We start from the raw sequence: 60,948 nt of genomic DNA on the forward strand, positions 1-60,948 counted from the left end.
CTCTGGACAGTGTTCTCATGTTTGGATGGGAATATTACAGACATATTAATTCACTTAACTGAAACTCAGTTTTAAATGTATTGCTCACATTAAAAGGTACTTGTAAGAACACTCGAGAATGATTAAACGCTGACTATCAAGCTAAGTATGATGATGACAGACATAGATACAACCTTGAATTCCAAAGAGTGATTTTGGTTCCTTCCACCTCCATCCCATTCTGTACTCTTGGTAAAGATAAGGGAATCTACTGGGTTTTGCCTCTTATTTACCCTGTTTCCTTTCCTTTTTTTCATGTTCTTATGGCATGAGTGCTAGAAACTGAATTGTGGTCCTCTATAAGAGCAGCAAGTGAACTATCTCTCTAATCCTAAATGTATTGATCATATCCACTCTTCACTCCATCTCTCCAACTCATGCCCGGGCTCTCCCCAACACATTCCTCTTTCAACTTCATGGTTTTTTTTTTTTTAAATCTACTGTTTCCAATTAGGACGTAGCACCCCCCCCCCCCAGCACTATGAAAGCTAGTCAGCAGGGATGAAGCTTCCAGGTCAGGAACAGCTTGATTTGGACATGTTTTTTATTCAAGTTTTGTCTTCAGCAATAGGGTCTTACTGTCAAGTTTTGAAGAATAGCTAAGAAATATGGCAATAGCCTGCCCATATGCATAAGGGTAAAGCGTTATCTACTGAAGCATGAAAACTACTAGTGGACACCCATCAAAGAAAAATTACTGTCCTTCCCCTAGCAGCCATGAATCGCCAATAGCTCCTCAGCTAGGGATGAGGCCTCAGGAAGTCCTTTCTACTGTATGCTAAAAATTTTAGCCTGATTGATCTTGTGCAAGTCCCATGTAGGTAACTACAGATACTATGATTTAATATGCATAACAGCTCTATCATGTCCAGAGGACAGCATTCGCCAGCACTCCCTTCTATTTATCATTCTGAGATTTAAGATATTTCATCTAAGTTATGAAATCTGTGGGAAAAGCACATGTTGGGAAAGTATGAGGACCTGGATTTGGATCCCAGACCTAATGCAGAAATGTAATCTCAGTGCTCTTGCCATGAGATGGGAAGTAGAGGTAGAAGCCCCAAAGACTCATGAGTCAGCTAGCCTGACATCTGCAGCAGGAAATAGGAGACCCTGTGTCAAGAAAGGTGGAAGGTGAGAGCCAATGCCTGAGATTGTCCTTTTACCTTCATACATGCTGTGGCATGTACATGCGCAAACTTACACACATTAACACACACAATGCATCACACACACAAATAGCAAGAACAAGGAAATGTTAGTAGTTAAATTCATTCTATACGTTTAATAAAAAAAAAACCCTCTAGAACAAATTAAACATTATGAGCTAATTTTTTTAAATGGGTAAAATTCTTACACTAGTAAGAGAATCATATGTGGGCATTCCAACAAATTCAGAATGTAACTTGAGTTTAAAATATCAGGCTCCACTGACACATGGAAATGGGTATGTTAGAATCAGAGATGTCTCTCAAGGGAGGCAGATTCTATTTATCTGGAGATGGAGAAGGAGAAAGTCTAGAGTTTTCATTTGATTTGCCTCACATTTCCAGCAAGAGCTGACGTTTGAAGAACACAGATGGGGACCCACTTTGGGAAGCATCATACAATTATGTATCTATCAATACTAATGCTAAAACACTAAATCACGTTTTACCAAGTGTGTGTTCTGGTCTGGACACTCTACTGAGCATTTTATTGTACAATTCCATCTCAAACAATCACTCAAGCTACCATCACTGTGTGAAGAATCTGGGCCTTCAAAGTGTAAAACCCAGGAGCCTCAAACCACTCTGCCTCCAGAACGGGACCCTCACAAGCCTAACCACTTTGCTTTTCTGATCTTGTTTTCATTTCTTGTTTCTGACCACAGAAGAGGTGTCTACGCAGTTCACAACTGCCCATGTTGACCTCTTTCTCAGGTATTGAGAGAGCTATGAGTGTTAACCACGGTGCCACTTAGGCTCTGACAGATGGCTGCCACCCAAATGAGCCTTTGTTCAGTTCTGAGAACTGTGCCAGCATTTTCTCTAACCACCTTCCCGCTTGGTTTCAAGTCTTCTCTGTAAAATGTCACCTTTCTCTCTTTGATGTAGCCCAGCTACACCTGTGGCTTGTCCAATTAGCTTTGACTTACGTAATTTCCACCTTATAAGAAACTTGTAAAATATCTCCAAAAGAGTTTGAGTTTTTCCCTGGTTTCTCATGTTTACTTTAGGTACTTGGAATATTTTTATTATGTGTCCTTCACATTCTTAATGATAGTCTTCTGAAATGCTTTATATACATTTTGCTACTTTAATCAAAATTCTCTATTCGACTCTTAAAAAGTCAAATGTACATTAGCAATTTAAACATTTGCATAATTTCTTTATAAATGTTTTTTTCTTTATTATTATTATTATGTGTTTTAATTTGATACATCAGCCATGGGTTCCCTTGTCCTCCCCCCTCCTACTCCCACCTCCACCTTCCCCCCAGGCCCTCCCCTCCATTCCCATGTCCTCCAGGACCAAGACTCCCCTGGGGATTCATTTAAACCTGGTGGATTCAGTACAGGCAGGTCCTGTCACCTCCTTCCAGACTGAGCAAAGTGTCCCTGTATAAGCCCAAGGTTCCAAACAGCCAGTTCATGCACTAAGGACAGGTCCTGGTCCCACAGCCTGAGTGCCTCCCAAACAGATCAAGCTATTCAATTGTCTCACTTATCCAGAGGGCCTGATCTAGCTGGGGGCTCCACAGCCTTTGGTTCATAATTCATGTGCTTCCATTTGTTTGGCTATTTGTCCCTGTGCTTTTTCCAATCTTGGTCTCAACAATTCACTCTCTTACAATCCCTCCTCTTTCTCGACAGTTGGACACCTGGAGCTCCACCTGGGGCCTAGCTGAGGATCTCTGCATCCACTTCCATCAGTTATTGGATGAGAGTTCCAAGACAACTGTTAGGGTGTTTAGTCATCTGATCACCAGACTAGGTCAGGATCAGGCTTTCTCTCAACCATTGCCAGCGGTCTACAGAGGATATATCATTGTGGATTTCTGGGGACCTCTTGAGCACTCTGCCTATTCCTGTTCTCATGTGGTCTTCATTTATCATGGTCTGTTATTCCTCATTCTCCCTTTCTGTTCTTGATCCAGCTGGGATCTCCTGCTCCCCTAAGCTTTCTTTCCCTCGAAACTTGCCCTTCATTACTCCCACTGTCATCCAGGTTGTTCACGTAGATCTCATCCATTTCTCTGTCATTGGGTGATCCCTGGGTCTTTCCTAGGGTCCCATTTTCTTAAATGGTTTTTAACTAGTTATCTTGCTTAGTTTATAATAGCTTTAATTAGTTTTTAGTTAGTTAGTACTTTTTAGATGTTTGCCATATAAATTTCACTTGTATTTAAATAATAGTAATTTCAAACATTTAGTTAAAATCTTTTCCTTAATGTTTGCAGAATAGTATTATGGGATCTCTCCATTTTTATATTGATTTTAATTTTAATAAAACACATTGACTATTTCCCTTTAGTTAATTATGATAAAGTGTTTCAGATCAAGACATATGCCCACACAGCATGATTAATGTTCATCTATGTTTCCATGAATGGTAATTTTGGATAATAGAGAAGTTTCATTAGCATTGTCAAGAAGTATATCAAATTGCACATAACTTTCCCCTTAATTTCTTTTTAAAATATTTGTTTTATTATTTTTAATTTATCTGTTAGTGTGTGTTTGTGTATGTACATGTGCATGTCTGTAGACGCCAGAAAAGAGCAGATCTGAGTTTACTGACATGGCCATTGGGAACTGAGTTCTGGTCTTCTGCAAGAGCAGCAAATCCTTTTAACCTCTCAGCAAACCTCTCAATACCACTCTTAGTTATATAAAGTTCAATAGTATTTCCACATTGTAAATATTTGTATGTTTACACTTGCCAGTTTTACATCAGTATGGCGAACAGCCATGTAGCATGAATCTTAAAAGTTCTTTAATAAAGAGCAAAATAAAAACAAATCTGGAGCCAGGTATTGGGGTGAATGCTGGAAGATCAGAGAAGCAGAAGCCACAGCTACCTCAGCTCGTCAGTTCCTCAGCTGATCCTGTTTCCTCAGACTGGAAGCCTCTGAGTCCTCATCCAGAATGGGTCTCAGGTGAACTCCTTGAAAGCCTGAAAGCTTAAACAGCCAAAGGCTTCTAGTTTCTGGTCCTCACACCTTATATACCTTTCTGTTTTCTGCCATCACTCCCTGGGATTAAAGGCTCACTTTCTGGGATTAAAGGCGTGAGTCACCATGCTTGGCTGTATCCTTGAACAGATGGATTTCTGCCTCTGGAATGCTAGGATTAAAGGCGTGTGCTACCACTGCCTATCCTCTATGTCTAATATTGTTTATTAGCATGCACAGTATTTTGGGGAACACAATACCACCACATAGCCAGGACAAATAACTTGTGAAGAGAAAAGTTTTACAGTCATCCACTTCTCCTTCTCTTGGGAGAAGGATGTGTGATACAGATTTAGAGCTTGGAAAGTCCTCAGTCTCTTATCCTTTGCACACTGATCAATTGTGGGTCTCTGTGTCAATCACTATCTAATGGAAAAGGAAAAGGAAGCTTTTCTTACAATAAGGGTTGACATGAACCCTTTTTTTGTGGTGAAACTACAGACCTAAGAACAAGAACACAAAGATAGGGGGTGGGGTGAAGAAGAGGGAGTGTATCTGGAAGAAGTGGGGGCAGGGAGGAGGTGAATACATTGTATGAAATTCTGAAAGAACAAACAAAATGAAAATAAAGGTTTTTGTTTCCTTTAAACTCCAAGTTTTGAGAGGCACCAGTCCATTGTGAAATGTTCCCATTTGGGGTAGGGAGGGCTGTACCCTGACAGTACCTCAGGTCAGAGAGCCATGGTGAAGCAAACTGTTGACTTTGTGGTTGGGAGTTCAGAGAGAAGGAGGAAGACTGTTAGTTGCTGTTCTCATTTTGAGGGCACACTACCAGTGGTCTCGGACATCTTACTAAAGCCACACTTCCTTAAAGTTTCACACCCATGCAATAGCACCACAGTGGGTGCCAGGATTGTAAAACAGGGTCTTAGAGGAACACACAAGTCCAAATCCAGGGCCATTTGAAGGAAAATTTCATGTCTTCTTGATTTATTTCAGATAGAAGAATGAATGGTTTTCATTTTCTGTTATTTTCCTCCTGAGATTGTTGAATTCATTCACAAGAATTACTTTCATTGGTTAACTAGAAATGTGCTGAGGAAGTTAGCAACCAAGGTGTCTCATTAAAGTCATTTCAGTGTTAGGCTATCATTTTTAAACATTCTAAAATCAAGTTTAGCATACAAACACAGGGATTCAAGTGATTCATAGTATAAGGCATTAAAAAATCCCACCAGAGTGATTCCAGACATTTTGTCTATGTAGAAAATTACTGAAAAAAAAGGGAAATGAACTAGGGTTTTCCAGCCATCATTTAATGTGGAATTATTTGTTTTCTTTGGGATGGTTTTATTTACATCATTTAGTAGCAGTATTTTAGATGAGAATATTTCTTAGTTTCATTTAAAATTTATTATTCAATTTGGGTAACAGATTAGCAACATTTCATTTCAGGAATCTGAAGCCTTATCCTTTAGTGCTATTAAACAATTTTTTAATTTTATAATTTAATTTTAAATATCAGCCACGGATTCTCCTGTCCTCCCTCCTCCCACCCTCCACCCTCTCCCCACCCATTCCCATCTCCTCCAGGGCAAGGACTCCCCTGGGGATTCAGCTCAACCTGGTAGATTCAGTACAGGCAGATTCAGTCCCCTCCTTCCAGGCTGAGCAAAGTGTCCCTGCATAGGCCCCAGGTTCCAAACAGCCAGCTCATGCACTAAGGACAGGTCCTGGTCCGACTGCCTGGATGCCTCCCAAGCAGTTCAAGCTAATCTCACTGTCTCACTTATCCAGAGGGCCTGATCCAGTTGGGGGCTCCTCAGCTATTGGTTCACAGTTCATGTGTTTCCACTAGTTTGGCTATTTGTCCCTGTACTTTTTCCAATCATGGTCTCAACAATTCTCAATCATATAATCCCTCCTCTTTCTCACCAATTGGACTCCTGGAGCTCCATGTGGGGCCTGGCTGTGGATCTCTGCATCCAATTCCATCAGTCATTGGATGAGAGTTCTGACATGGATATTGAAACATGATACTGTTTCAAGGTAGTTGCTAACAGAACCTTGGTGAAGATGCAGAGAATTCTGCAGAAGAAATGTCAAGTGCAGTTAGATAAACAAACTCTGAAGCTTAAGGAGGGCCCATGATAGTGACACCAAGTATTGGAGTGGCATGATTTTTATTGACAGATAAATCAAAATAAGGATATCAAAATGAATTTTGAATTTTCAATGAAATAATTTATCATAACTTGTTACTTAAGAAGAAGAAGTTTAAAACTTGACACTTATGCCATTACATATTCAAAGAATCAATGAAGTGGACAAGCTTGAACCTCGAAATTTTTCCTGGAAGAAGACCATGGTTGAGTGTTCTCTGCTTGAAAGAACTGGTTTCTGATTACTATGGGTTTTCTACCATGGTTTCTACCTGCCTCACAGCATCCATTTAGAAAACAGGTAAGCTTCACCAATGGCACATGCACACCAAACCACTTGCATTTTCATGGTCAGTTCTAGTATTTGTGACAATTCCAATCTATCTATATATCTGTCTGTCTGTCTGTCTGTCTACCTGTCTACCTGTCTATCTATCTATCTATCTATCTATCTATCTATCTATCTATCTATCTATCTATCTAGGGGTGTGCCTCACTATGTAGTTCATACTGACCTGGAATTTGCTATGTGCTCCAAGTGAACTCTCATTAGCTGAGGTGCAATTGAAATTACAATCATGGACCACCATATAAAGACTACATTTTAATTTTTATAGAAATTCTTCCATACTTTCATCATGAGAAGAGAATGTGCAGAAAGGAATGCATGGTAGAGACAAATAATATAGCATGATGGATGAATAATATGCACACTACTTGAACAATAGACACACTGAATGGTGTGCAATATATAAATGGTTCACATAATGTATGAGTAATATGCATAATGGATGAATAATGTAGTGAATGGCAATTTAGAATAATACAATGAATGGTATTTAGAAAAGTTTGGGATCAGCACCTATAGCTGACCATAGTAGGTAATAGTTGCCAGAGCTGTCCAGCTCCAGTGTAAAAACTTTAAAATTCACACTAAATTTGGAATTTATCTCTTATGCCAGCATGTCATCTGAAGAATTCAACCTGGGAAGAAACAAGATCACATTTTTGGAAAGAGATTTGAGATGAAACTAGAGTAAAGACAGAGACATATTAGGAGGCTGTAGAAATAAGCACACTCAGGAGAGAGACACTCATCCTGAGTAAATAAATAAGTAAGCAACAATACAAGAGAAATGCGTGTTTGCAAAGAGTGGGAAGCTTAAAGTGGCAGCAGAGGCATTTCTGCAAATGTGGCTGAATTACATAACTGACTCCCATTCCTGTTCATGTCCAAGTCAGTTGAGGATGGACCACCACCTGCTCTGTTTACCAGTGCTCTCACAGGGATCTTTGCCTTGATTGCAGTAGAATCTGATATCAGATAAATGCTCCATAAGTGTATTCATTTTAATGGTCAGTGATTCTTGTATTCCTGGATTTATGGTAGAAACAAATCTGAGGAACACTGGCTCTAACAACAATATGAAATAGCAGAATCATTTTTGAGAAACCACAAACGATGGAGCTAGCCAAGAGTCTATTATTTAGATGTCAAGTCTATATCTCACTCTCCCTCCTCCTCTAGATAAGATAAGGCCAAACCAGAGTTAGTTCACAGCTATAAAACATCCTCTTTATAAATCATTGCATCATATTTTTTGTATCTCATTTCATTAATCTCAAAACACATACCAACAGATACTACTATCCCTTCTAATATTAGAAGCAGAGGTTAACCCTGGACAGCCTAGAAATTCCTGATGGAACTACGTGGTTGTGAAGTATTTATTAATTTTGTTTGTTTGTTTTTTCGAGACAGGGTTTCTCTGTGTAGCTTTGCACCTTTCCTGGATCTCACTCTGTAGCCCAGGCTGGTCTCGAACTCACAGAGATCCGCCTGCCTCTGCCTTCCAAGTGCTGGGATTAAAGGCGTACGCCACCACCGCCCGGTAAATTTATTAAATTTTTTAAAGTTCATGTTCAATAGGAAACACATCCTTTACAGTCTTTGGTAATCTAATTGTTCCCCTTGATATTTCTAATTATTTTTTGTAGCAATAGTTTCTCAACCTGTGGGTTGTAACCCCTTGGGCTGCATATCAGATATTTACATTATGATTCACAACAGTAGCAAATTACAATTATAAAGTAGCAACAAAATAATTTCATGGCGGGTGGGGGGGTGTCACTACAACATGAGGAACTGTGTTAAAGGATCTCAGCATTAGAAGACCCACTGTTTTATAACAATAGGATTGCTGACTAAGCTGCTCTTTGTCACATTCTTAGATAACTTGGAAAAATACCATATTCACGGGACAATCTTTTTTATATTATATTATCTTGGCCAAATATTTGACTGTATGAAGTGGCAAGCTTCCAGACCCCAGGTTTGTGCCTTTTCTCTTCTTCTGAGGCAATTAATAGCAAGTGTTTGGAACCTGTGTCCTCCACTCTGCATAGTCCTCTGCTGGGAATACATTTTCGGGGTCTGGATGGTGGGGTGCTCACATTATTTCTGTACTGCTGTGCTCCTCTTGGCCTTGGGATACAAAGTGACCTGTTACAACCCCATTTTTTTTGAAGATGTCTGTTTTTTGTTGCACTGTAATTAACTCTCCAAACATAAGCTAAAAGAAAGTGTTTCAAAAGCCTCTGTTTCTGTAGATTAAGACTCTGATTTTAGCTTAGCTGGGTCTTGGCTTAAGATCTGACAAGAATTTTCCCCTTGTGGTTGGCTCTGCTGCAGTCTCACTGCTTCTGATCCTTTTCCATGGCATATGAGAAGATTCATTTCCTCTCTTATGCAGAAACTGTAACACTTTACTTTGACATCAGGGAACACAAAGCTATCAAATTTCTTTTGGTTACTTTCCAAAAATTCCCGTGATTTGTGCTTGTTGATACAAAAATCACTGAACTGTGGCTCACTCATAGAGGTGGTATCTAACCTTTCTTTATCTCCCATCCATTCTTTAAGCATAGCATAATGAATAAAGAACAAATACTTTTCATCATTTCTGTTCTAAAGTATGGTGATATTGTGTTCCCCAGTATATTGTGCTGCACCCTAATAAACTTATTTGGGGTCAGAGAACAGAACAGCCACTAGATAGACATAGAGGCCAGAAGATGATGGCACACATGCCTTTAATCCTATCACTTGGAAGGCAGAGATTCATGTAGATCTCTGTGAGTTCAAGGCCACACTAGGAACTGTAGCAGGAATCTTAAAAGTTCTTATTAATGAAAACAAACGTGGAGCCAGGTATTGGGGTGAATGCTGGAAGACCAGAGAAGCAGAACAAACCACAGCTACCTCACCTTGCCGGTTCCTCAGCTGATCCTGTTTTCTCAGACTGGATGCCTCTCAGCTGAACTCCTCGAAAGCCTGGAAGCTTAAACAGCCAAATGCTTCTAGTTTCTGGCTCTCGCACCTTATATACCTTTCTGCTTTCTACCATCACTCCCTGGGATTAAAGGCTCACTTTTTGGGATTAAAGGCATGTGTCACCATACCTGGCTGTTTCCAATGTGGCCTTGAACTCACAGAGATCCAGAGGGATTTCTGCCTCTGGAATTTGAGGAATTAAGGCGTGTGCTACCACTCCCTATCCTCTATGTTTAATATTGTGGCTGTTCTGTCTCTGACCCCAGATAAGTTTATTAGGGTGCACAATATTTTGAGCAACACAATACCACCACAAGGAACAGAGCCAGATGTGGTGGCACACACTTTTAATACCAGGACTTGAGATCTCATGCCTTGCTTGGGAAAGACACACATCTTTTATCCCAAGATTTGAGATCTCATGTCTTGTTTGGGAAAGACACACATCTTCAATCACTGGATTAAAGCAGAAAGTATATAAAGCATGAGGACCAGGAACTAGAGGTCTTTTTAAGTTTTTAGGCTTTTGAGCAGCAATTCAGCTGAAATCCATTTAGATGAGGACTCAGAGGCTTTCAGTCTGAGGAAACAAGATGTGCTGAGAAGTTGGCAAGGTGATGTTGGATCTGGCTTGTTCTGTTTCTCTGATCTTTCAGCATTCACCTTAAAACCTGGCTCCGGGTTTGCTCTTATTAATAAGATCTTTTAAGATTCGTGCTACACTAAAGGACATTCCCCCATTGAGTCCAGAGCAGGGGAGGAGTTCACATCTTAGAAGTCCACAGAAAGTGCTGGACTTTTTTTTTTCTATTTACCATCACTGTTCCTGGCTACTTAAGAAATGTTAGTGATTAAACTCCTTTATCAGTTTATGCACACCCATCTGTCCCCAAGAGCAGCCAGAATATTCTTATGGCTGTTAAAAATAAATATTATTACACACAGAAATAGAGAAGTGGAAATGGGAAGAGAGAAAAAACTGAAAAGTAGGTCATTGCAAAAGTATGTCAGGTGTTTTCTCTAAGCACTGCTGGTCCTAGGATGAGGAAGTGACTAGGAAAATCAAAGAGCTGCTCTTCAGTCTTGTTTCCCACAGAACCAGGGATAGACTTGACTCAGATCCAATAATAAAATAATGGCATGAGGATTGTGTTCAGCACCACCTTACATCAATTTGTACCTCTTTGCTTCTTCGGGGCTCTCAGACAGGACCATGTGCTGACCTGTCAGAGCAATGCAGACAGCACTACTTCCTGAAAAAACATACAAAATATGTTCCTGATGTGATTGGGTTGTTGCACATATGAGCTCGTAGTGGTTGTCACAGCTTGTACAAGACTCACACAAGATCAAGCCAAGCAAAATTCCATCATGGAAGTGGGAGGGGCTTATGAAGTCCCAGCACTAGCTGAGGAGCTATCGGCAGCTGATGGCTTCTAGGGAGGGAGAGTCAGTTTTCTTCAGTGGTAAGGATTGTTCTACACTCATGTGCATATAGACAGTACTAGGTGGACTTGGTGGGTTTGAAAAGGAAAGAATGTGAGATGTTAGGAGGGAAAAGTGATGGGGAGTTAGAGAAGAATTGGAGGAGTGGCAAAGGGCAGTGGATTTAGTCAAAATGCCTGTGTATTAAGAAATTCTCAAACAACAGAAAATTGGAAGCTGGAAGTTACTAAGCAGGGTACATTCCTGGTAAGGCTCGAAAAAATGATACTCTGAAATCTGGTGTCTTGACATTCTGAACTAGACAAACTGTTTTAGAATTTGGGTCTCTTTGACCCACATGTTTCCTTTTTATCTAAATCATGTCTGGGTTTTTCAGTTTTCCTTAGAAGCACAGAAAAGGCTTAGCTGACCGTGGAAGTTATCTTCCCAGAAGGAACATAGTTATTGTGAAATCTTATTAGCCAGCAAAGATAAGGTGAAAACCAAACATTACATTTGCAGTCAAGGGGTAATTTGGGGGGGAGCTGTCTCTTCATTGAGCCCATCTAACTCTCCTCCTGAAAGTCACTCAAGACCCACAAAGTTACTTCCACTCTCCAAGTTCCCTCACCCTTGTGAAGAGTATATGAATTTTTTTTTCTTTTTTTTTACATTAAGAAAAATTTTCATTCATTTTACACACCAATCAAAGATCCCCCTCTTTCCTCCTCCAACCCCCCAACACCCTCTCCCAATCACCCCACTCCAACCCACAAGAAGGAAAGGCCTCGCAGGGGGAGATACATCCAGTAGAGGCAACTCCAAGCCCTTCCACCTGCCTCAAGGCTGCACAAGGTGTCCCATCATAGGTAGTGGGCTCCAAAAAGCCTGCTCATGCACCAGAGATGGATCCTACCACCAGGAGTCCCCTCAAGCAGATCAAGCTACACAACTGTCTCTTCATGCAGAGGGTCTAGTCCAGTCCCGTGTAGGTAGGCTCCACAGCCACTGATCCAACTTTCATGAGTTCCCTCTAGTTTGGTTTGGTCGCCCCTGCATGTTTCTCCATCATGATCCTGATGCACTTGCTCATGGAATCCCTCTTCTCTCTCTTAGACTGGACTCCTGGAGCTTTGTCTGGTGATTGGATGTGGATATCTGCATCTGCTTCCATCAGTCATTGGAGAAAAGCTCTGTGATGACAGTTAGGGTATTCACTGGTCTTATCTCTGGGGCAAGCCAGTTCAGTTCAGGCACTCTCTCCACTTTTGCTAATAGTCCAGGCTGGGGTCATCCTTGGGGATTCCTGGCAACATCCCTAGCACCAGGTTTCTCTCTATCCCCATAATATCTCTCTATCATGGAATCTCTTTCATTGCTTTCCTCCTCCCTCCATGTTCCAGCTCAACCATCCCATTCTCTTATGTTCCCATCCCCTATCCCCTACCCTCCATTGCCCACCACTCATTCCCAGTTTACTCATGGAGATCTCATCTATTTCCCCTTCCCAGGGCAGTCCATGCATCCCTCCTTGGATTTTCCCTATTAGTTAGCTTCTCTGAAGTTGTGGGTTGTTGCCTGATTACCCTTTGCATTATATCTAGTATCCACTTATGAGTGGGTACATACCATGTTTGCCCTTCTGAGTCTGGGTTACCTCACTCAGGATGATATTTTCTAGTTCCATCCATTTGCCTGCAAACCTCATGATGTCATTGTTTTTCTCTGCTGAGTAGTACTCCATCGTGTATATGTACCATATTTTCTTCATCCATTCTTCAGTTGAGGGGCATCTAGGTTGTTTCCAAGTTCTGGATATTACAAATAATGTGCTATTAACATAGTTGAGCATATGTCCTTGTGGTATGATTAAGCATTCCTTGGGTATATGCCCAAGAGTGGTATAACAGGGTCTTGAGGAATATTGCTGTACAAGTTTGCATTCCCACCAACGGTGGAGGAGTGTTCCCCTTGCTCCACATTCTCTCCAACATAAGCTGTCTTCAGTGTTTTTGATCTTAGCCATTCTAACAGGAGTAAGATGGTATTTCAGAGTCATTTTGATTTGCATTTCCCTGATGACTAAGGATGTTGAGCAATTCCTTAAATGTCTTTGGCCATTTGAGATTCTTTTGTTAATTAATTGAACCGTTAGGTATTTTGATGTCTAGTTTCTTGAGTTCTTTAAATACTCTGGAGATCAGCCCTCTGTCAGATGTGGGGTTGGTGAAGAACTTTTCCCATTCTGTAGGCTGTCCCTTTGTCTTGTTGATCATGTCCTTTGCTCTACAAAAGCTTTTCAGTTTCAACAGGTCCCATTTATTAATTGTTGCTCTCAGTGTCTATGCTACTGGTGTTATATTTAGGAAGTGATCTCTGTTGCCAATGGGTTCAAGACTACTTCCTACTTTCTCTTCTATCAGGTTAAGAGTAACTGGACTTACGTTGAGGTCATTGATTCACTTGGACTTAAGTTTGTGCCCAGTAACAGATATGGATCTATTTGCATTCTTCTACATGTTGACATGCAGTTGTGCCAGCACATTTGTTGAAGATGCTTTCTTTTTCAATTGTACAGTTTTGGCTTCTTTGTCAAAAATTATATTTTCATATGTGTGAGGATTAAGTCAGGGTCTTCAACTTGATTCCATTGGTTCACATGTCAGTTTTTATGCTAGTACCAAGCTGTTTTTATTAGTATAGCTCTATAGTAGAGTAGTCAGGTATGGTGATGCCTTCAGAGGTTGATTTATTGTACAAGATTCTTTTTTTCTCCTTTTTTAAAAATTATATTTGTGTTTTAATTTTACACATCAGCCATGGGTTCCCCTGTCCTCCCTCTCCTGCCCCGCCCCACCTTCCCCACAGCCCCTACCCTCCATTCCCAGCTCCTCCAGGGCCAAGACTCCCCTGGGGATTCAGTTCAACCTGGTGGATTCAGTACAGGCAGGTCCAGTCCCCTCCTTCCAGGCTGAGCAAAGTGTCCCTGTGTAAGCCCAAGGTTCCAAACAGCCAGCTCATGCACTAAGGACAGGTCTGGGTCCCACTGCCTGGGTGCCTCCCAAACAGTTCAAGCTATTCAATTGTCTCACTTATCCAGAGGGCCTGATCCAGTTGGGGGCTCCACAACTTTTGGTTCGTAATTCATGTGTTTCCATTCTTTTGGCTATTTGTCCCTGTGCTTTTCTAATCTTGTTCTCAACAATTCACACTCTTACAGTCCCTCCTCGGCCAGGCCCCAGGTGGAGCTCCAGGAGCCCAGTTGTCGAGAAAGAGGAGGGACTGTACAGGATTCTTTTAGCTATCCTGTTTTTTGTTTGTTTGTTTGTTTGTTTTTCCATATGAAGTTGAGTATTGTTCTTTCCAGGGTGTTATATCTCCCTTTTCATTTTTTATTTTGTTGATTTGGATGCTCTCTCTCTGCCTTTTGGTTAGTCTGGATAAGGGATTGTCTAGTTGATTTTCTCAAAGAACCAACTCTTTGTTTCATTTATTCTTTGTATTGTTCTCTTTGTTTCTATTTTATTGATTTCAGCTCTCAATTGGATTATTTCCTGGTGTCTATTCCTCCTGGGTGAGTTTGCTTCTTTTTGTTCTAGAACTTTCAGAGGTACTGTTAAGTCACTAGTATGAGATTTCTCCAACTTCTTTATGTGAGCATATATTGCTATGAATTTTCCTCTTAGTACTGCTTTAATAGTATCTCATAAGTCTGGGTATGTAGTACATTCATTTTCATTGAACTCTAGGAAGTCTTTAATTTCTTTCTTTATTTCTTCTTGACCCATTGGTGATTCATTTGGGCATTGTTCAGTTTCCATGAAATTGTAGGCTTTCTATAAATCTTGTTGTTGTTGAAATCTAACTTTAAGCCATGATGGTCTGATAGAATGCAGGTTATTCCTTTTTTTTGGGGGGGGGTATCTGTTGAGATTTGCTTTGTCACTGAGTATGTGGTCGATTTTAGAGAAAGTTCAATGGGGTGCTGAGAAGAAGTTATATTCTTTTTTGTTAGGGTAGAGTGTTCTGTAGATATCTATCAAGTCCATTTGAGTCATAACTTCTGTTGGGTCCTTTATTTCTCTGTTAAGTTTCAATCTGGCAAATCTGTCCAATGGTGAGAGTGGGGTGTTGAGATCTCCTACTATTACTGTGTGGTATTTTGTGTGTGGTTTAGTAGTGTTTCTTTTACAAACGTGGGTGCCTTTGTATTTAGGGCATAAATGTTTAGAATTGAAACTTCATCTTGGTGAATCTTTCCTGTGATAAGTATGTAATGTCCTTCTCAATCATTTTTGATTGATTTTAGTTTGAAGTCTATTTTATTAGATATTAGGATAGCTACACCAGCTTGTTTCTTAAATCCATTTGATTGGAAATACTGTGCCCAGCTTTTTACTCAGAGGTAGTGTCTGTCTTTGAAGTTGAGGTGTGTTTCTTGTATGCAGCAGAAAGATGGGTCCTGTTTTCGTATCCATTCTATTATCCTGTGTCTTTTTATAGGTGAATTAACTCCATTGATATTAAGGGATATTAATGACCAGTGGTTGTTCATTCCTGTTATCTTTTGGTGGTACTGTGTGTATATTTCTCTTCTTTGGGATTTACTGCTGTGGGGTTATCTATTGCCTGTCTTTTCATGAGTGTATCTGACTTTCTGAGGTTGGAATTTTCCTTCTAGTGCTTTCTGTAGGATTTGTGAATAGGTATTGTTTAAATCTGATTTTTGTCTTTCAATGTCTTGTTCACTCTGTCTATGGTGATTGAAAGTTTTACTGGGTGTATTAGTCTAGGCGAGCATCCATGGTCTCTTAGTGTCTGCATTACATCTGTCCAGGACCTTCTGGCTTTCAAAGTCTCCATTGAGAATTCAGGTGTTATTCTGATGGGTCTACCTTTAATGAGACACTTGGCCTTTTTCCTTTGCTGCTCTTAATATTCTTTCTTTATTCTGTATGTTTATTGGTTTAATTATTATGTGGCGAGGGGACATTTTGGGGGGTCTAGTCTATTTAGTGTTCTATAAGCTTCTTGTATTTTCATAGGTATTTCCTTCTTTAAGTTGGGAAAGTTTTCTGCCATGATTTTTTAAAATATATTTTCTGTGCCTTTGAGTTGGTATTCTTCTCCTTCTTCTATCTCTATTATTCTTAGGTTTGGTCTTTTCATGGCGTCCCAGATTTCCTGGACATTTTGTGTTATGACATTTTTGGCTTTGGTATTTTCTTTGACTGACAAATCCATTTCCTCTATTGTATCCTCTACACCAGAGATTTTTTCCATCTCTTGCATTCTGTTGGTTATGCTTGCATCTGTGCTTCCTGTTCATTTACTCAGATTTTCTGTTTCCATCATTCCCTCTGTTTGTGTCTTCTTCATTGTTTCTATTTCAATCTTCAGATCTTGAACTGTTTCCTTCACATGTTGAATTGCTTTTTCATGGTTTTCTTGGCTTTCTTTAAGGGATTTATTGATTTCTTCCAATTTTTTGTTTGTCTTTTCCTCAATTTCTTTGAGGGATTTTTCATTTTTTTCTTTAAAGGTATCTAGCATCTTCATGAAGCTATTTTAAAGGTCACTTTCTTCTGCTTCTTCTACATTGTGATATTCAGGCCTTACTGTTGTAGGAGGGCTAGGCTTGGTGATGCCATATTGCTCTTTATGTTGTTTTATGTATTTTTGCACTGATGTCTGCCCATCTCTTCCTCTAACAGGTGCAAGAGGTGCCTTGTCTGAGCAAGCTGCTATTGGTCTTCTCTGTGCTCATTGCGTCTGTGTCTCAGGAGGCCCCTCTGGGTCCAATCTTAGCTCTTGGTCTAATTGGAGCTGGCATGTTCTATATCTCAGGGAGCTGCTCTTGGCCCAAGCCAAGCTAGCTGATTCTGGGACTCAGGAAGCCATTCTTGTTTTTATCAGGGTTCTTGGTCCAGTCAGAGCTGACAGATTCTGTGTCTCAGGAAGTCTCTCTTGGTCCAGTGAGAGCTGGAAGATTCCTTGTCTCAGGAAGTTATTGGGGTCACAGGCAGATGGGTATTGGGGTAGGGTGTGGGTCTTGTAGGTTGGAGCATCTGAAGGGGAGTTTTTGAGATGTAGCCTGGCCACAGGAGTTTTCCCTGGCCAGCAACTGGGGAAGAGTTGGGTGGAGGTTCTTGGGGACTAGCTGTGTCCCAGGGCCTGGGTCCTAGAGGCCATATATGAATTTTTTTAATCACAACAGGTCATCAGGAAATTACTTTTCCATTTCTCCTGTTTTTCATGTGCAGCAAAACAAAACATAGTTGCCAAAGCTTAAACTTTTCAACATAATTTTCTTCTTCTACTAATATTCCCAGACTCATAACTGGAGAAGGATTATATATATTTGATGTAATCCCTGAGAGGTTTTTAAGGCAGGATCTTCCTATGCAGACTACACTGGCCTAGAACTCATAATCCTCCTCTGTCTACACCTGACAATGTTGGGATTTTAGGTACAAACTTTTGCATCTAGCTCAATCCTTAAGTTTTTTTTCTTGGTTGTGTTTTGTCCAAGGATATAATATAACAAGAACAAAGGGAAGATATAAAAATAATACAGGCTAAAATGATTCCATTATTAAAACATCAAACCTAGATGAAACATCATAGGTATTAGAAGCTGAGATTCTGTTCTTGATAGTATAGGAAAGAACAAAAATATTCATGTCTTCAGAGCATCAGGTGTCTTCTAATTTATTTTTCAATATGGGAAATAGACATGTACATGAGATTATTTTATAATTGAGTTACACATTTACAATGTCTGTGCTTCATGTTTTCATCCAACTGAAATATTAGCACAAAAACTCTATCTCAGGCTTTGATCTTATTTAAAGAAAGAACTCCAACTGACCCAAAAATATGGCTCAGAAAGGTTTTCCACATTCCTATGAAAATCAATTATATAGTAAACACACTGATCTGTATGTAATATTTGCAGATTTTTAAAAAGAATTAGTCATTCTTTCTATTATGTCTATTCAGGGACAAAACAATACACTGAAATTCATGTTTTATTCATTGATAAACAGAAAGAAGCAAATAAGGTATCCACTGATGCAGAACTGAAATGATAATGAAGTTGAACATTATGTATTTGTTTTTAACTTTTCCAAGTTCAAGGATTCCAGATGCATCCACTCCTATACCACGCTTGTTTTGAACTTGTTAGAGTTCTGCTTTATTATAAGTCAGTTGAACACTGCTACATCTAAAGTTTACCAAATGTATATATGTTTGTCCTTCATGGGTTTATCAGATGACAGTAGGATGGTAGCTATTAATGTATATAGACAACACACCCCCACAAATACACACATTCATACTGCTAAGTTACTTGTAAAGTAGTGACTCCAGGAGGATGGTTGACAAGAGTTTCTTAAAGTTCATCCTTCTTACAAAAAAGTCCCTAAACAGTGAATAAAGAAATAAACATTTTCATGGAAACAACTGAAAGAGAACACAGAGCTACAGTACAAGGATATTCTAAGTCATACAGCGCACAGTTAACTAAGATGGCTATATTTTATTTTGGAGGGGGTGTTGATGAAACCAGGACCCTCATGACCTTTGTTGCCATGCCTTCACAGGAAATGAGTATACACAGCCTTGCCTCTTAGGAGTTAGTTACAGAATTTCCCACTCTGGGGTATGGAGTTGGAACAGAACAAAACAGTCATCCCTCCTTCTCAGTACCTGATAGACATGATGACTTCTCTGCTTGGGAAATGGTGCGATTGTTGTGTCAAGCAGTTGCACTTCTAAGAGCATTTTCCTCCTGGAGAACTGTAGGGCTGGCTGAGATGTGTTTATTACTCTCTGTGTTATATTGAAGGCCCATTAAGAGCAAACTCTTTCCTTCTGGTCAAGAGAAATGCAAGCTCTGGCCTGGGTGGAGACCTAACATCTGAGTTGGGCAGGTCAATTTCCTGGCTAAGGGACTATTCCTCAGGAAGGTCTTAAGATAGGCTAATCATCTTAAAATATGCTAGCCAGATGAGAAGATTAATTATTCTTTTTTTTAAAGATTTTTTTCTTTTTTAATTATTATATTTGTGTTTGAATTTTATACATCAGCCATGGGTTCCCCTGTCCTCCCCCTCCTGTCCCTGCCCCACCTTCCCCACAGCCCCTACCCTCCATTCCCAGCTCCTCCAGGGCCAAGACTCCCCTGGGGATTCAATTCAACCTGGTGGATTCAGTACAGGCAGGTCCAGTCCCCTCCTTCCAGGCTGAGCAAAGTGTCCCTGTGTAAGCCCAAGGTTCCAAACAGCCAGCTCATGCACTAAGGACAGGTCTGGGTCCCACTGCCTGGGGTGCCTCCCAAACAGTTCAAGCTATTCAATTGTCTCACTTATCCAGAGGGCCTGATCCAGTTGGGGGCTCCACAGCTTTTGGTTCATAATTCATGTGTTTCCATTCTTTTGACTATTTGTCCCTGTGCTTTTCCAATCTTGTTCTTAACAATTCACACTCTTACAATCCCTCCTCTTTCTCGACAATCGGACTCCTGGAGCTCCATCTGGGCCCTGGCCAAGGATCTCTACATCCACTTCCATCAGTTATTGGATGAGATTTCCAGCACGACAGTTAGGGTGTTTGGCCATCTGATCACCAGACTAGGTCAGATCAGGCTTTCTCTTGACCATTGACAGTAGTCTACAGTGGATGTATCACTGTGGATTTCTGGGGACTTCTCTAGCACTTTGCTGCTTCCTGTTCTCATGTGGTCTTCATTTATCATGGTCTGTTATTCCTTGTTCTCCATTTCTGTTCTTAGTTCAGCTGGGATCTCCTACTCCCTTAAGCTCTCTTTCTCTTGAACCTTGCCCTTCATTACTCCCACTGTCGTCCAGGTTGTTCATGTAGATCTCATCCATTTCTCTGTCATTGGGTGAACCCTGTGTCTTTCCTAGGGTCCCGTTTTCTAGGTAGCCTTCCTGGAGTTGTGTAGCAGTCTAGTCATCTTTGTTTTACATCTAGTATCCTCCTATGAGTGAGTACATACCATGTTTGTCTTTGTGAGTCTGGGTTACCTTACTCAGCATGATTTTTTTCTAGATGCATCCATTTGCCTGCAAACCTCATGATGTCATTGTTTTTCTGCTGAGTAGTACTCCATTGTGTGTATGTACCATCTTTTCTTTATCCATTCTTCAGTTGAAGGGCATCTAAGTTGTTTCCAGGTTCTGACTATTATAAACAATGCTGATATGAACATAGCTGAGCAAATGTCCTTGTGGTATGATTGAGCATTCCTTGGGTATATGCCCAAGAGTGGTATAGCTGGGTCTTGGGGGGATGGATTCCCAATTTTCTAAGGAAGCACCATATTGATTTCCAAAGTGGCTGTACAAGCTTGCATTCCCACCAGCAGTGGAGGAGAGTTCCCCTTGCTCCACATCCTCTCCAGCATAAGGTGTCTTCTGTGTTTTTGATCTTAGCCATTCTGACTGGTATCTCAGAGCCATTTTGATTTGCATTTCCTGGACAATTAGGGATGTTGAGCAATTCCTGTAATGTCTTTCAGCCATTTGAGCTTCCTCTGTTGAGAATTCTCTGTTTAGTTCTATAGCCCATTTCTTAATGGGACTGTTGGGCATTTTGATGTCTAATTTCTTGAGTTCTTTATATATTCTGAATTTCAGTCCTCTGTCAGATGTGGGGTAATGAGATAATGTATTTCTCCTTCCAAGAATTCCTGACCCCTGTGCAATGGCTGTAGAGCTACCATGGGGTGGGTCTGTCCATCTCAGAAAAGTGTGCCTTTGATTCTTCTTCTGTCTCTCTTTCAGTTGCTGGTCAGAGCCTAAATGTACTTTTTCTGGTACTTTGGGCTCCCTTACTCATTCTCCAAATCCCTCATCTGCCTTTTTTTGTGCAATGAGGCTGCTTATTTTCCATGTGGTAGATGACCTCAGTGCTTAGCTCTTTGGCATGGCTTGGCTGTCTCTGTTCCTCTTTTCTCTCTTCTTTCTTCAGGCAGCTGCTGAGATTTGCAGCTTGCTTGGTTCAGAGTGCTGCTTTTGAAATGCTTGTAAAATTGTCTTCAAGCTGTCTTCTTTGTTCTTTGGTTCTTTTATTGGTTTCCCTTATAATATCAAGAGCAAACAGCCAACACACATTGCCTTGCTGTAACTAGAATAGCTGGAATCTGGGCTACAGTGGTCCTCTGCTCCTCAGGTAGTAAGTAGACAAATCACTGAATTCCCTGTTTTCTTGAACAAAGTCATAAATGTGTCATGAATCTTAAAAATTGGAGCCCCCAACTGGATCAGGCCCTCTGGATAAATGAGACAATTGAATAGCTTGATCTGTTTGGGAGGCATCCAGGCTGTGGGACCCGGACCTGTCCTTAGTGCATGAGCTGGCTGTTTGGAACCTGGGACTTACACAGGGACACTTTGCTCAGCCTGGAAGGAGGGGACTGGACCTGCCTGTACTGAATCCACCAGGTTTAAATGAATCCCCAGGGGAGTCTTGGCCCTGGAGGAGATGGGAATGGAGGGGAGGGGCTGGGGGGAAGGTGGGGGGGGGGGGGAGGACAGGGAAATCCATGGCTGATATGTAAAATTAAATTAAATTATAAAATAAAAAGTCAAAAAAATAATTCCTAAGTGAAAAAAAATAGATTCCTATGTACCTGATCTCACAGTTTTGAATCCCTGCCCTGTCAACTATAGCAGGACTGAGAGTCACCTAACACGCTGCGATTGAACCCTTATAACTCTCCAGATCCAAATTGCAATTGCATCTTGATGCCCTGAGCCCAAACTTCATTTCCAGAGCCATGTGACTATCTTGTCCCTGCTTCCAAAGTCATAATTATGGTTAAACTGTTTTCTGAGCTTTCAGGATGCTTCAGAGTGAAAGATCCTGACTTTGTGTGTGGTTGTTAGCCACTATGACAGTTTCAGGTGAAAGCATGACTGTCTTGCAAAAAAGGGGAATGTTTTAAAAACACTCTGGTGCTCTTCCCTTGGCAACTGGACTTTTGAAATGGTGGTCCCAAGAAATTGAAATTTTCCCCATGAATTTTGTGCTGTACAAAGGAAGGGGTGAAGTCCTGGCAGAAGCAGAAGGGGATCTGTCTCCTGGAAAAGATTTTTCAAAGTTCTGAAAACTTGTCAGACCACCTTGCAGGGGAGAATGGAGTCAAACAATGATGAGTCTGTGGGAACCATACTTGGGCCAGGACTGCTTAGATGTGTGCTTTCTTTTATTTAAACTTAAACCTCACGTGGAGACCCACACAAATCACTTAAGGGTAGGAGAGCTCATTGTGCCTCTTGTTTTCTCAATGTAGCTACATGGAATAAATCTTTCTCAAGTCTTTACTATTAGTTGTGTCTTTAATTTGCTCATTGAGATGAATCTACCTCATTAAGACCACGAGAGCTCTAACCTCAATGAGTCTAGTACTAAATAGAGTTTTAGAAATCACTAAGCCCAAGGTTCAGGATCTTCAGTGACTCTGAGAACTCATGTTTTATATTCTGCTACTGCTATGACTACAAGGTGTTGAATCAGATTCAACCCTTAGAGGGGTCATTTCAGCTAGTTCTCACCATTATGGAGAAAGCAAGAATAAAACATCCCTCAAACCACTACTACTAAGAAAATCTTTGTTCCCCTGCCCCCAAACCTTGCTAATAATTTCTACAGCTTCAACCAAGGAGGCACCCTCAGCCATGATGACATTCACCATAACTGAAAAGCCACATAGAGCCTGCACCCCAGCATCCTCTGGAACCAGAGAACCATCGCATTTCCTCCAGTCCATCTGCTGATTAAAGTTTTCTTTGGTTAAAGCCCCTCTGTAAAAGTTTGAAAGAATGACTACTGAATCAGTACGTAAGATCTCCCTCCATTCCCAACTCTCTTACATATGTTTATCTCATTCATCTGGTCTCCTTTTGGATGCCACCTCTGGAAAGTCTCCTCTTTATTTCCAAAGCTGGGGTCACTGGGGTCCGATGAGGCCTCAGTTTGTTCTGTGTTACCTTGTGGAGAACTGATTAGCCAGGATTTTAACATGTTTATTTGTATGTTGACTTGTCTGAATTTTCCAGTAGCTTACAAACTCCCCAGTAGCGGAGTTTATTTATATCCTTCTACACCATCTTATCCATGGCATATTGCTTGGTATATGGAAATTTGTCTAAGAAATTATTGAATGAATAAAAATTGCCAACCACTTTCCTTTCATTTTTGCTGTGATTTGGATGCATCTGCCCTCAATGGTTCATGAGTTGAATCTATGATCTTTATTTATTTTTATTTTTGGTTTTTTCAAGATAGGGTTTCTCTGTGTAGCTTTGCGCCTTTTCCTGGAATTCGCTTTGGAGACCAGGCTGGCCTCGAACTCACAAAGATCCGCCTGCCTCTGCCTCCCGAGTGCTGGGATTAAAGGCATGCTCCACCAATGCCCGGCTTGAATCTGTGATCTTCAGTGGAGAAGTGTGGAGGTAGTGGAAACTTTATGAGATGTGGCCTAGAGGTGAGTCAATACATCATCATCTTTCCACCTCTCCATATGATCTCCACCTCTTAGCCACTTTCCCACCATTTTCCCATCTTTTTTGTGTTATACCCAGAGAGCCCTAACAAAAACCAGCAAGAGCCAAGGTCATGCTTTTTGAGACTTCAAAACTATGAGTGAAGTAAATACATTTTTATATACATTATACAATACCAACTATTTTGATGCGGTAATGGAAAACAGAATAATACTGACTTACATTAATTCAAGGATTACTTTGTTTATCAGTGAACAATCCTAGATTCTGGAAGATGACAAGATCATGTAATAAATTATTGCAATTGAATTTGTTTTAAATGCTTCTTTGGCCGAGAAAGGGGTTATTTACTTAATAATTGCAAAGCACTATTTATTTCTTTACAACCAACATGCTACCACTTGATGGACATTTATGGTAAATCCCAAACAGTGGGATTTTATAAAAACCCCTACATGAAAAGTATGCATAGATAGTTTTCTAGGGAAAAAAAGGTAACATGAAAATGTGTGAAACTGTCATAAACAGGCATTTGTTAGTTTTTGCTGTTTTGAGAGAGGTTGTCTTTATGAAGCTCTGGCTGGCTACAAGTCACAATCCTCAGACTCAGACTCCTGGGTAATGGGACTCAAGGCATACACCACCAACCTTGTCTGAAATGGGCTTTTAAATGAAGAACTATGATGATGACTTTGGCCTTTTCAGTACCCATACTGATATGCTCAGGGAAAGCTGTGCTGTTGTGATCTGAAAGATTGTGACATACACTGGTTTTTCAGTTCATTCCTCCACCCCATCCCCCCAAAAAACAACACACACACATCAAAGAGGCAGAATCATTGGATACTTCTGCTAATAAAAGGGGAACTAGTTGTGTTTCTCAGAGAACCTCCACAGGAACCTTTAGGATTCAGAAAAAGTACTGGACTTAAGCTGAGTGGCACATGGGCTGTGGGCAAGACATCACATCTGAACAAAGAACCTGAGGTGCATTCCTGGAGACTGGTCTTCACCTAATACACAACAGGCTTTCCAATTGAGAGAAAAGGTAGGTGCAAACCTGCCTTCCACAGCCTTTTGTGATGATGGTTTTTCATTTCGGATGCATTAGGACACCTGGGAGTAGAATGAGGGGGCAAATAGAGGCCATGTCACATGGAACAAGCCACCATTCTGCATGAAGGGAGGGAAGAGTTCATGTTGATGTGTACTTGGGCATTTGAGGAGCAGTCTGTGTTGCAATGCTGGGTGGCAAGAAAAAAAATATAAAGGCCTAGTAAAAGCCAAAAGTGGTTTTGGTATTGTTTTGCATGGCATCATCTCTGGAAAGTCTCATCTTTATTTCCAAGACTGGGGTCACTGGGATCTGATGAGGACTCAGTTTGTTCTGTGTTACCTTGTAAAAACTGATTAGCCAGAATTTTAACATGTTTATTTGTGTGTTGACTTGTCTGATTTTTCCAGTAGCTTACAAACTCTCCAACTGCAGTGTTTATTTATATCCTCCTCCACCATTTTTTAAGATCTAAAAAGATCTAAAAGAGCTAAAACCTATGTTTAGTTGTTTTTGTTCTTCAAAACAGAAAGCAGTACCTTCATATTTGATCATTTTATTCATTCCAAATGTCCCTTCTTCCACTGCATTTGTTCTCTTCCAATATGTGTTATTTCTACAGCCCATCAGTTAAGAAACTACCTGCCACATGCAGAATGTGGTGGAGATGATCTAGGTGAAAGTTAAGACTCCAGTCTAACATAATTAGCCTGATCCTGAGAAAGACTGTGAGCTGATGTAGGTTCCCACTAATCTTTGGCACTATTCATGCATGGGACACTCAGGTCATAAACTTAAGCTCCTTGTGAGAAATCTAGGAATGAAAGAGGCCTTGAAGATTGTTAGTGTGGCCATTGAAGATTTTTAGTGTGGTCATTGGTTAAGGGTCAGAGGAAATGCAGAGTCTTTCCTTAGATAGATGAATCATACTTGGAAGAAGAAAATGACTAAAAACTTCTATGAACTTAAACTACAACCTACACTTACTGAATCTTAGTCCAGGACTGGCCCTACCCAGGTCATCATTTTTCCCACATTACCACCATTATCTCATACAAAGAATGATCCAGTTTCAGACTTCTTGTTGAATCTCCACTTTATTTTATAATTTTGTCCTAGGAGAGGATGGCCCTTCTTCTTCATCTTCTTCGTGATTCCTTTTAGATCATTCTGACCCATGAAAGTGATGTTTACATAAAAGTGAGGAAACGTGACAAGTGCTGGTGCTCATCCACTAGGAGTTTAATGCTATTAGAAGGACCGGGGCTGCCTGTGTTTCTCCATCTCTGTACTATGGATTAAAAAAAATAAAGACACTATTTGTGCCAAAAGTCTCATAAATGTCTCATAGATAATGTAAAACCTTGGCATATCCCTCCCTAGCCTGGAGAACTATCCCTCATGTCTGTGTAATATTCTTTGGCTTATATGAAAGTTGGAGCACTGAACTCTAGACCATAAAAACACATTTTTTTTGTCCTTGAGGAATTTATTTGCCTTGTGTCAAAAGTACATTTGTGGTGTGAATGTAGGGAGCAGCTGCATAAATTTTCTTGCAGAGTTCCTCAGAAACAGCGAACATCAGCCTCAAATATCCAGAACATGACCCACTTTACCAGAGAATCATGGAAATACTGTAGGAGGCACTGTTGATACAGAGTCTATCCTGGAGAAGCTTCCAGTCTAACTGGAAAGGAGGCCACAAACTCAGAAGAACCCCCAGTTCTGTTTTGCACTATTGCCACACCCATGTGCTTTGCCAGACACTTGAAAAGGCCAGTGCTTGAAATATCAGTTGTTAGAGCAAGATACAAAGATTGATTTTGAAACTTGGCAGCCCAAGGTCACTATTATCAACAAGGCTACCTTCTTATGGGTTACTCACACAGGCTTATACAGGGGATCTGTTGATACATATAGCATATACAGGTGACAAGGAAGTTACAAATTTGGAATGCTCTGCTTTGCTGATGCACAGGAGGCTGTTGCCTGAAGCTGTCTGATGTACTGGGTTTTGGAAGTGTAAAGAAAATATGCTAAGGGTTAAGCATTATGGTCGGGTCATTTTAGTTTTCCTGAATAACTAATCCTATAACAAATCATTAGGGTACAAAAAGCATCTCTCATCAAAAACTGGGAAAGTAGAAAAAGGCAACATTCCCCCCAAAATCCAGGGAAGCAAAGGACTGGCAATATTCGCCTGAGAGCAGCTGTTAGCTTCTTAGAGAACTCCAGAAAGAGGGGACATCTACTGCAAAGATCTTAGGAGACTAGTACTGTACCTCTCAACTGTTTGCCTTCAAACACAGTGATTTCTAAAATTAACCTGAAGCAAGTGGAGCTAGAGTATTTATTTAGTGTGTGTGCATGTGGGTATAACGATGATGTGTGCATGGGTGAATATGTGTATATGTGCCTATGGAGGCCCACAGTCAGCCTTGGGTGTCATTTCTCTGGTTATGTATAATGGTTTTCTTGATACAGGGTTTCTTTCTGGTCTGGAACTTGCCAAGTAGGGTAGGCTAGTGGGTCAGCAAGCCCAGGGATCCACCTGTCTCTACCTTCCCAGCACAGAGATTACAAACTCATGCCACTCTGCTGGCTTTTTAAATTTTTAAATGTGGGGATCAAATGAAGGTTCTCCTGCTTGCAAGGCAAACACTTTATGGGTGGAGCTTTCTCTCTAGGCCTACTTAGGTTTTAATGGTTACAATTAGGTAGAATCCAAATTTTCTAAATCTTATGAATGTATGTCTAGAAAAATAAAGAGAAAAAATAAGTGCAAAAAGAAAATAAACCAAAGTACGTATTAAATTGGACTGAAAAGAAGTATCCGTTACTTTCACAACACCCTTTTCTTATTTTGCTTATGAGGGAAGTCACACAGATTTCTTAAACACTTCCTTACCATTGTTGGCTGAGTAACTCATGTGTGGTGGGGAGTTGTGTACAAAGGAAGGCAGAGTACATGTGATACTATCAGTACATGAGAAGAGATGAGAATGGACTTTTTGTTGTGGTGGCAAAGCAGAAAAGGGATGTGGTAGAAAAATACTGCAAGGTGGCTGAATGTGCAGAAGTAAATTTGTTGATGTAGAAAAACTTAAATATATCCAATATATTTGACACTTCAAAAATCAAAAAAGGGAAAAAATAAAAATAATGTTATAAATATAGATTGGGATTAAAATATGAGTTTCTCTTAATAAGAAATTAAAACTGTTTTGCATTTTAAAATGACTAATGTGATTATGAAGTAGGGTAAGATTAAATATACAAGGATCAAATGGACCCAGGGAATGTTTAAAGATTATCAGATAGGATGAAGAATTCCTTTGATAAGGTGGAATAAATGTAGATTTGGAAAAATGATTTATTGGACATGGAGGGCAGGTAAGAAGCACTATTGATTCTAAAAAAAACCAATTATCAGTTTTCTAACATGGTTGGCTGAGTTAATTTTTGGGCCTTCCATGAAGGAAGGGCACGTAGATTGCCACAGCACTCTTAGGGTTCTTGTCATCACTGTCTTGTTACTCTATTTTGGGGGACACTGCAAATGCAGTGGTTTCCAAAATCAACCTGAAGCAAGTGAAGCTAGAGTATTTATTTAGAGGGTGTGCATGCACAAGTGTGTACATGCATATGAATGATTGTGTGTATGTGGGTAAATGTGTTTGAGCTTTATTGGGATTTAAATTAATGCTATCAAAGTTAAATTTTCACAGGTAGAAATGCACCCATTGTTGTATGTTAGATTTAAGGTTATTATAACCTTTATAAATTTAGACTTTGTATTCTGCTCAGGGAATAATGAAGTTTATAGATAGTTTGAAATATCTCTATTCAATTACATATAATATGTATACCACTTCACAACCCTACTGTCCCAACACCTTCCAGAATATATACAAACACAAATGCAAGGTTATAAGAGAAATTGAAAATCAAGGAAATATGACTCCACCAAGAGCATATATTAATTCTTCAATAACAGACGCTACAGAACTAGAAATACATGAACTACCTGACAATGAATTTATACATTATGATCCTAAAGAATTCAGTAAAATACAAAAGAACACAGTCAGAAAATTCAATGCAACAAGAAAATTCATGATACAAATAAAAATTTTGACAAAGATTCATATCACAAAAAACAGAACATTTGAAGACCCCAATAAATAGGATCAAGATACAATAGTTTCAATATCAGACTACATCAAGCAGAAATTTAAAATCTGAGACTTAAAAAAATGATTCTTTTGAAATCTTTCACAGCAGAAAAAAAGGAATAAAGGAATTTTAAAAGTATGACAAGACCCTAAGATGCTGTTAGGATGTTAATAACAAATAAATTTTCTTATTATAAAACTAGAAGGAGAAATGATTTAAAAAATAAGAATAGAAGATTTAGTAAATGAAACAGTTGGTGAGAATCAAGTCCTAGGAGAGACATAAAAATCTAGGTCCTGTTAGCACAAGTGTTCCAAATATATTTTCCCTTACTATAATGAAACTGTCAAAATCAGAGACCAGAAACTTTAGAGACATTGAGAGAAAAACATTTCACATATGAGGAAATCATGGCCAGCCTTGTAGTGGATTTTTTCAGTGAAATGCCCTGTGGTCCAGGAGACATTAGGATGATGTCCTCATAGTGACGAAAGAAAGAGAACTTGACAGCCAAGACTGTCATAACCAGACAATTCTTCCAGAACATAGGAAAAATAAAATCTTTTCCCAGACAGACACAACCTGAAACTAACTTTACAGAAAATATATGATAGAGATATCCAGGCACAAAATAAGTAATGATGATTATGAGTAATATGAATGTAAAAACTTCACAAGTATATGTGAGTATACATAATCAAGTTCAGAATACAGAACGTAGATTAGTACATCATTAACTAGAATTATAGCATGGGATTTCCTTAATTTGCATGTCCTAGCACATTTAACTCAATTGGTATCTATGTGTCATATTGTATTTAGACTCCCTACTCCCTGTTTCCAGAAAGTCACCCTTAATTACATTTCTTCTTCTAGACCTGTTTCTGCTGCCATGATAACCATACAAGGAATAGAACACACTGCATTGGAAGCTGGCTGTGATGCCCAAAAGGTGGGACAACAGCCTTTATATGTGAATTCACTTTCGTGGAAAAGGATGACAGAGAAGTTCTTGAAGGGAGAACCCAAAATCCTTGGGGTATGTTGATTTTGAGACAACAGTGCTGTAAATTCTAAGATTACCAATGTAACTCTAACCACAGTTTCCTGCTAGCCTCTTAATGCAACAAATGGTCTTGGAGGTTTGGGTGTTTAATTTGTAGAATTTAGCTTCTGAAAAAAAAAAAAGCATTATACTCTATTAACTTATAGTCTCATTGTAAATCTGACTAAAAGCCAGCAAGAAATATCCATGTATATCCTGAATGTATGTTGTCTTTTCTGTGCTAAGTTAATTAGCCTGTTGCTTTTGTATCTAGCCTCACTCAAAATCTCAGGACATGGAGAAGTTGTTGATACATTTTCCCCCAACACATAACACATGTGACTTCTAGTCAAATTCCCAATACCCTAGGTCAGCATTCTTGTCTTCTAAGCTCCTATCAGAGCCATCAATTAAGCTTGGCATACACAATACTTGAGCCTTTTCAAAGCTTTTCCAAGTTCCTCCTGTAAGCCAGTTCCAAAGGGAAAGTACTACCATGGCCAGGTTTAATCACTTCTCTGCTACCAATTTTGTGTGTTATTTTTGCATCACTATGACATGTGTCACTGGAAACGCAACTTCAAGGATAAAGGATTTGTTTTGATCATGTTTCTGAGGGTCAGCCCCTGGTTGTGTCATTCCACTTGCTTGACTCCAAACCTCATGGCATCAAGAGTATATGACAAAAGAGCTTGTTTACCTAATGGTCTACAGGATGATTTCTACCCTTAACCACTTAGACATACCCATCAGTATGCGATCTACTTCTTCCAAGTAAGCCTCCCCTATAAAAATTTCCAGAACTTCCCCAAATAGCATCCACATCTGAGGAACAAAGCATTCAACACATGAGCCTGTGGGGGACATTTCATATTCAATCCATAGTTCCAACACTAACATCTTCCTTGCTGTCCTAGTCAGGGTTTCTATTGTTATGATAAACACCATGCCCAAAAAGCAGGTTGGAAGAGGAAAGGGCTTATTTGGCTTACACTTCCACAATGTAGTCTATCAATGAAGGAAGCCAGGACAGGATCGCAAACAGGATAGGAACCTGGAGGCAGAAACTGATGTACAGTCAGTAGAGAGATGCTGCTTACTGGTTTGCTCCCCATGGCTTGCTCAGCCTGCTTTCTTATAGAGCCCAGGATACCCAGCCCAGGTATGGCACCAGCACAATGGACAGTACCCAACCCCATCAATCACTAATTAAGAAAATGCTCTACAGGTTTGCCTACAACACAGACTTATGAAGGCATTTCCTGAGGTTTTCTCTCCGATGTCTCTAGTTTGTGTCAAGATGATATGAGCCTAGCCATCACACTTAAGTTTTACAGTTTGCACTCCTTAACATTGCCATGCTGGGGACCAAGCTTCCTGTGGCTGAACCTCTGTGTTACATACTTAATCTGAACCCTGGCATTTTGCAAAACTATTTAGTTCCAAAGAAGATGCCTAACTACCCTCCCTTCATGAGACTGTGCTATCTTTTTTTTTATATTTGTGTTTTAATTTTACATATCAGCCATGGGTTCCCCTGTGCCCCCCTCCCACCCCTGTCCCCACCTTCCCCCTATGCCCTCCCCTCCATTCCCATCTCCTCCAGGGCAAAGACTCCCCTGGGGATTCAGCTCAACCTGGTAGATTCAGAGACTGTGCTGTCTTGAGTATTTCAAATAGGAGTGATGAGAATTCCTGTGGCTCCACAATTGCTATGTACAGTATGCTGGCCTGTAACTCACTATGTAATAGCCCACACTGGGCATCAGCTTTAGAGAACTATAACAATTCCAGTAATTTTGAGTTTCATTAAATTTGTATATGAAGGTGAGGAGAATAGTTATTTTTTACAATATTGTCTTTTTACCCATTAACATGGAGTCTAGTATATCATCTCTTTGGTAACTTAAGTCATCAGAGGCTTACAATTTTCCTTATAGATTTTTCTATATGGTTTGTTAGATTTACACATAACAAATACCAAATAGTACTTAAGTCTGTCATTTCCCTATTTTTAATTATTTGACATCTTTTATATATTTATATGATGAATTTTAGCCATTTTCCTTTATCCATTATTTTTGAGATTATGATATAATTATATCATTTCCCTTCCCTTTCCCCCTCCAAACCCTCCCAGTACACCCTTCCTTGCTTTCTTTCAAATTCATGACCTCTTTTTTCATTGATTGATGTTACACACATATACGTATATAAATATATGTTCCTAATGTAAGCTGCTCAGTCTGAGTGTCACTTGTATGTATGTTCTCGGGGCTGACCATTTGGTGTTGGATGACCAATTGGTGTGCTCCTCCCTGGGGAGGACTGTTTTTGCCTCTCTGCGCATTCCTAGTTGTCCGCAGTTCTTTGTGTAGTACTGAGGCCTCAGGGGCTTTCCCTGTCCACTTTGGGATGTCTATTGTAGTCCTAGTTCAGCTCATGCTTGGGAAGACATATTAGGGAGACTTTACAGATGTATTAGATTTTGTCTAATGCTATTTCTGCATTTGTTGATATGTCCTATGATTTAAAGTTTTTATGTGGTAGATTAAATTGATTATTAAAGTTTTAACCAATTTTCAAAACCTGAGATAAGCACTAACTTAGTCATAGTATATAGTTATTTTCATACATTGTTACTTTTAGTTAACTAATATTTATCTGAGTATTTTAGTGTATATGTTTATTAGAAATGTTGCTGGATAGTTTTTGTTACAAGTATTTTGCCTATATTTTATTGAAGGGGTAATAGAAAAATACATTATTTTTATTGTTGTTAAGCATTTGGTAGAATTCACTTCTGAAATCTTTGCCCCTGCCTGGTGCTTTCTATTTTAAAATATTACTAATTGTTAATTTATTTTATTTGATTACATTGGCCCATTCAGATTTTCTGTTTCTTGTTCTAAGTTTGGGCACATTGTGTTTTTAAATTCTCCATTTCATCTGTGTTAACAAATTTGCAGATTCAGGTTTCTCAAAGTATTTGTTTGTCTATCTTTTAATATTCTGAAATAATACCTGTTCAACAGTTTCTTTTCTTCCCGTTTTTATTATTTTGTTACTTGACAGTTTTATACAAATATATAATATAGTGTGATCATTCTTTCTTTCCCACACTTTCATCTCCATTTTTCCTATCAACTCCACTTCCCATCTTACCAATATAATGTTTCCCAGGGTTGTGTCTTCTGTGACCTACTCAGTTTAACCAGGGCCATCTGACTTGCACATACTGCCTGGTATTACTAATGGGTGACCTCAGTTTTTTTTTTTCCTTATCTAGCATGGTTAACAGATAATAGAGTTTTATTGTGTCTCTTCAGTGAAAAACTTAACTGTAGATTAAGTTTAGTCTTAGTCCATTGTTTTCTTATCTTCACTTCCCAACTCTGCAAATTAGGTAACACAGATGAAATGGAAAACTCTTTGAAAACACCATGTGCCAAAATTAAAAGCAAAACAAAACAAAACTAGAAAATCTGAATGAGCTGATGTCATAAAATAAAATAAATTAAAAATTAGTGATACTCTAAAATAGGAAGCAGTGGATGCAGAAGATATCGGAAATGAATTCTATCAAATGTTTGATTTCCATTTTAAAATTCATTTTCCCTTCTTGAGTTGCCTTTCTTTCTTGTCCAAAGACAAACACTTAGGTAGTGAATTTTAGATCTGACATCTTTTAAAAACTCTTACAGAGTTGGGGATTTAGCTCAGTGGTAGAGCACTTGCCTAGCAAGCACAACGCCCTGGGTTCGATTCCCAGCTTTCTTAAAAAAAAAAAAAACAAAAAAACAAAAAAAACCTCATACATTGTGGTCATATACATTCTCACTTCCATGTATTCCCTTTCTTGAATCTCACAAGTTTTATAATTTTCCATTCCTTTGTATCCTAATGTAGTGAGACTATAGCCATACTTTAAAAACAGATTTATTTTTATTTTGTAAGTGTGAGTGAGTGAGAGAGAGAGAGAGAGAGAGAGAGAGAGAGAGAGAGAGAGAGAGAGAGAGAGCTGCTCATGGAATCCAGAAGAGAGCATCAAGTCCCCATGAGCTAGAGGAGCTAGAGTTACTGGTAGTTATGAGCTGTCAGATGTGGGTCCCAGGAACGGAACTCTAGTCCTCTGCAAGAGCAGTGTGTACACTTAACTGCTGAGCCACCTCGCTAGCCCTGGATTCTCCTATTTCAAGGCACTTTATTAACACCCCCCCCACCTCAATGCTACCGAGATCCTAAAGCTATTTACTTTTCTTTTTTTTTCAGTCTATTTAACAAACACTAGTTGTTTCAAGTTACTTCTTTGTCCCTGCCTGCTCTAATTATTTACTAATTCCTGGGTCACTCTTGTTTGAGCATATGATCAGGGAGAACAGCTATGGAAGTAGCATTTTGAGTATCAGAAAATGCATCTTGGGAAAGGCTCTGGAATATTCCTTCTGGTTTTACTGGCATAATGATAGACGTTCTGTGGGGCATTTGATAAGTTATTATATTCACAGCTACATGGACAAAGAAAAAAATAAAGACAAAATGATCCAGAACTTCACCTTAGTGTATCAAAGATGGAGAGTGAGAGTAACTCAGTGGCTGTCTAAATGTGACATGGCACACATTTGTGGTCAATGATCTTATTTCTTTGATGTCACCTCCAGGTTGTGCAGATTGTGATTGCCCTCATGAACCTCAGCATAGGAATCACGATGATAAGTTCTATTGTGCCAGCTGGTGAAATCCTTCCTGTCTCAGTGTATATAGGGTACCCAATCTGGGGATCTCTGATGGTGAGTTGGATATCTTATAAATGGGTCTAGCAAAACATTGTTTTTAAGATTCTGAATTTATTAATTAATTGGGGGGTCTTATCACTTTTTCATTTAATTATTTTTGGAAATAGGGGATAAAATACTTGTATATAATACACTGTACTTACATTTGTCGCCTCACTACCCTCTCAGCCCTCTCCCACCACTTCCAACTACTGTCTCCTAACTGTTCTTCCTCCCACCTTCTTTCTGTCTCTCTCCCTCCCTTTCCCACTCCCTTCCTTTGTTCTTCTTCTTCCTAGGGCCTGTGCAGGAACTCACAGCTTCTATATGTCCATGTTTGCAATGGCCATGTTATATCCAGAAGATTATACCTCATCACACACCTTCCTAGCCTTCAGCTCCTACAGCCTTCATTTAGTCTTCTGTGATATTCACTGGGCTCTCTCTCTCTCTCTCTCTCTCTCTCTCTCTCTCTCTCTCTCTCTGTCTGTGTGTGTGTGTGTGTGTGTGTGTGTGTGTGTGTGTGTGTGTGACATAGATGTCCTTTTTGGGAGCCAAGCATTACCAGTCACTTATTCTCAGCACTTTGGTCAGTTTGAGTACTTACCTTGACCATCCTGCACTGTGGAAAGAAGTTTCTATGATCAGGGCTGAGAACTTCACTAGATTGTTTACTCTGCCTTTGTATCTATAGTGTGTGATGTCTTCAGCAATAGGCTTTTACTGTCTAATTCTGGTAGGTATCCAGAAACAATGGCAGTAGCCTGCATTGTTTTGAAAACTTCTGTGGGCTCCCTGGCCAACAACCCATGGAATACGGTCCTATCAAGTATTTCTGCAACTTTGAGAAAAAAAAAGTCTTAAAATGTCTTTTGACTCATATATAACACAGCAATGACAATATAAGTGCCACAAGTAGTTTAAAAATTTAATATGTGTCAATGAAGATATATTGCAGTAGTATGTAACCATAAACTCGGATCAGAATAAATTGGACACGTGTTGACATTAATTCTTTCACATGATGAAGGCCAGCAACTTATCATTTCCAGTGTTGTTTAGTTCAGCTGTGCAAACTACTCAATGAGTATTGCTGGTAGATCAATCTGACTTATTAACATATCTCGTTTCACATAGATATTTCAATGCATATTTTCAAAACAGTTGTTAACAAGGGTGAAGGATTTGCTATCATTAACTTGTACCAATTGTTATTCACTTCTTTAGTTCACCCTTTTGTCAAATTCAGGGAAGAATGAATAAAATGAATAGAATATTTTCCCATGTGCCTTATTGAATGCTTAGTTATTTATACTAGTTTTAAGTGATAGTCTTAGATGTTGGCACTATAAGTTATATTAATATCTAAATAGTTATTTTAATAATCAAATTCAAGTGTCTTTCTCAGATAATTATGTAGGTTGATACTGAAGTATCCATTATCTTACTTTTGTTTTTTTCATTTAGTACTAAAGATACAAAATAATGGGCATCACATGGGTACCATTGTTTATTGCTCATGTTCACCACTACTACCCCTTTTACAGGCTTGCCTCTTACTCAGAAAACCTCTTTCTAAGTCTCACTTCTTAAAAGCGCCACTACAATCAAGCAGCACATGATAAGGAGGAACCAAGCCTTTAACACAAAGGCCTTGGGTGACACTCCAGAGCCAACCAACAGTACCATTTGGAAGTACTTTATATACTGTGACAAATATTCTGTGTTCACCTCCCAGCAACTCTTGATTACATTTACATGAATTAGCTAACATCCTAACATTAGAAATGTGTTGAAGAATAAGTTTTTCAAACTATTTCATTAGTTCACCCATTTTGGAATGAAGACAATATATTTAAATATAAAATCAAATGTGGAAAAATTACCTTTGAAACCTATATAGGAGAACTGTGAAAGTAGGTGAGTCCAACTGTATTGACACTAGCCATTTTAGGTAAACGGAAACACTTGACAAGTTGAAAGAACCCAAGTTGCTGAGAGGAGGAAATAACAACCCATGCCACCTGAGTTAAGTTGGCATGAGTGTCAGCCACGTAGTGCCAAGCAGGCACGTGGTGGGGAGGGAGGAAAGTTTTAGAGAAAAAGCAATTAAGCCCAAAGTACCAAATAAAAAAGATACTTGGACTCTGGCAGGCATACATTAAGGAAACAAAAAAGGAAGGAAAAAGAAATAGTTAAGTCTTTTCTGAGTCAAGACTCAGACAAGTAGACAGACCTAGTTGAACCACATGGTGGCCCCTAGGAAAAGCACCTGGAGAGCCAGGATTCTGGGAAGGAAAAGCACAGTATGTTATTAAAGGGATTATTATTTTTCCTATCTCTTCAGCATGATTTAAATTGAGTCATAATTCCTAAGTGGTGTTCCTCTGGCTAGGTAACTGACCAAGTAGCTATTTAAATAAGTATAATATTTAGTCCCTTTCTTTGTTTAATAAACCCTTAAATTTTGTTGCTATATGAACAGTAATTCACTTTAGAGATTTAGAATTTTTTTTTAGAAATTTACGTTGAGGGCTGGAGCGATGGCTCAGCTGTTAAAGGCTAGGCTCACAACCAAAAATATAAGAAACTTATGTTGCAGGGCTCTTAAACAGTCTTAATAGCAATTTTGGTGTGTGTGTGTGTGTGTGTGTGTGTGTGTGTGTGTGTGTGTGTGTTTATACTTAAAATTATTGGGAAGAAGAGCTTCAGTGGAAAAGAGTGAATGAGAGAATGTAATGGGATGGGGAGGTGAAGTGGCCATCACTTAATATATACATGTATGAAATTGTCAAAGAATTTAAAACATTGATGAATTATACCAGTGACCTGTTTGGTAGAATTCTTCTGTTTTCTAGGAAAAGGGGATGTTGTTGGTTGTTTTTGCTCTTTTGGGGGCCCACCACCCAGCTCCCAAATAAATCATATATGGAGGCTTATTCTTACTTATAAATGATCAGCCTTAGCTTGGCTTGTTTCTTGCCAGCCTTTCTTAAATTAGCCCCAGGGCTTTCCCCTTTCTCTTACTTCTGTAAATCTTACTCTACTCCATGGCTTGATGTGTAGCTGGGTGGCTGGCCCCTGGAGTCCTCCTCCTTCTCTAGCTACTTCCTATTTTCCCTCCCAGATTTCTCCTTCTATTTATACTCATTGTCTGCCAGTCCCACCTACTTCTCTCTCCTGCCTCAGGTGTTTTAGACAGGCACAGTAACACAGCTTCATAGAGTTAAACAAATGCAACATAAACAAAAGTAACACACCTTAAAATAATATTCCCCAACAAGGCATAGGGGGTGGGGAGTGGGGGTGGGATTTTCTTAACTTTTGTGGTTCTTTTAATACACTCAATCTGTTTCACATATATATCAAATTTAGAAATAGGTTTCGATATGTTCTAATTTCCAATAATGAATAAAACATTTTAACTTGAATTTTACCTCTCATTTCTAGTTTATTATTTCAGGATCATTCTCAATTGTAGCAGGAAGAAGAACTACAAAAGGTTTGGTGAGTTTTATATATATTATTATTATGGTGTCAAAAGAGGAGGGATATAATCAAAGCATCTATTCTGCCAGGATGTAAAATAAATTTTTTCTTAACATCTAAGAAACAAAGGAGGAGTTAGTATTTTATCTAGAAGAATCTTCTTGTTAAAATTTTTAGCCAAAAATTAGCTAAGTTCTGACATGAGGTTGAATATTGTGTCACAGTGATTTTCAAAGAGAATTGTGGTACAGGATGTAGAGAATTCAGGAGAAGAAAAATCAAACATGATTAATCAAATCTACCTTGAAGTTTACTATCCACACCCATGACCATGACACTAAACATTTGAGTGACATAGCATTTATTGACTGATTGATCAAAATGTGTGTTCTGTTTGTGTTCAGAAAAGATTTTGAATAAAACAAATTTCATGATGAGTTATTTCTCAGGAAGAGACAAATTTAAAATATAACATGCCAGGATATCTGTCACAAAACCAAGGAAAAGGACTCAAACCAAGATTTCAACAAACTTGACGCATGCTAGGACAATACTTGCATTCTCCTTACTCAAAAGAGACACCTCAAACTCTAGAGTGTGTTTAATACAACATTTCCAAATCTGTGCCTCTACACGTCCTTGAGCTGTGACCATTAGTCTATCCCTACCATGCTACATTCTCACCAAACCACTCACACTTCCCTGGGAAGTTTTGCTTCTTATAAAAAGCTGATATATTTTCAATACTAGAAGAGAATTGCAGAAAGAAATAAACAGCAGAGAAGGAAATGTGCAAAGGGGACAGGGCAATAAGAGGCCAGCAGCATTTATCCAAACAGAAGAATCTTGCAGCAGAGAATGGTAAGAGACCAACACATAGAGATCTCCTGCTTCTGCTAGAGTATAATGGATAGCCCAGGGAGATGGCTCAGCAGGTGAATGTGTCAAGCCTGACAACCTGAGGACACACAGGAGGCTAGCAGGGCTGCACAGCTTCATAAATAAAAAGAGACATCCTACCCCAACATGGTGGGAGGAGAGAGCTAACTCCCACAAGTTCTTTGATCTCTACAGGCACACACATCCCAAATTAAATAAATAAACTTATTTTAAAAGTATAGTTGTTTTGAAATCCTTGGTAGGAGAAATTTGGAGTATGCTTCGTGTATCTGTAGGAGTAATCTGAAAGATTTAGTTGTAGAAATGACATTCACATTTTTGTTTTGACAAGAGATTTGAGTTGAAAACAATGGTAGAGACAAATTAGGGTACTTTTGAATTAGTCAAAACGGTGAGGATGAAATATATAAGGAAAAAATTAAAGAGTTTATGGTGATGGGTGGAGATAGACCTGAGGATATTGAATTAATCAATTTTATTCCTTTCTAGGTTCGAAGTAGCCTAGGCCTGAACATCACCAGCTCCGTGTTTGCTATCTCAGGGATCATAATCAGCTCACTGAGCCCAGGCATTTATTCTTTCCATTTCTACTACTGTGCATATAGAAGCTCTTCAGAAAGCTGTCTCATGACCATGTCCATTTTAATTGTGAGTGGTTTGTTTTCATGGAATTGTGGTTGAAGCAATGCTGGGGCAAACTGACCCAAAAAAAAACTAAGATTAACACTCTTCAATTATAGAACCACCTTGAGAAGTTAGAAACCATGGAGAACTAGATCAAACCTTATTTAGAAGTGAGAGTTACATCTCACATTCACACCCCTGAGTACGATGAGACCAAAAGAGAAGAAAATGCAGGTAAATATAGGGAATCAACATTCTCACTCCCTATGCAGAATAAACTGCATTGTTTTCCAAGTTAAAGTTCATGAATCTTGGGCCCTATTTATTTACACAAAACAATTGCATGAGGGACATTGATAACTAATTATCCCTCCTTGAACATTTTAAAAGTCCTTATAGTAAGCAATCTAATCTCTATGCACTTGACCAAAATGAGATACAAATGTTTAGAGGATGGAACAATTTTCCAAAGGCACTCAGAACTTGGCAAAGATAAGTTCTAGAATTTCCTGCCTATAATTCTCCTATTCTGTGTTGTTATTATTAACCTGGCTTGCTATTTCTGAAGGCCTGTTACCTTGTAGATGTCCAGGGTACAGTGATAGGAACGCAGCTCTAGAACTGAAAGCTGTGTAAGGTAGCTCCGTTGGCTATGGGCCCTGTGACCTCACACCATACTTCATGCTTAGAAGACCTCTGGGCTTGCTGTAAGTTCTGCAGCTGCTTTCTTCACATCATATAATGGAATCATCATTCATTTCAATCAGCCATCTTCTTGTTAAAGTCACGAAGTCTTCTGAATTGTGTGGGTCTTATTTTATTCCTGTTTCATCTTATGTGAGGACCTCCACAAGGAAGGGCCTCAGTGAGCTTGAAATCAAGTATGTTCCTATCTGGGCACCAGCGACATTATTCCACAGACCTTGGAGTACACACACACTTTTTTTTTCATGTCTGTATTTTGTGTACTGTGCATGAATATATGTATATATTTTCTCAGGAGTATCTCTGTGTGTGCCTCTGTGTGTTTGTGTGTGTGTGTGTGTGTGTGTGTGTGTGTGTGTGTGTGTGTAGGCCAAAGGTTGTCATCAGGTGTCTTTCATGATTGCATTCCACTTTGAGGCAGGATCTAACACTTTAACCCACAGCTTTCTGATTCAGCTTATCTGACTATTCTTTTTGTTCCAAGAATCCCCTGCCTGCATGTGGGGACTGAATTCAGGTCATCATGCCCACCTGGCATATATGGGTGCTATGGATCTGTTGTCTGGCCATCATGCTTGCATAGAAAACACCAGCTAAGCCATCTCTCAAGTCTCTGGAGCACATAATTTATGTAAGATCTCAGGGTTAATACTGGGAGAGTTCAGAAACAGCTCTCCTAGTTCAAGAATCTCTCATATTCTTGAGGGAAAAGATACATTATGAAGCATGGAGATATAAGCAAAGAGGTCAGATTAGGTGAATTCTTCATAAGAAAGATAGGTAGATATACTGTGTGAGATAACTGGACTGTACCTCATGAAATTAACAAGAATCAGCTACAGGTGTCCTTGAAAGGCCACAGTTCTACAGGGGTTAAAATAATATATGTGCTTTAAAAAGTGACAGAATATGCAACATTTAAAAAGCCAAGAACTGATTGAGGGTTAGGCTGTGTCAGGAGCCATATTCCTAGGCTCTTGGCCAGTGCCTCTACTCTTTCAGTGTAGAAATGTTTGGGATGTGTGACTCCCACCCCTCACATGCTTGCATTATGATTTATTGACAGGGTCTGGATATTGTGGTAGTCATTTTAAGTGTGCTGGAGTTCTGCATTGCTGTGTCTCTCTCTGCCTTTGGATGCAGAGTGATGTGTTGTAACCCTGGTGGGGTAAGTTTTAACTTTCATTTGAATATGTCTCTTCATGATTTTTGTCACTCTGTAATAAATCACACAAACACAGAAGCTGAACACAATTCTCACTCATTACCTCTCGGCTCCCATAGGTGAAGAATGGGCACAGCTCACCTGAGTTTTCTATTGAAGGACCCACAAGATCATGCTCATGCAATTGGATGGTCTGTGGGATCCTTTGAAGCATCAAAGCTTCAAGATTCTCTTATATAGTCATGAGGCACAATCCATGTCCTCTTTAGTATAGAAAGTAGGACAGTGCACTTCTTTGAAGAGACTAAGGGAACCAATGTCTTAAGTTCTTTTGGTTCATACAAGTTGAACAGGTTCATCTAGAATATTAATTGATTCAAAGTCAACTGATCTATGGCCTACTTACAGGAATGATATGCTATCCTATTCTCATGTCTTATCCACACTCAAAGAGAGGGTCAGTGAGAGACAATCAGGATTTTTGTTTTTATTATGGTCAAAGTAGTACAATTTTACCATTCTTTTTCTTGCAAGTGACACCCTCTTAAAGTCCAGAACAGAGAAGAGTTCACATCTTAGAAGTCCACAGAGGGTACCAGATTTGCTCCACTCTCTTATCATAGCAGCCTTTCCTGGATATAAAGAAGCACTGGGGATAAGACTTCTCTGTCATTTGGTATCCAGCTAGGCATTGTCTTACCCTGATACTTGTAGCAAATCCTTCTGGCTTCTGTTCAGAAAAAAATGATCTTACAGAGTGGGGAATGGAAGAAGAGACAGAAGTAGGCAAGGACAATTGTATGGCCGTTGTGTTCTTTAAGTATTATTTAAGTATTGAGGACTCTAGAGTGAGTTAGAAGCTAGTAAAAAACCCACATCTGTTCAATAGTCTCAATGCCCACAGGCCCAGTGATGAACAGAACTCATAGCCAATAATAAAATGATGAGATCCCTGGGTATTCATCTATATCCTTCCCTTCCTCATTCTGGGAGTTCCCAAGAAACACCACATCTACATCTCCACAGGCTTAGCCTAAAGAAGAACATTGGACTAGATCACAGCAAAGCTTATAATGAGTTTGCAATTTAAGGCCTTAGAGTTGTAAATTCTGAAAGGTATAAATTCCTTCACACCTTTCAGACCTTAGTATTTACTAGATGGAAGTTTGTGCTTCTTGTGAACTCTGTAATAGTAGTAAAGGTGAGAATAATTGCCCCCAAAGCTCTCTGAGTCAAGATGTGTAATGGCATGAAACATATAATGAAAATCTAATATTCTCTGGGATCTTCAGCTATTCCTATCAAACTCTATGTTACATGATTTTGCAGAACAAGAATGAGATTTGCCCATGCTTTCAGGGTTCTTCCTGCCACTCCAGGCCAGTCTGATTATCATAGTACTTTACTATGGCAACCAAGTCATGATTTATGTATCCTGCTCCTATGAGCACTAGCAAATTAGTTTGGGAAAAGAGCTCTGTATTTTCTATAAAATACCATTTTAAGCAAATTCACTAGTAATCTCATTCATACCTCATACTATTCCACTCTAAGACTCAGTAGCAGCCAGAAGCTTCTAAAGAGTAAAATTCTACAACTGAATGTATGTCCTAGATATAGCCTGATATAAGAGATGCCTGAGAAATCTATCAGATTGATGTAAGATTCAGTTCTGTAGTGACAGGGTGAACATTGGTGATGGTGACAATATGGGTGTAAAGAAGAAAATCTCTGAATAGAGAGTCTGTGAATAATGTAACAACATCTGATTGACTTTACAGGTCGTGGTAATTATGCCATCAAGTCCTCCCATGAAAGAAACAGCGTGTCCTATATCACTTTAAGGAGGTTTGATACCACTGGCACACCAAGAGAAAAATGTTCCAGAAAATCTGCAGTGATTTTTTTTCAAGAACTACACATGGGGAAACATAAGACTTTAATTCTGATGTGGATCTCTCTCTCTCTCTCTCTCTCTCTCTCTCTCTCTCTCTCTCTCTCTCTCTCTGTAAGTTTTGAATTACATTCTCATGTTTCCCCAGGAGCTTGGCTGATCATTCCATTGGCTTTTCATAAGAATATCAGAGTGAAATAAATAAAACATCCATTTACTAGCTAAATAGCACTTGACTGTGTTTTATTCATACTTTAGACAATCTAAAAGTGCTTTAAATAAGCACAAAAGGTTTTAAAGTAAACGGATGAAATGATTTTAATCACATGAGATTTTCACACTAACTACACATTTCTACTACTTTGTGTAATGTTCTTCCTGTTTGTCCAACTTTAGTTTTTGATTTTGTTTAAAAAAACAATTTGGGGATGTGTTTTTTTCCTTCAAGAAGTACAGAAACATGAATTTTGCTTCTTTTTGTCCTACTTCTCTTGTATGCCATAAAAATGTAGCACAGGATAGCAAAGACAATGAATGCCAAAGTCCAAGTGATCATATATTGGGGCACGTAGATAGGATCCAACTTATTTTTATCTCCTCCTTCCTCTTCTTCCTACTAAGCAGGACAATACCTAATTAAACTTTTATCTTGTGCCATGTATGTCAGGACATGACTAGATATATTTATTAGATTTTCACTAAACATGTTTTAATTTTGATTGCAGAACAAACAAGTTAGAAAGCCTTGCTTCCATGTGCTACCAACTGCATTCACATGTGATATTAGAGAAAATAATCTAAACTATAAAGTTTGGAAATAGAGTAAAATGGAGTAGAATGGGGGGTTCTGGTATATCACACTATGAGTTTTCATCTTGAGAACCTCCTCTTTCTCACTTATATCCCTAAAAAACCACAGAAATACAGCAAAATCTCCCTATGCCTCACACCTTTTCAGAGATGACTAAGAACACTACCCAGCCCACCGACCAGTAGTAATTATTTGACAGAACACAGGTAAAACAGCTTGTGCTCTGGCTGTCACATATTGTGCCTCAAAAAGTTTATTTTATTCATTGTAATAATTTACATACAAGGTAACGAGCTTTGTTATGGCACTTTACTACATACTCGGTTCTTCTTTATCTTTCTCCCTGCTCTCCTCCCCTGGTCCCCGACCCTCCCCTCAGCCTTTTTCTTCCCCCCAATCTCTCCCATTCTGCTTTCATATCACATCTATTACCCTCTCCCCAAATTTTTGCAGTGGATGGTGATTAATATAGATACCCAAAATTAGTCAGAGTGCAAAAAACAAATGTCTCTGGGGGTGCTCAGCCATAAATGGAGGATCTATATCATATCACTCCCACCAGGGCTCAGGAAACGTGGAAATAGGAGGAGGAGACTCCAAGAGCCAGAAGTCTGGGAGAACTGAGACAAAATAGAGTCTTCAAGACATGACAGGCTGTAGCAGTCATGAGTACACAGCAGCTGTGATTGCCTGCTGAAGACCTGCATGAGATCAAACCTGCCATCATTCCAGCACAGACTGGGAAGGGGTTAAGCCACCACCCATAACAGAGTTGACAGCTGATACTGACAGCAGTGGGAGGATTAGTTTTCCCCAGGGATGAGCCCCTGATTGGTTATCCAATACTAAGTGCTCAGCCCTGAAGCCATATACACACAAACAACACTAAATGGACTTGACACATTATGTTTATATATTTATGCTGTATTGTTACAAAGATAATTATCAAAGAAAAAAGACAGTGAATTAGAGAGAGAATGAGGGGCAGCAAGAAGATTGGAGAGAGGAAACACAGGATGGGTTGGGAGGAGAAAAGGGAAAATAATGTAATTAGATTTTAATTATAACATACATTTGAATGAGCAAATAAGATACTCTGATGTGGAATTCAAATGAGCAACAAAAAGTATATACTTGCCAGGCAGTGGTGGTGCATACTTTTAATGCCAGCATGCAGGAAGAAGAGGCAGGTGAATCTCCAACACAGAGAAACCATGTCTCAAACAAACAAAAGGTTTATATCTTGCACAAAGTAAAAAGAGTGCTGCTGAAAATTAAGGACATCTATAATAGTCATTCTCCTCTAGGCCCAGGAAGATATACAGCTATATTAGTATCTGATTTGAACTGCCAGATCTAAGTGAGAAACCCTCACTATGGACTCAGCAGAATATATATGTATATAAATAAATATATACATTATATATGTGTGTGTATAATGTGTGTGTTTCGGAATAATTAAAGAAGTCATAATTAGAGAGGGCTTGAGAGGGACATGAGAGGACTTGGGGTGTGGTTAGAAGGAGTGGAGATAATGTAAATGCAGTACTGATGTATGAAGTGCAAAAAATGAATTTAGATTATGAAAAATCAAAATAGCCAAAAAAAAGTCATGGAATTCTTGACAATCTGATTGTAGTAGAAAAACACTAATAAAGATATAATCTTAGGGATTTCCATGTGAGTTTAGATTTCAAATTTATATTCTTAATACCTGTGCTATTATTTCAACCAAGAGAAAAAATTACCCAGATGTTCTGTCATCTCCACAGAGGACAGAGCTTTGCCAATAAACCTATATGTCAATTCTACTTTGATATATGTTTATTTGACAACAAAAGTGGAGTTTCATGTGCACTTATCACGTTTAAATTCTATATATACACTTCTTAGAGAAACACAGTAACAGCAATGTGTAAATTTTTACAAGTAGATTTTTAATAGCTATCTAAATGATATTAGTCTGAGTATTTAAGTATTTAAAATTGTATGAATGTTATATTTTGATATTTCTGCTTTATTTAGTTTTGATTTTGCTTTTTATTAATTTTACTATACAAAAATGGGTCGTACATTTTCATATATCATAGCACTTTGTTTATATTCCTTTGACAGAGTTTTACAAAGAGTAAATCTTCTCAGTTTATGTGGAAAAGAAAACTTATTTGGAGTCTTTTTTAGTGTATTTCACAGGAAATATACACACCCTAGCTGAGGAATCGAAAGTCAGTTAGCAGCTTTTATAGAAAAAGAAGGAAGTAGGTGTGCTTTTCAGAAATTCATACCACAGCCTTTATGATTTAGAAAGGTCATAGAAGCAGAATGCAAATTTCAGCAGAGCAGTGCTGAGTAGTGGGTGGGCACTGGATCTGAACAAAGACTCTGAGGTGCTATCCCAGGGCCTGCCCTTCCTCAGACACAGACAGCAGGCATTGCAGGCTGGAAGAAGGTAGGTGCAGGGAGTTGCCTTCCTAGGTTTTTAGCATGATGGCTTTTAATTTACTGGATGAATATAGGATTATCTAGATTGAAAAATGAGATCACCTTTCACTATACACATTATTATTTTGAATTAGAGTTGAGTACACATTTAAATGTGCCTTGGGAGGAAATTTTTGATGCAAAGAATAAGGACAAAGAAAAGACAAAGGCTTGAGAAAGTGGCAGCAATATTTTCTCCTCCAGGTCCAGGACCTCACCAGCCACAGGCAGGTGGCTAGGTTGACAGTACCAGGCATGAATTTCTTCCTATTGACTATTCTGTAAGTCTATTTAGATGGCTCTTGGCTATTCCCAAGATATAAATGTCACTATGGTACCCTTGAGGATATCTTGCCATGTTCCCCCTTAGAGGAAGAACTTCAGACAATTACTGGCTATTAAGAGAAGCAGAATCAGTCTTCTCCAACAATGAGTTCCCTTTTGGATTATCCAATTGAGCTGGTTATCCCTAAATATATACATATGAGCAACTCTAAATGGATCCCACAGGTGGTAGGTTTGTGTGTATACACACACATACACACACACACATATATATATAGAGAGAGAGATTATATATAATAATATGCATATGTAACAATAATAATTAAAGAAAAATAGGTCATTAATATGAAATGGAGTGGGGGAACATGGGAAAAGTTGGAGGGAGGAAAGGATGGGATGTGAATGATTTAACTACAGTACTCAAGTATGAAATTCTCAAAAATAAAATAATAACATTAAAAAGGAAAGTTTTAAAAAAAATGACAAAGGCCTCTTCTGGACACTGTGTGGGGTTGTTTTGCTTTCTATTCTTTCCCTATTCCCAGGGTATCAAAAACCTGAAAACAACATTTAAATTATTGACTGATCATTTTACACACTCTTAATAACCTTCTTCCATAATATTCATCTCTGTCTTCTACATATTATCTTGACAATCCACTAGATAAGACAACATCTGTTCTATGCAGGATTTGGTAGAGATGCAGAGGATGGAGCCTCAGTTCTCAGCCTGATAGGCTTATAATCCTCTTCTGAGATGGACTGTGACCTGGAATAGGTCTCCAAGCATCTTTGGCTTCATTTAGGAGACTCACAGGCCATGAGCTGGGCAGACTTTTAGCAGTGTGAAGATGAGAAACAATCTCGAAAGCAATTGTGCCCAATTCACTCTTTCACAGGTGCTGTCAACGTAACCCAGAGAATGTTTAATCAGAAACTCACATCTTAATGAAAGAGCTAGGCATGAACTCCAGATTATTGGATCTTAGGCTAGGCTTTGCCCTGCTTAGATTTCATTTCTCTGTCATCATCAATTACTAACAAACTCTTGGAATTTAGGCTTTTTGTGTGTGCCTCTCTATTTTCTATTTTAACAAAAAACTCACCCTTCAGAATCCTCTTTAGTAATTGACTCCTGAGGGGAATGTTAACAGACAATCAAGGTCTGAAGGTATTTCTGAGAGTCATGGCAGAGGCCCTTTGTAAAAAGTGAGTAAGTTGTGCATTAGGGTGAATTACACCCTTCACCTTGGGTTCCCTTAAGAACACCTTGGCCTTCTGGAGTGTGAAAGGGAAGTACCAAATACTGCTTGAATCCTGTCTTGCATTCCAGGTTGAGTAGTACACAGCAGGGGTGGGGGGGGGGGGGGGGGTGGGTGTTGCATTTGATGGAAGCCAGAGACTGTGTGAGGAGAGTGAACTTGGGAGCAGATAGTGAGCTGGGGGTCAAACCTCCTGAAAACGAAGTCAACTTGTACAAATGCCTCAACAACTGATTTGAAAATGAAGTCCAAAATATTTGTTGCTATTGAAAGTAAACATCTAAACATTCAAAATAAGGCTAAGAGAATAGAAACAGAAGAGCTTCTCTTGTTAAGAGATTAAAACTATTTTTGTAGCTTTTCTAGATTTTTTTATTATAACATAGGAGTGTTTAGTTTGGAATTTACCCTTAAGCAGGAACCTGGCATTGAGTCATTTCCAGAAGTTCATCCCAATTTTCATTCTTATTTCAGCACTGTTTCTGCTGCCATGACAACCATGCAAGGAATAGAACAGACCATCATACAGGTGATCCCTGGAGATGTTCAGCCCTCAGAGAAGTCTGTTATAAGGTCACAACTGTGGAAAGAGAGCACAGAGAAATTCTTGAAGGGGGAACCCAAAGTCCTAGGGGTAAGATGTTTTTGGATCTGAGGAGAGTATGATTTTGTAAACATCTAAATGATAAAAAAAAAATTAAAAAGCTAACACCAGGACTCTGTCCCACCAGCCTTAGGATTCATCAGCACATCTCAAGATCACTGACACTTGATTTTCAAACCTATCATTTGCAAATGAATATGTTATTCTATCACATCATACTTTACATTTAATTATGCTTAAAATATAGGAACTTCAGGTCTGTTCTAAGCTGTGGGTCATCCAAAATGATCATGTGTAATTCAGTGCAGAGAGAAAGCTATGCAAGCTGCTGTTGTGATTCAGGCCCAGGCCTACCCATTGGTTGATAAACCCATACTGTTCTTATCCGTTTCCAGTGCCTTTCTTTTGTCTGCTACTCAGATGAGAAATCCTCTATTTTCCACATACTTCTGTCTGCAGAAGAGTATGCCTAAAAAAGAAATACAGAACTTCAAAAGAATAACATCCTGGGCAAGTTAAAGTTCACTTAATGTAGAAGGCACTCACTAACCCAACCTTCCAACTACTGGTTGGCTGCCATTAGGCAGACACCTTTTCAAATAGTCATTATTCATGATTTATGTTTTATGTCAGCATGGAATTTGTATATCTTAAATTTATTAATAAGAATTTTTCAGTTGAGAGCAGTTTACCATTTACAGAAAAACTGAAGGAGAGATAAAGGTAGACACTCCCCAGTGCTGTGAACTCTGAGCTTAGTGTTCTGTGTTCTATTAATTACTTTACATATCAATTAGGAGAAATCATAATATTACCACGCAATATTAATTCTTTTCATATGACATAAGACTATTCATAATGGCTATTTCCGTTTCTGAGATTTGTTTGGTAAATGGTATTCTCAGGCAATTCCCTCTAAGTATATTGGATTTGTCAGCCTCTTCTTTTGGTTTTCTACAGTGCTGTCCTCTGCATGGTTTCTGAGAGTATTAATCACTAGTTTTCTCAGTTACTTTGCCTAGAAATTAATTGATTTTATCTATCTCTAAAGGAAAATAAACCTAGGTTTTGTAAATTTTATCCATTGATTCCATGTTTTGAATTCCAGTGGTTTTCACTCTATTTTTACTTTTCCTTTTGATTAAATTCTTGTCCTTTTTGGGGGTTTCCATAAATTAAAGTGCAGGGAGCTGACTTGGTTTAGATCTATTCTTTTTTATTTTAAAAAATTAAAATAGGATTATAAGCTTTCCCTCCTCCCCTTTCTTCCACCAGCCTTCCCATGATGCTCCTCCTTTTCATATCCATGACTTCTTTGTATTTAAAGATTATTGCTACAAGTACACATACATATGAAATATATGTATATGCACACATAAATATGTAAGTGTCTTTTCCAGTCTCTTCCTTTAGCCTATACATTTCCTTCTATGCACTATTGTCATTTCCTTCCACATAACTTAATAAGTTGTTTTCATATACTCTAGTCTTTACTAAGGGAGTTCCCCGACTTTTCAGGTCACCATATTCACATTCCTTCCTCATGCTCCAAGTCCCCAAAGAAGATCCTGTGTGCTGTTCATATTTTCTTCACTCTGCATCTAATTTTTTTCTTCAAGTTGCTTCTCGCTGGAATAACTTCTTCCTAATTCCTGAGTCTTTCTTGTGTGAGCATGTGACAAAGGAAATAACAGTGGTAGAGATGCACCATGGGTATCATAAAAGCACCTCTGGGAACGACCTCACAAATTCCCTCCAAGTTTGAAATTACTGAAATGTGTGTGTGCATGTGAGTATGTGTGTGCGTGCATGCATGTGTATGTGTGTGAGAGATATTCCAAGGGAAATTTATAAGTTGGCACATCCTCCCCCATATGTGAAGACTACTGACAAGAGCATCATATTTCAAAATTCATCTGTGAGTATCAAAGGTGGAGATGAAGGGAACTTAGTGGTTTGATAGTACTTAGCATGGACATCATTTTTGGTGGATAATGTTTCACTTTTTTGTGTCTAGGTTGTACAAGTTATGATTGCGCTCATAAACCTCAGCTTGGGTGTAATAATCATGAATTTAGAACATTCTGAGATAATCCTTTCAGTGTACATATGGACCCCTGTTTGGGGGTCAATCACGGTGAGTGACATATCATCTTATGTAACTGCAGATAATAACACTGTGTTGTAACTCCACTAACCTTGGGTAGAATCCTCTCTCTACTCTTTCAAGTAGTCTGTAAGTTTGAGAAGAGTGTATCTAAACTTTATTCAGTTTTTTTCTTGTTCATGTTGCACTATCAACATACCATTCACATAACTAGGTGGACTGTTTATTTAATATGTCATTTAGAATACTGTGACAGCATGCAGTCATGTACACCCACAAGAGTTACTTAAGCATGGGCAAACTAATTTCCTCAGGAGTCCAGAGGCTAGTCATTCCTAGGGTTGGTTATTCAGTGGTACAAGAATGTCATCACATCTTGATCCCAGAGCAATTTGACATGTTGATGTATCTATTTCATTATTCATAAATATTTTACAAGTATACTCTTAAACCCAAGGATAACCACTTGAATCTTTATTTGGGGACACTGAGATCCAAGTCTCTAGCTGGGATCACTGAACTCTGAAAGAAGGGGTGAAATGAGGGGCGGGTGTTAGCAAGAGAGAGGAGACAGAACTGAGCAGATCACTCACAGAGTCTGCCTAATCAACTCTCAGTAAATTTTTAAAAGTTAAACAAGCTTCCTCTAAATAAAACTGAAGAGACTGTTTTGTAGTTCAGAGTGTCAGTTAAGTATAAAATATTAAACATTTTCTTACCTATATGGTATGAGCTGACAAGTGAAAAATAAAGTTCATAAACTTGGTTATTTTTCAACTGAGAATCCCATTCAAGTGTTGTAAAGTTTCCATATTGATAACCTTGAGAATGAGAAGATTTAGTTATTTTGTAAACCTGATACTTTAATTTTCCCTTCCAATTTACAACAGGTGTTTAGTATTTGAGGAATGGCACAGGCTCCCATACTTTTCAAAGTTGCATGGCTCTTTGGATATCAATAATAATACCAATGATTATATGACAATAATATATAATGATATTCATATGATAACAACACCACCCATAACACCAGTAATAGCTTTCATTGGATTATAATCTGGGCATATTACTAAATGTTTTTGTATGTAATGCTCTTCTTCAACCAATCACTACAATTTCTGAGATATTTGCTTTCATCACCATGTATAAATGAGACTAGGAAAGGTGAATATATTACAAATGTATTCAGTCCATGAATGAGGACTCAGAATCTCATATATCTCCTCACTATGGTTTTCTGTGTCCATCTGTATTTCCTGTTCAATGTCATCTTGGCAACCAACTCTCACAGTTCATGATGGAGGATCAAACTCAAGGGCTCAGGCATGCAGGGGGAAGCAATTGACTGACAGCCATCTCCTCAGCCTTACATCTATATCTTGATTTTAGTTTCAATGGTGTGATCTTACTGAATCTCCCATTAACTTTTAAATCTTCTAAACCAAAATTTGGAAAGCAAATGCAGACACCTGTATATTTAGCTAAATAGTTTAAAGAGGTCAATTCAATCAAGTTGGCAGCAGTCATTTAGAATAAATTGAAAATAATTGCCACATTGCTAGACTCAAATGAGCTACAGTATTCCAGTGATCGTCTAATATAGAATTCAGTTTTTGCCATTATTTTATTTAGAGTTTCCAATATATATTTCAAATAAGAATAATTTGTGGTCTGTTTTTGTTTGGCTAACTCCTTCAATTTGGGGGTCATGAGGGGAAAATCTTGTTATACAAACTGAGGAGTTCCAGTCTTCACTGCTTTAAACAATTTTGGTAGGACGATAATTGCATAGTTAAAAAAGAAAACCTTGGTTCTTCCAATGTCTCCTTTTTACTCCCCTGTTGCTGTGGCTAAGGGGAGGTTGTGTGACAATTGATCACTTTCATAGACCTAATTGAGTTAGAAGTGAGTGTCAGCATGCTATGATTTATAACTGTATAAAGATTTTAACCTGAATTTTTCCTCTTGTGACCAGTTCATGCTCTCAGGGTCCTTGTCCATCGCAGCAGCAGTGAGAACTACAAAGGGTCTGGTATGTATTAGTTTTTTTGTCGTTTGATGTGAATGATTTCATCAAGTATGCATTCTGCTAAAATGTAAAGGGGGTGATTCTATTTTCCTAAGACCAAGGCAAGGCTATGAGTTTTAGAATGATCTGACTTTCAAAAGTGTAGCTGAGCTACAGGGGCATAATAGGGCTCATCACGTCTGAGTGGATATTGTGTCAAGGCAGATACTGGGAGAATCTTGGTCTGGTGCAGTGAATTCTGGAGAAGAAATGCCAGGTAGGGTTAGACAGATGAATCTTGAAACTTCAGATCCAGCCCGTGACAATAAAATAAAATATTTGCAGTGGCAAAAACATCATTGACTGACAGGTTAAAATGGCTTCTTCAGGTATATCCAAAATGATAGCATTTTAAAAAATTACAGAGGCCATAGAGATAGCTCAGCAATTAAGAGCACTTACTATTCTTACAGAGGACCTGGATTTGATTCTAAGCATTCACGTGATGGTTCACAGACCTCCAATCCCAGGGGATCTGAAGCCTTCTTCTGATTTATGTGGTCTCCAGGCATGTACATACATGCAGACAAAAATTTGTGTATATAAAACAATAATGATTTTAAAAAGACATTTACAGCAGGATTTCTGTCATAAAACTGATAAAAGACAACAGCCAAGAGTCTAGCAATTATTTCACTAACTAAAAGCTGCATTTGAGTTTTCCTTCCTGTAATAGGTAAACATCAACTTCTGTAGCATGATCAAGGTGACCTTGCTACACCTGGTCTCCTGTCTACCTCCTTAGCATCTTTAACCAGCTTTGACCAGTAAAATGCACCTCATGTTAGAGATGCAACAAACTTTCAGTTTCCTGAGTAGTTTTACTTCTCACAAAAACTCATTGTCCTGAACCATGAAAAGAGAATCCTGGAGCCAAATCTACAGCATAGGAGGAACTATGCAAGAGGAAGATGGGCATGAGTGACTAGCAGCATTCACACAAGAATAGTCAGGTGTTTATAGCAGAGTATGGTGGGAAATGACAGACAGGGCTTTCCAGATAACATGTCAAAGGCTGAAATTTTCACTATGAAATATGAAGAGCATTTTGTGCTCTTGAGAATCATCTGGAGAATTTAGTCTTAGGAAAACAGTATAAGGCTTTTTTGCCGAGGTCTGTGGGAGTATACAGCAGATGACAAACAGTATTCTACAGATTGACCTACCTAATGAATATCTCTGTGTTGGGGAGCCCCAGTAGACAAAGCCCATAGAGGAGCCCCATTAAACAAAATCCATGGGGTGTGGCCTTCTAGGCAACGTCTGTGGTGTAGCCCCAATCTGGCAAAGACGTGGGGCTGTGAAAACTGGTTGTTTCCTGTCTGTAACTTTCTCGTGTGTCACTGTTATGCTTCCCTAATAAGAACAGCTGTGGGGTGCTCTCCACAGCCCTTTGGTAGTGTGTTTTACATCCCTGGGCACACATTAAGCTGTGGATTTCTGTTTAAGCTGTATAATTCTGATGAGCAGAAATATTACCAGAATATTCTTCTTTACTGACACAGGAAAGTAACAGTATTCTGTCTCAAAGAGAGCCTTTTACACATTTTAGTAGTGTAAAACAGACTAACCTGCACCTACAGAATGTACACACAAAGACTAATTCCAGGTGTTGTTTATTGCTAAATCAAGGCCAAGCTGTTGACATCAAGACATAGTCTTTGAAGGAGCATCTTTCTGCATGTAACCTGACCAATCAAGGTTCAGCCCATTGTGTAATGTCTGGGACACCTTACCAACTTAGAGGTACACGCATGAGTCAGTGTGACATTACTAGCACAAGAGAAACTACATGACTTATCCTGTACTTTGAGAATGGGTATGGCCCTGAAAATATTCACTAGGAGATTTGAAGAGTATCTAGTGCCCTTGAGAATCATCTGGAGTATTTAGTCTTATGAAAAACAATATAAGGCTTTTACTTTGGCAAGGGATTGAAAGTAAAGACATCATAAGGAAAGACACAGATTCTACTTTTGGCAAAAAGAGGATGAAATGCATTAATAAAGTCATGGTGTGTTTCAAATATCAGTGGAGCTGTACAAAGAATATGACTGAATTAACTGATTCCCATTTCTTTCTAGGTCACCAGCAGTATAACTTTGAACACCATTAGCTCTGTGGTGGCTGCAGCAACAAGTATAATTGGTTTCATTAGTGTGCTTTCGAATGCATTTCATATTCATTATACAATCAGAGTTGTTGTGGTGAGTATTTCATCGGCTGATGGGATGCCACAGTGGAGGCAAGGGTTCACTGACTCTCGCAAAAGCAACCATCAACCCTCTGATTGTAAACCACATTGGGGAGGTAGGAATGATCAGAAGTAGAACAGTTATTTATTTAAGGATCAGGTGACATCAGATTATTTCCCTTCTGTTTATATCTAAGTAAAAATAACACCACTAATGTGGCTAGTTCACAGACATAGGGGCCCTTATGTCATGTCAGATCTGAGCTGGCACTTCAGAGAGATCCAAAATAAAACCAAGTTCCTAATAGTGGGGAGTTCCAAACACCTCTGGAGGAAAGATATATTGTATACCTTATGATTTTACAAAACAGATTTAAAAGAGTGAGCTCCTTGTAAGAAAGAACAGATAGAGTACTTGTTACCTGGAAACATCAGAATAAACCACATGGAACTGCCAATGATCAGCCAAAGTGACTTAGAAAAATAATAATCCCTACATCTTAAAGCAGTATATTATAAACACGTATACACCTGCTACTTATGTTGGAAATCTTTCTTTCATTTTGTTTATATTGCTGTCTTCAGTTTGTGTGTTTGTTTGATATTTCTGGAGATGGGAGTCTTGCTATAAGACCTGAGCTGTCCTTGTTAAAAATCACCATCTCATCTCAGTATTGGGATTTTAGTTGTGAGCTACCAGGCCCAGCCTGTGCTTGTTTATGTAAATTAAATTATGTTATGTGGGACTGTTTATGAATCATGTAAGAGTGATTAAATTTCTGTAAGGGAGAATATGAGGCATACAGACCTAACTTCTGTACTCTCTGACCCTCAAAGAAACATCTAATCTACCTATCTACACAGTCACACTTCTTGTGACAAGGCTACCATCTCTCCTACTTGCTGTTCTCCCCTTGTGCCTGCCACAATGCCTGAAACACAGAGACTACTGGATCTCTTGAGGCAGAAGCAAGGATTAAAACAACAAATGCCAATATTCTCAGGGCCTACTGAATCAGTATTCTCATGTGCCACGCTCCTGATCTATTGACTAATTCACAGCAGAGGGAGCATTTCTGATCACTGAGAGAGTAACACAGAATATCCAAACCCAGCAGTACCAGACACCAGTTCAAGGCAAAAGAATTCAGAACAAATGGGCTACCTTTGTTCCTCCACTTTGATCCTGTGGTTTGGTAAAGAATCAGACAAAGTCAAGTGCATTGAATACTAAGGGACGTGGTCTTCAACACTCCAATCAGTTACCATAGTTGTGATAATTACTTCTAATTGTGTGCATAATCCAGATATATTAAAGGATTACAGAAGCTCAAAATGAATCTCAATTGCATAAAATCAAAATGTTGACGGGGCTCTTGACCTGCCTGTGATATTTAGAGAAAGGTACTTTTCTTGGCTTTTGTGTTTCCACATTCTGTCTCCATCCCTTGGCTCATCATTTTGTCCTCTGTTTTCAAGGCAAGTACTGCAGACTCCTCAGGCTCTAGGACTTTGATTCTTCAGCATCTAGCTTTTACTTGTGAAGATGTTATAACTTGGACATCCTGCACAGGCCAGGATAGTTTGCCTATATTATCTATAAACAACCTTCATTCCCATTGCAAACTAGTATATCTCCATTCCAGGTCTTGGTTAGAAATCCAACCTGAAAGACCACTCTCTTCAAATATGAAATAATATTATGATTTTTCTCCATGTGAAATTTCTAGCACCAGAGCATAGCAGGCTCTGTGGGCTCAATAAGTTTATTAATAAAAAGAGAGAAAATAAATGACCTTCAGGAGGCCAAGAAATTGTCTAAGGGTTGGGCCATGTCAAAAGCTGGACTTCCAAATCCCTGGCTAGGGTCTTTTCTCTTTTGGCATGGTAGTCGGGGGGGTGGGGGGCATATTTCAAACTTATAATCTCCACTCACGCTTCACATTTCTGTGTATGAATCTGTTTTTAGGGTATGGATGCTTTGATGTTCATTTTAAATGTGCTAGGATTCTGCATTACTGTGTCCATTGCTGCCTTTGGGTGTAAAGCATCCTGTTGTACCCCCAGTGAGGTAAGTATCAGTCCTTATTAAATGATGTTTAGTAGATCTCTATTGCTCTGTATTCAGTCACATGAATCTAGCAGCTAACGAGAATACATCTTCATTGTCTCTTAGTTTCCTCAAGTCAAGACCATCAACTGGGTCCTCTGCTCAGACTTAAAAGGCTTACCTGAGAAATTGAGGTTCCCTTTGGGGATTTTAGTTTCATTAATAAAAGAGTTTAGAACCAGACTCAGAAGGAAGCTCAGGAATGTTTTTATGACAGTTTGGGGGAGGGAGAACAACAGAACAGACAAGCTGAAAATGTCTGCAGCCTTCAGGCAGAGGGGAGATGGAGAGAAAGATGGAGAAAACGCAGCGAGTCTGGGAAAACATGTTGAGGATCTGAGTTCAGAGGTTACCCAATTCTAAATCCATGTTTTTCAGTGCAAGCGAATGCACCAGGGAGTCGTGCTTAGAAATAGAAGTAGGAACCACTGATTAAGAAAAACAAAAGTATTTCTAAGAAAGGAAGTGAGTTTGTGAGCTATAGAAAGAACCCAAAAGGCATCCAGCCACAGAATGTGGCACCCTTACAGGACCGTTAGAGATCCTGCCTCTTCTCTTTGTGTCTCAGATTCACTGCCAACCATCCCCACCTAGCAAGCTCTGTTCCTTAGATGAAACCCGGGTGAAAAAGCCTTTCCAGTCCTTTTCTGTGTACTAGTTTCTTCCACGAGCTAATCTTTATTGTTTGGGAATGCCATAACTGCAGATAATGTGCTTTGATCAAATCCAGCCCTGTTTCCTCCACTCTAATCCCTTCTTTCCTGACCTTGTTGTCCTGCATCAAGTGTGCTCAGGGAGTTGATTGGACTGTTGTTTATGAGAAACTTTCAGTTCCTGCACATCTGGCCATTGTCTTTTCCCAAGAACTGTTGCAGATGTTCTTGAGCCAAGAGGAGGAAGAGGGTCACATAAAGATAAGAAAGTGACAGACTTATGAGGAGAAAAAAAGACCAGGAAGTAGACCATGAGGATTATATGCCAGGAGTGTCCTCTAAACTGCAAATCTTCACATAAACAAAGGAGCCAGAGAAACCCAGCAATTGTTCCCTAGAGCTGAGTGACACTGTCCTGCTGACCTCCTGTGTTAACCCACAAAAGCAGTGGTCTAGGGACATGTGATGCTTAAGCATATACATCTTCTTCATTCTACCACTGCCCCACATCACTTGAGTTTGTGAAGGATAGGATTTTCCCAAGTCTCATGATGCTTCTGCTATTCTGGGCCACTGTCATTTGTGCAGAACTTCTTTCATGTCTGTCAGGTCAGGGTATGGATGTGCTGCTGTCAGCAGGAGTAAACTAGTTTGGAAGAACACCATTGTCATTTACCACAAAACCTTGGTTCGCTTAAGCCATTTACATGGAAGATTCATGCTCCAAGATGTGGCTGCAAACACCAGCTTCTCTGGTCAAACTCAGCTGTAGAATGAGCATCCCATGTGTGCAATACCTGACCTATGCCTGAGACACCAAGCAGGGTGATTCAACTCAGTAGCAACAGTGTAGACACTGGTAAAGGTGACATTGTGGGGTCAGGAAAGGCAGCTCTGAGTGTACTGGGTGACTCAGTGACGTTGTGATTCCGTTTACAGGTTGTGGTCGTTCTGCCAGCAAATCCTGCCATGTCAGCAGCGGCACCTCCCATGCCGCTTCAACCATTGGTACCACCAGTACACCAAGAACAAAACGTTCCAGGAAATCTATACAAGAATCCCACTGGAGGAAGAGTCCAGTTCTGATTCGTGTGTGTGTGTGTGTGTGTGTGTGTGTGTGTGTGTGTGTGTGCGTGCCTGCCTGCCTGTATGTGATTTCAGAATCATGTTTCATTGTTTGTTTCCCTGGGAAATTAATGCTTCATTGCACTGGCTTTTGGTGGCAGTATCAGACCTGTTATAAATAAATAAACCCAAGCATTTACTAGGCCAACAACACCTGAGTATCTTTCCTTCATTGTATGTACAAGGTTATCAAATTGGCAAAGAAGTTTTAAATGCAAACTGGAAAAAAATGTGTTAGCAAACCAAGGTCTCCAAGAAGTGAAGACTACAGTTCACATTGTTGGGGCTTTTGCTAAATAAGTAGATTTAGCTACTCATGATCATGTAAAGACACATAAAGTGTGTAAGACAACAGGCAAATTAAACCATTAACTATAGCCAACAATTTTAATCTCCATGAGCATGTGCATGACACAATACCATAGTGTTTACTTTAATTGATATGGTGAAAAATTACAGTGAAGACAAGTAGTTGAAATTGTCCGGTGTGCACACACACATACACACACACACACACACACACAAGCACGCACGCACACACGCATGTGCACACACAGTGCATCTCTCTCTGTCTCTCTGTATATCTATATCTATACATCTATCTATCTATCTATCTATCTATCTATCTATCCATATATATATATATATTATGTATATGAGTATGTCTGTATAGTATAGGTATAGTATAGATACAAGGAGCAGATACACATGTATGTATTATATATAACCTTAAAAAGCAGTTTCTTATTGTTGTCAATTGAATCTTCAATGTGCCCTACAGATTCACATGTTTGAACACTTGATCCTCAGTGGTGCCACTCTTTTGAGAGATTGCTGAATCTTTCAGATATGAGTCCTAATCTGTAAAAGTGAGTCACTAAAGGTTGGCTTTGAAGGTTCTGCTGCCTTCCAGTTTCTTCATGAGCTTTCTGCTGTGGGCAAGCCTCACTGAGAGGCTCTGCCATATGTGACTGCTGCCACAGCCCTGCCCCACCATTCCCCCCTCTACAGACCATACCTGCAGAAGCCATTAACTAAAGTAATTAATATACTTATATAACCTCATTATTAGTAGTACTTTCCAAAGATTATAAACATAATCTAGTATAAAATCCCTACTCAACTTTCTATCACTGTCCACAAAGTATATATATATTTATACGTAAACGAATTATACAAAATTTGTCTAGAATACTGTATCTCACATATACACATACATTCAAATAAATCTTGTTGGCTTATAAACATAGTCTTTTAAGAATGCTATCATCTAGATGCTTAGGTCAGTTCCCGTGCTGGTTTCATTTGTGACCTATTCTTATATTGTTCTTTAATTTATGGAGTTAGTCTAGATTGATTGTTTTGTAAAAATTGCATGTCCTTGTAATTCACCCCCAAATTTAGATGTTGGAATCCTAACTTGCAGTGTTACAGGGCATTCATGGGGTGTCTACGGTAGGAGAGCAGGTTACTCATGAATGATGTCAGTACCCACAGATGCAGATCTCAGAGAGTCCCACTCTTCCTTCTACCATGTGGACACAGGGGAGGCAGTTATCTGTAGATTAAAAGTGTGCTCTTCATTGGACAAGAGTTCCCTGATTTTGAAGTCTCAGCCTCCAGAATTGTGAGAGATAAGCATTCCATGTAAGAAAAGTGTTCTCACCGGGCAATGGTGGCTCATGCCTTTAATCCCAGCACTTGGGAGGCAGAAGCAGGCGGATCTCTGTGAGTTCCAGGCCCGCCTGGTCTACAGAGCAAAATCCAGGA

The 60,948-nt window shown here is 39.1% G+C and overlaps 2 protein-coding genes across 3 annotated transcripts; both read left to right on the forward strand.

Moving 5' to 3' along the window:
- Positions 1-24,547: 24,547 nt before the first annotated feature.
- Positions 24,548-43,691, forward strand: LOC118596562 (membrane-spanning 4-domains subfamily A member 4A-like). 2 transcript variants are annotated; one of them, XM_036207483.1, is made up of 7 exons: positions 24,548-24,699; positions 29,758-29,920; positions 34,588-34,716; positions 38,152-38,208; positions 39,580-39,738; positions 41,486-41,587; positions 43,366-43,691. In XM_036207483.1, the coding sequence occupies exons 2-7, from the start codon at positions 29,774-29,776 to the stop codon at positions 43,426-43,428; spliced, it is 657 nt and encodes a 218-aa protein (XP_036063376.1). In that variant the 5' UTR covers positions 24,548-24,699; positions 29,758-29,773; the 3' UTR covers positions 43,429-43,691. The 2 variants fall into 2 exon arrangements, with proteins under 2 accessions (XP_036063376.1, XP_036063379.1); XM_036207486.1 differs by having other exon boundaries at positions 29,758-29,833.
- Positions 43,692-46,709: 3,018 nt separating this feature from the next.
- LOC118577718 (membrane-spanning 4-domains subfamily A member 4D-like) lies at positions 46,710-59,139 on the forward strand. The gene is made up of 7 exons (XM_036178310.1): positions 46,710-46,738; positions 48,792-48,951; positions 50,939-51,058; positions 53,004-53,060; positions 55,181-55,297; positions 57,260-57,361; positions 58,993-59,139. The coding sequence occupies exons 2-7, from the start codon at positions 48,808-48,810 to the stop codon at positions 59,137-59,139; spliced, it is 687 nt and encodes a 228-aa protein (XP_036034203.1). The 5' UTR covers positions 46,710-46,738; positions 48,792-48,807.
- The last annotated feature ends 1,809 nt before the right edge of the window (positions 59,140-60,948 follow it).

Source organism: Onychomys torridus, chromosome 1 (assembly GCF_903995425.1).
Source record: "Onychomys torridus chromosome 1, mOncTor1.1, whole genome shotgun sequence".
Lineage (NCBI taxonomy): Eukaryota > Metazoa > Chordata > Mammalia > Rodentia > Cricetidae > Onychomys > Onychomys torridus.

What these genes read in the sequence shown, in the direction of transcription:
- LOC118596562 (XM_036207483.1), top strand. Translation starts at nt 29,774, where the DNA reads ATGATAACCATACAAGGAATAGAACACACTGCATTGGAAGCTGGCTGT. An exon ending in GAGAACCCAAAATCCTTGGG is followed by an intron (nt 29,921 to 34,587) that starts GTATGTTGATTT and finishes TGTCACCTCCAG; the next exon opens with GTTGTGCAGATTGTGATTGC. An exon ending in TGTGTTGTAACCCTGGTGGG is followed by an intron (nt 41,588 to 43,365) that starts GTAAGTTTTAAC and finishes TTGACTTTACAG; the next exon opens with GTCGTGGTAATTATGCCATC.
- LOC118577718 (XM_036178310.1), top strand. Translation starts at nt 48,808, where the DNA reads ATGACAACCATGCAAGGAATAGAACAGACCATCATACAGGTGATCCCT. An exon ending in CTGTTTGGGGGTCAATCACG is followed by an intron (nt 51,059 to 53,003) that starts GTGAGTGACATA and finishes TCTTGTGACCAG; the next exon opens with TTCATGCTCTCAGGGTCCTT. An exon ending in TTCATTATACAATCAGAGTT is followed by an intron (nt 55,298 to 57,259) that starts GTTGTGGTGAGT and finishes ATCTGTTTTTAG; the next exon opens with GGTATGGATGCTTTGATGTT.